Below are 72,089 nucleotides of genomic sequence, written 5' to 3' on the forward strand. Positions count from 1 at the left end.
TTTCTTTAGATTGTGCAGGTAAGCCCAACAGAAATCACTAAGATGTTGATTCATCGGACTCGACAAGTCTTCCGCCATATTGCCTTGATAATTAGATCAACATGTTGGTCACGCCCGTGCTTTAATAGTAATTGGAGAGTGGCTTCACCCCGGCCTTCCTCCCCGCTTTGCTTTTCCTGGTGGCTCATTTTCACGCCTCGTGCACACCATTTGTCTGCTATTTTATTGCTTGTAGGCTGCTCAGGGGAGGCCATTAGAGGGGAAGCAGGGGGGGTCTGGTGGGTGAGGGGGGTTACCGTCTTGCAATGGCAGGCGAGGTATCTGGCCTAGACTCTTTAAGGTTGTGCATGTTATCAGACAAGAAGAAGAAGAAGAAGAAGGACTTGAAGAGCCCCTCCAGCTGCTAAGCCGAGAGGTGCCGACAGCTGTCTGACAGATATTTTGGGAGCCTGGAGCATGCCTGGGATAATAATGGGCTTGATTGGGAGGAGTGTTTGTGTGTGTGCGTGCAGGCATTGGAATGGTAAATGTGCAACCAGATACCACAGCGCGAACACATGCTCGCCACTGTCTCGAAAGCTTCAGTAGCGAATGATAACACACCAGGAGGCAACAAGTTATTGTGTTGGACAATTAAAGCGCTTTGTGGTTAAGCTGCAATGTTTGTTAAGGCAGCAAAATATGTTCACACTTATGGTAGAGTGATGTTTGGGGAAGCATTTTGACGTTGGATACGCGCTGTAATAAAAACATGGATGCACCCAAACAAATCATGAGAGTGACTTGCGGTGGCGATTGGCACAAAACAACATGTTATTTTTAGGAAATGTTGTAGTATAATGAAAATAAAGTTGATGGTTCTTTTGTTTGTTTGTTTTAGGAAAAAACTTAATCTTACTAGTGGCATACAAAAAAGTGGGACGGGAGAGTTGGGGTGTTGGGGGGTTCGACGGAGCTGGCCATGGCCACTCCTGGTCACTCTCTGACCAACCAACATGGGAAGAATTAAGACATTTTTTGTGATATTGTACTTTTTGGATATGATTTAAGTGACTGGACCATCAATCCATAATGGGGCCGGCTGTAGGCGGCAATTGCTCTCGCTGACTGACTGTTAGCTAAAAAAAAAAAAATCAGTGCATGAGATAGAAGATAGTAGACAAAAGCACAGCAAGGGCAAATAAAAGAGCATCATTAAATTCAGCTTATTATGGATGTTATGGCAAGCACACATGCTATGGCCACCTCCCAGTACTGGATACCCCACTGAAAATTTTCAGGCTATGCCACTGATTTTAATATTGCTTTTATTTCTAAAAAAAAAAAATAATAATAATAATAATAATAATAATAATTTTCAAGAAAAAAACACAGAATTTATAACAGCACTTTTATTTTTGAAAATTAAAAAAACAAAAGTCTGATTATAAAAATAGCTATAAATGAAATCATAAAATGAGATTAAAGTTGTATTGTTTTACCTGTCTTCAAAAATGTACTTTTTACTTGAAAAAGCTGTACTTTTTTGTTAAAAAAAAAAAAATTGCAAATAGGCCTACTCTGGTTAGTGTGCAACATTGTTGGTTGGAAAAAATAATGGATACTTATTATCGTACCGTAACATTTTTTTTCTTGAAAAAAATAAAACTTTTGTGCATGCAATTGAAGTCCAATTTTGGTCAAATTTGCAATTTTTATTTGTTTCTCCAGCTTCCAGGAATCCTGATTCCCATTGGTCCACGCATGGCGCCCATGGGACACGTATGTACAGCAGGTAACCCACCCCCCATCAACCCCCCCCCCCCCCCCCCCCCCCCCCCCCCCCCATACAAATGCTCTAATCCGGTGTGCCACTATAATTTCTCTCCCATGAGCGTCTGCGGGGCCCGGGGGCTTTGATGATGACTTATTGAGTAGGCTCCTCTCTGGCGAGCGTGCCCCCCACGCTCCGCCCCCCACCCCCAAGCCGCTGTTTAAATGGAGGCCCTCTAAACAGCCCTGTCTGAGGAATTTACAGCCCTGGCCCCGTCCAGGAGAGAGAGGGAGAGGGCAGCGGGGAGGGAGGCACACTGCAGCCTTGTCCCAACACAGCCAAGAGGGGAATGAACAGCTTCGGGCAAGGTGTGTGCGTGCACATGCGTGTGCGGGTGCTCATGTGTGTGTGCTTCTCCTCGACCTCTGTGTGTGTTCGCTTGCTCCTTGCACTGCTTGCTGAGCTGGTGTTCATGGGTGTACGTCCAAGATGAATGAGCGGAGCGGTTATGGGAGGCTCTCCAGCTCTGTAGGATCTCTGTAATTCCATGTAATCACTTCCATGTGGGCCTGACAGCACGGCGGCCCAAAGGTGAACACGCTCAAAAAGAAAAAAACAAAAACAAAACCTTTTTCATGCGAGGCAATGCTGTTGTAGCATAGGTATGTCGTGAGCAAATAAAAAGGAGATGGCACCACATAAGGGGCAGAGGTCAAAGTGACCCACCAAACCCAGCAGGTGGCTCCATTTTGCTTACTTTTTAGTACAATGCACAGTATCATTTATTGGTGCTGTCAAAGTTAAAGCATTAACTCATTGATTAATCCCCCCCAAAAAAATCACATTTATTATTTATTAATGCAGATTAATCAGTAGGGAATATGTATTCATACACATATATTTTCTGCCACCTACTGCCCGAAGCCAGCTGGGATAGGCTCCAGCACCCCCACGCCCCTTGTGAGGAGCAAGCGCGGTTAAAAAAATGGATGTATAGATGGATATATTTTCTGAGTTTAGAAAAAACAAAAACTTGTTTTTAGTTAGTTTTCAAATAAACAAAAATTATAGCAACTTTTGCTCAATCCATATCTATTTTACACTTTATTTTACCATTTATTTTAAGTGTAAAATTGAAAAAAATAAAAAAATACTACCGATGTTAGCCCCACGTATTTACGATCAAAACAACGTCCACTTCCGGTATAGGCCACGCCCGCTCTGAAATGTTTTTTTAATTTTTTAATTATTTATTTTTTTCTTTGCAAAAAGTTGTGTCTGCATAATTATGCACTGCAAGATGAATTCTCGCGATATTTGTGTGTTGACAAACTCCCGAGAATCTTGTACCGATACGAGCCAGTGGTGGTTCGGACCAATCACAAAGCAATATTGTATTTGGGGGCGGGATATAGAGCTGTGAAGAAACCAGGAAGCACCAACACTGTGGGATATGAATTTAAAAGTTGATTGTTGCGATTCTTTTTCTCAAATTTAGAAAATAGTACTTATCAGTCAAGTTGTACATGTACAACTGTAAGATTTGTATGAAAATGTATTACTTTTTATCTGAAACTTTAGTCTTATCACTGTGAGCCACGGTATTTAACAATCAGGTTGCAATCTGTGTCATGTATGAACAGCATTGAAATAAATATTAAGGCTTAATGTTCCATTAATGTAACATTCTTCCATGCTTAAAGGGTGAACCCTAATCCTAATTAAGACGTTTTGTTGAATATTTTTCCATCAAAAATTAATGTTTAAAAATCGATTCGGCCACCTATTGAATCGATTCGCTAATTACTCTGTAATATCACGATATATTGCCGAATCGATTTTTTTTTAACACCCCTTGCCAAAACAAAAGTTAGGTATAGATGTGCGCAAGATGCCGCATTGGCCAATCAGCTTGAAGTATTGAACAGAATATCCCGCCTTTCTCAAGCAAATCCTCCTAGATTGCTATTGTGGAAAACACCACTATTTTTTGAGAATGGGAAACAAACAAGAAACAAAAACTATTTTTTTATGTTTTTCCTCAAACACAATATGGAGGGAACCATTTGTGACGGGACCCCCTTTTAGGGTTTGTTCTTCTGCACCGAACTTATCCATAGCAAGGATGGCTCCAGGATATTTTTTTTCTCTCTTATGGGAGGCTTGACCGACACAAAAGGGGGACTGAGAAAATAATTTACAACTATATTTTAAAATATCAAATAAAATGCTGAAAGGGCTTAATTGGGACTTAATATATTTTCTGATGGGGTTATAGCCCCTCCCATGGCCCCAATGTAGCCTATAGTGCCACCCCTACAGCCATGACAATGTTGGCCAATGTTGGGACTGTTGCACGGTCCCTGCATTGTTGCTAAAAGTGAAAGCATACACATGCCCAGAATCTTGAGGGATAAGATTCATGGCAACTAATTAAGGTACATTGGTGCATTAATTATGAAAAGTTCAAAAGTGTGACCCAAGACTTTTGAGAAGCTGGTCTCAAAACTGAGAGTGAGTTGTTGTTTCTCCAAAAGTAAGTATAGTAATTGAGGCCAATTAAAAAGACATTGGCAGCGTGAGGAGATGAGTGCTAAATAGGAATTTCTTTGAAAAGGCCTTCTTTCGATTGTTTTTGTTGCCTTATTGACGTCACGTGGCTCACAATTGTGATGGTGAATAGTGCCATCTGCTGTTATTATGTATTTACTACAAGAAACTCCCACAAGTTTATGGCCACAAAAATCCTAATATCAGGACAATAAAGTTGTATTATTGCTTTACAGACAAAATAGTTGTAAATTAAAAGATTACAAATAATACTTTTTGGAGTGGGGTGGGGATGAGTGGTATTTTATTTATTTATTTTTACAAGTTACAGTTACCTGCGATTGGCTGGCAACCAGTTCAGGGTGTACTGCCATTAGCCAGCTGGGATAGGCTCCAGCAACCCCCCTCCCGCGACCCTTGTGAGGAGCAAGCGGTTCAGAAAATTGACAGATGGAACTTACAGTTACAATAAATATACCCCCCAATAACGAAGGCTTGCTTTAACTGTTATTCTATATTATGAGGTAAATGTCACCCTTCTTTGGGTGAGAAAAAAAAAAACCTAAAGTGTATTAACAACCATTAAATTGTCTTTTTATCACACAGGTTTTATTCATTATTAGGTCAAATGTTAGATTTTAACTATTTTAACATAATTTCTCAATATAAAAAGCTTTTTTTTTTTTTTACCTGAGAAGAATATATTAGAAAACCAATGTCATAATGCTTCGTGATAGTCTTTTTTCCCAAAAAATAAGTTGCAGTTAGAAGAAAAAAAATAAAAATATTTTCATTAAATAGTCATCATCACATTCTGAGAATAAAGTCTGAGTGTCACAGGGGGAAAAAGATCATAACATTATGAGAAAAACAACTATTTCTGCAAGTTAAACATTTTTGGACAACTTGCAACATTATGGGAAGTGACAAGGTTAAAATCTGAATTTTTCCAGTCATATTTTGTGACAGAAAAAGTCATAAAATAATACGAGATTGAAGTTATGCCATTCCAGAAATAAAGTCTTTCAAAAATAAAAGACATAATTTCTTTATGAAAAGTTGCCATTTATTTTCATCACATGGTCTCATAATATTAAATTAAATTGTCAGTCCTATTAATGTAGTAAACAAGGAATTCACATACAGTGTATATTACTTTCTAATGGTGTTCTCTTTCAGGGTTTGCTTAAACAGACTAAGAAAGAAAACAATGTTGTCTACTCGCCACATCTCTGCCCGCAGCCGGAGGCCACACTGACAGTTTCCGCGCGTCTGGGACAAGCTGAAGTAAGGTCAGAGGTCAGCAGTTTCACAGCCTCTTGCAAGATTGCTCATGCCACTGTTGAAAGTTGAATGCAGGCAGGCCGAGGACACATTCAACTTGTGAGCTACTGACAAATCTTTATTTGCTGCTACAGGTTGCCACGTCCTGCAAAAAGCCTTGTAGTGCAGGTAAATAGACGATAGAGGGCAGTGCAGTTCAATTGTACAGCTTGCTCAGGAGACGTCCATTGCGCCGTTACCCTTTTTGGTGGGCTTCACATTTGATGTGAAAATGTATGTGATGAGAGATTATGTCCTGAGTGTCAGTTGATGTGTAATGTTGCGCTTGTGCCTCTGTGAGGCGCACAAACACTTTTCTTTTATCTTCCTTTGTTCTTTTATCTTCCTTTTACTTTGAGCCTGGAGGCTGTTGAGTGCAGACTTGCTTTGTTGTGCTCCACAATAAATACGCCATACTTGGCTAAAGAAACTTCATCTTTCCGTCATCCATTCATCCGAATGCATCGTTAAGCTGCCAAAACTTAATAGTATGTATTTTAGGGGTCCCGATTGCAAATTCAGGAGCAGCCCATGGAAAGTTTGAAATAAAATCAAATAAAAAATTGGTCCCTGGCACCATTTCCACTAATAGACACAAAGTTGGGTTGGGTGTTGATCAAGAAACACAAAAACGTTCCAAGGACTCTTGAAGTGAACAGGAAGTCAGCTATTTTGGTCTAAAACAGTCATTTCTCACTTAGAGTGCCCACCAGAAAGTTAGAAAAATAGCAGCCCCTGGTTCTACTAATCGACAGAAAGTTAGCATCAATTTCGCTGTTGGACACGAAATTACGTGGACATGATGTTTAAAGGAAACTTTTTACGTGAAAAGAAAAGAAAAAGTTGCCCCTGACGCTAATTTCACCAATCAACAAAAAATTTGGTGTTCGTCTCGTTCATAACAAAATGCTTGAAAAAGTCTCAAGGTCCCACGCCCAGAATTGAACATGAAATTGGCCATTTCGGTCGTTTCTCGTCCAGTATCGTCTCCCTGACAATATGGGGGAAAAAAAGCCCCAGACACTAGTTACAATAATCAACATGAAATTGGGTGGACTTGTCTATCATAACCCGAAAAATGAAAAAGTCGCAAGGTCCTATGCCCAGAACGGAACAGGAAGTTACCTGTTTTAGTTGGACACTAGCTGTCATTTCTCACTCAGCAACGACCACCAACACATTGAGAAAAAAATTCTGCCCCAACAACAGTCTCACATATGTATGAAAAAGTCTCAAGGACCCAAATATATTGAACAGATAGCCAGCCATAGTAGTTTGAAGCTGTACATTTGTGGGAATTCCAGAATAATGTAATTTGACAAACTCCTACAAGGGAATTCATTCCAAATAGCTGCAAATGAAATCAGGTGTCCTTGGCAGAAGGCACAGATTGCTGAGCTTTCTTTCCAATGCTATTCAGAGGCTTCAAACTTTGATCATTTAGGGGATTCCCCATGAAAAAGAGCGAGGGCCTGCTTATGTTCATTAACCTGGCAATAGCGAGCTTGATATTGTGAGCAAGGTTACATGTTCATGGCTGCACTCTTTGTTTTCATGACATCCCAATAAGTAACCATGAAAGCAGGAAATACATTGCTGCATTTTAAGCATGAGCACTTTACACGCCATGAAATGATGAACTGCTTGATAGCAAAACTGCCCACATTGTTTCTGGACTTTGCAGCAACCACTTCCTCAATGAAATGTACAGATAAGAAATGAGATCGTCATCTTGTTCCTTGCACGCAATGCCTATATGCAGTCTAGCATTTAACTGCAACCAAACCCAAGGTTTTCTCATATTTAAATGTTTTATTAGAAGACTGTTTTTTCCAAGGAAAATTCTTTGCAACCTCTTTAGTGTCAATTTGCAGGTCCCATCTGGACCCCTGTTCATGTTGACAGTGGGGCAGCCATGGTGGGATAATTGCAAATCACAGTGGTTGTTTTTCCAGGGATGAGAGAGAGAGAGAGAGAGAGAGAGAGAGAGAGAGAGAGAGAGAGAGAGAGAGAGAGAGAGAGAGAGAGAGAGAGAGAGAGAGACCGCCCGCATACATTCCATCAGGCCCGTCGAGGAGGGAGACCACTTGGCGGAGGCGGTGGGAGAGGCTCCAGACTCTATTGTGTCTGGCTCCCCCCGGCACTGTTAGACAGTGGAACCCCTTCATGTGATAGTCAGCTACAGATTTGAAACCATTTTTTCCCAAAGGAAATAAAGGAAAACTAATTATGATTGAGGATCAAATGTGATTTGTAATTATATTACTCTCTGTGGAGTGGACTATACAGTATAAATAAAAGTTGCTTACTTGATAAGCACTAATAATAATAAAATGATTAATAATAATAATAATAATAATAATAATAAAATGATTAATAATAATAATAATAATAATAATAATAATAATAATAATAATAATATTAATAATAATAATAATAATAATGTTCATCGATTCATTCATTTTCGTGACCGCTTATTCTTCACAAGGGTTGTGGGGTTGCTGGAGCCTATCCCAGCTGGCTTCGGGCAGTAGGTGGGGTACACCCTGAACTGGTTGTCAGCCAATTGCATACTACTACTACTACTACTACTACTACTACTACTACTACTACTACTAATAATAATAATAATAATAATAATAATAATAATAATAATAATAATAATAATGATAATAAGAATAATAATGCATCAGATTCATATAGCAGTTTTCTGGACACTCAAAGACGCTTTATATTGGATGGCTGTCAGTTAATTATAAATGAGAAAGGAATATTAGAAAGTCTGCAATTGGCTGGCAACCGGTTCAGGGTGTCCCAAGCCCACTGCCCAAAGCCAGCTGGGATAGGCTCCAACACCCCCGCGACCCTTGTGAGGAATAAGCGGCCACGAAAATGGATGGATGGATATTAGAAAGCTGTATTTTTATGATTTATTTATTTATTTTTTAAAACATTATTTTTACTTTCTAGTTATTTTTGTTTAGTTATTTTTCAAGAAAAAATAAGAAGAATATCGCAATTCTTTTTAGATCAATTTAAAAAAAAAATCTCAATTTTATATGAAGAATAATATTAATTTTAGATTTAAAAGTCATGTTATTCCAAACAATTTCAAAGAACCCCGCGACCCTTGTGAGGAATAAGCGGTCAAGAAAATGAATGAATGAATGAATTTCAAGAACATCTTGAGTTTATAAGAGAATAATTTTCCCCCCATAATTCTAAAAAAAAAAAATCAGGCTATGAAAACAATAGTTGATTTTTGTTTGTTTGTTTGTTTGTTTGTTTGTTTGTTTGTCTTTGACAATTTTTCTGCTTTAAAATCCCGACTATTACAAAAGCAATCTTTCTCTCTTTTTTTCAGAACAGACCTAATTATTTCTTGGAAAAAAACTTGTAAGATTGTTACCATCCCTTTTAAATTAAAATGTGATTTTTCATAAAATTCCACGCAACATTTGAAAATTTCTCATTCCTCTTGAAAATGTTAATTATTGAGAGCTCACTGAAGTATAAAGAATTTGCATTAAAGCACTTCATGATGCTGCAGGGACTCGTTACGCTACATTTATCTTTGATTTATCAAATGTGGGTATGTAATGTTGAATTTAGTGTAAAAGTCCTAATTCCTGGTTAGATTTGTCAAACGTGGCGAGCTCATTGACACAGAATGAGTCGGCATTAAAGCATTCCATGATGCTTGTTATTGTCGTGTTGTGCTGCGTGAGCGTGAGCAGTTTTTGTGTGTTTTATGGTCAGCTCTGAGTCACACCCAACAAAGCTTGTCAATCACAGTCACCTGCATTTGCTGTTCATGTACAAAGTATTTGTTATTTGTTGGCCAGACAGTGACAGTTTGTCTGATTATAGGCAAGTGTGTGGTTGACGAATACTTTCCTCAGCCCCTCGTTCAAGAGAAATGAACACACCAGAAAATGACGACAATAAAGGAAAAATAGTCCACTGACAGACACTTTACGGAGAGATGATATGTGTAGTCTCATCAGTCTGTCTCTCTATGATTTGCACACACTTGTGGCTGACAACGAGGCGCTCTGAAGCGGCCATGCCACCGGAATGGAAGATGCATTTTCAGGGTGCACATAGCTAGTTAACTGCATGTCACAATTGCGACAGATGAAGGTCTCCGTTCTTTTATAGTAAGGGGCATTCATGTTGAGCTCGAACGGGCATCACCATGTGCCGTTTTCGCCACTTGCCCCCAAAAAACGGTGAACTGAAAAGGTGAAAAACCGTTTAATGTGATATTGCTTACAATTGAGTACTGTCATGCTCACAGTTTTCAGCATTTAGCCTCAAACATGTTTAATGTATTGAGAAACAGATCTCAAAATGTACTATTGGATTGCTTATTTTGTGCAGAAACTCTTCTTAGTGTTTTAAGCACTAATTGGAGATACCATGCCTCCCAAAATGAATACCCCCAGAATGACAGAATTTGTGCTTTCCAGCTTTTCAGTCAATGTTTGACTTGGAGAATTTGAGCCCCTTGCAGTCTTCTGTGAGCTCACTGGTGTGGAATTTGAGCTGCGGGTGGGGGGCAGATTCCTGTGTGTGATGTCCATAAATGCCAGTTGAGGTGCCACCTGAACATCAGATGTTCTCCACAGGGGGGATGAGAGGAAACGCCTGCAAGGCATCTTGTGCAGCAGGTGGATGACGACGTTATAAAGCAAGAAGTCACATCTCCCACTCTTAAAGAGGCAGATGTCCACACACTTAGGGATTTATGAGCTTTTCGCAGCTTTTACAGTCCACACTCTACAGGTGGGTGATGACCCCCCACCTCCACAGGCCACCAACACACTCTGCTGTTTGATAAGTGAGCCGCAGCAAACAGTGAAACAAATAATGAGCACAATGAGACCTTTGGCTGGCCGGCTCTAGATAAGTCTCCACCTCTTGTTTATATGCTGAAAAGGCTTTTGAGTGCAGATAAGGTGCTTGCAGCGGGCAGGTTAGTGGCAGCGCTGCTGGCGGGAGGGTGGAGTCAGGCCGGATCCAGCCGGGAGGGTGCGAGGAGACACTTGCGCTTCGGCCTTGTTTTGTCACACGTCGGCTGCAAGAAGACAGGAAGTCAGCTGCCGGGGGGAAATGAGAATCTAAATTCAAGCAGACCACAAGAGGAAGCGGACAACATGGACGCAGGAGGACAGCAGCATTACGTATCCACCTTCAGGATGCACATCAAGTCTGGGAACACGCCGAGAAGTGCCGACAGAGTGACAACAGACGGTGAGTGCACTGCTTGATTGTTTTATTGGAGGTGAGGCCTTGAAACAAGTGTGAGAATGCTGAAACTTCACCTCAATGACATCATGAAGTCAGGAGGGAGCAGCAAAAATGAATTCAGAAGTGAACAGAAATCTTTTGTCTATCCTTAGAAAGGTGACACCAAACTGATTGACTGTTTGATTTATCGATCGATCGATCGATCAATCAATCATCATACCGCAATAAAATGTCTCAGAACAACCAAAGATTTCAGTAAGTGTAAGTTTTCTCAAGACTTCAACCCTATTGAGCAAACATTTTACCTGCTAAAGAAAATCCACAGACGCATTCTACATCATAGGCAGTGCACCAGATGGCACTATTTTATTTTTTTTCACTTTCTTGCTGTTTTAGAGAAACAATTAAATAAGTGTAATGTTTTAGATAGGCCATGTCAGTCCTCCGTCTTAAACTCTACAGAGAAAGCATTTTACCTGTTAACTCATTCACTCCCAGCCATTTTCACAGAAGCAATCCGGCTGTTTTACTGGATTATGATTTTGCAAGGCCCACAGAATATTGTGTTCAATTGCTATAAAAGCATGCAACCTACCAAAAGAAAGATTAAAGTCTCTTCTATCTGTAAAGTATGTTTCTATCTGTTTCCGTTTTGCAGCAATTAGCATTAGAAGAGAGGTAAGTTTCATCAGTTTTCACAAATCTATTTAAAATTCTAAGTAATTTAGCTTTTTTTCTAGATGGCCCTGGTTGATCTCCTTTGCTCTGCTGCCACCTGATGGCCGTTTGTGCAATTTTGTGTAATAAATACCATTTCTGCAACTGTTCTTTGCAGTTGAGAGGCTGCATCAAAGCCTTCTGTATGCTCTAGCATTTAAAAACAAAACAAAACGTATAAATACGTCTTTGGGACACTTAAAACATAACAAAAAAACGTATTTACACGTCATTGGGAGCAAATGAGTTAATAAGGAAAAGTCTGTGGACACTACAATCTACATTATGAGCCCCAGAAGAGGCTGGTTTTATTTCTTCCTAAATATTTTATGTTTAATACAGAGCAGTGATCCAGTAAGTGTAAGGTTTTGGCCATCAATGTTAATCTAATGCAGATTTAACCACTGTCGAGCAGGGGTCTCAAACTTAATTTATATAGGGTGTGTTTTGGCCTACATTTAAGTATTCCACACAAAAGTGGTTCAAGTATTGCAACAAAAGAAGAACTAATCCATTCATCTTCATTAATAACATTTTAGAACATTAATGGTTCTTTAGAACATGAGCAACATTGGTGACCTGGTCCTATCTATCTTATTTCTTGAGCATCGCAACTTTCTCTGTGCATACAGTTGTGTTCAAAATAATAGCAGTGTCTTTAAATAGCTCCAAATCGTGTCGTATTAGTCCTGTAGTTTTTATTTTCATGCATTGGGAACACAACATGTTCTTAATCAAAACATGAAGAAACAATCTAAACATTGTCTGGCACTAATTCCGTTTGGACATTTGTTGAAACAGTCAAGGCTACATGATAAAGCTGTATTGTGGCTACAATGAATCTGATCTGCTGTCAATACGCAAAATGGGGGTTGGTGGTCTGGTTCCTGGAATGCGGCTGGCGTGGGCCGCTCTGCTGGGTGAGCTAGGCTGGGTAGCGCTCAGGAGTCATCAAGAACTACAAGTGCTAGCAACAGTGGTGTGCTGAGCTGACAAGAATCGAGGCAGAAATTGCTTGAATAGCAATGGGCCGAATGCAAGCCGATCTACTCTTCTGGAAAGCACAACATGTGTGAAAGCTGATCCGAGGTCAGCGAAGACGCTACTGGTGAAAGAGAAGAATTGCGCTTGCCTTGGCTGCTCGCCTGGCGGGGTGGGCCTGCTGGTGCCGTCTGGGGACAGATTTACCAGTTCCAAGATGAACTGAGCAAGCAGTGTTTGGGATAGTATGGGATGGATGATAAAAATTCATGACTATTCTAAATAATGTATATGACTGATGCGTTATAGTAATGGGTCGATGGGGACGGGTCTCGAATAAGCTTCGGCTTCTACCCGTCAGCCCTTCTTTCGGATGTCAATGTTGCAAATGATGTGATGTGATTGATGTAAGCTGCAATGTGTCGGAAAAGAAAGAATGAATAAACCAAACATATATCAATTTTTTAATTGCTTTTCAGAAAATTAAGAAAAATAAGAAATGTGCTGTTAAATAAGGGCCACCTGATTCACACTTGTTTTTTCACAGAATGAATAACTTCAGTAGTTGATCTCCACACTCTTATTTTTGAACACACCTCTTTGAAGTAATTATTCAATTGCACAGATTCAGGAGAATGCATATGAAGAATGTTGTGTATGTTATCTATGACTCAGCTACACCTGCTTGTAAATTGTTTTTCATGTACGTAGTAATAGATTTTTTTTACCAAACGCAAAGACTGATCAAAAAACAACAGTGGTCACAGGTTTCAGATCCCTGCTATTGAGTGAGCAATTTACATGCTTAAGAGAATTCCATGGATATCCACTCTGCATTGTGGGCAAAAAATAAAAAATAAAAAATATATACATATATATATATATATATACATATATATATATATATATATATATATATATATATATATATATATATATATACATATATATATACATATACATATACATATATATATATATATATATATATATATATATATATATATATATATATATATAGAGCAAGCCATTTACCTGCTCAGATGCAATGACATTAAAGAGTGTAATTAAAAATGAAAAATGAAGTCAATGGACACTTACTCTGCATCACGGGCACCAGATTTATTTCTTTTGTCATATTTGATATCTAATACAGTGTAGCGATCCAATAGATGTATGGACAATTTAACATTTTTTTTCCATTGCAGTGCCCTTTTGATTTTAGCCGTTCCCATTCTGTGTGTGTTTCCTCGACACGTCTGCACATATCTTCTCAAAAAGTGTTCCTAGCGGTGTTATTTTTGTTCAAAGCAGCAACAAGTTGAGTCAAAGAGCTTTCTTCAGCCTTGAAAGTGACAGAGTACTGATGTCAACGAGGCGTGAAAAGCGCTGCTGACGATCCTCTTGCAAGTGTGCTGAAAAGGTCAACCATAACACAATGTGACATGACTTGTTGTTGATAGTTTTTCAGCATTTCCTGCAGGTAAATGCAGGTAAATGGTTTCTCAATTGTTAATAATTTGCTTCTTTTCAAAAGCTAGTATGACTCATTTGTTTAAAATGGTGAGGTACATCTCGTGAGCCCACATTGAGTGGTGCTGCATTGCTTGACGGCTTGCTCTAGAATGCAGTAACTGATGAATTTCACTTCATTTCAATGCCACAGGTTTCAAACACTGGTTCTCCAAGGCCCAGTCTTGCATGTTTTAGATGTTTCCATCCTCCAACACGCCTGATTCAATTGATCAGCTGAGCTCATAGCAAGCTCGGCAAAAGGCTGATAATGAACCTAATCATTTCAATTAGGTGTGTTGGGGAAAGGAAACATCTAAAACATGCAGAGTGGGTTGAAAGTCAACATGATTCAAGTTTAAATGAATAGGGTTGCAATGTTCCCTATGTGCTTTTAAGATGATACAGCACAAGTCCACTATTGAGTATAATCAGAGTGTGTATACAGTAAACTGCAGGTGTTTACATCCCCTGGTCTGCACCCTGTCCAGGCGCTCCTCCATCCCACCAGCGCGTCGAGCCGCCCGTCTTCGTGCGGCCTCTGCGGGACTGCTGCGTTGATGAAGGCAACGATATCGCTCTGAGCGGCGTCCTTTCAGGGAGTCGACCCATCAAAGTCACATGGTTGCACAATGGTGAGGATGGACACAAAACAATAGTTGTCAAAATGAAAATAAATAGGCATGCTCAAAAGTAATTCGTCAAAGTATTGGTTAAATTAAGCTTTCAGCCACGCAGCCAACTTGTCCCCCTTTACAATCTAACTGTTTTCAAAATGATCAGGTTTCGCGCTCTGCTATTGAAAATGATCCCTAAATATTTGAAGAGGACACATTTGAAACAGATGCAACGTCTGTTATCAGGTCTAAAGAAGGCAGACCTGAAAAGACAAAGGAAGTCTGACATTTTGGTTGGATGTAGTCATTTTTGTGTCATTTTTACAATTTCTTGGAGTCCTGCAAAAAGGATGCTAAAATTGATGTTAGACCTCTGCTAACATGACCATTATGGATTTGGACATCAAGAAGATTGTTTCTTTTCCAAAGAGAAATCTTTGAAAATGGTGGGATGACAACTCTGACTAGAAGATGCCGAACAAAATTCTGACCACAACAATGGCCATGATGTTGCCATTGGACATCTGACACGCATGTATGCTGGACCTTCAGTTTACCGGACAACGCAAATAGTTGGAATTAACTTTTAACCCAGAACTCGTGATAGTGGGCAGAAACCTGAAGGGATTTTCCAGGACAGAGCCTTGGCAGAACGGTCAGGGACATACCTTGTCGGCAACATAAAAACAATTTTATAGAAAACTGACTCAGATTCTTCACTCACCATAAACAAACACGGACTTCTACTTACTAACACTTGACCACCCCTTGCTCGTCACCTCCTGGCAGGTGAGACAGCCCGTTTTGGAATTCCCGCTCAGGACGGCGGCAACGTAAGCTTGGTCGTGCGTGAGTGCCTGCCGGAGGATGCCGGCGCATACACCTGCGTGGTGGAAAACACGGCGGGGAAAACTTCCTGTTGCGCCGCTGTGTTTGTTACAGGTGAGGGCCGATGAGAGAGCATCCCTAAATGAACAGATCATGTTATTGTCATCTACTCTACTGGTTTTGTCAAACTAGTAAACTCTTAACTTATCCTACCATTTTGTGACCCAACAGACTTTGAAACTATTTCTAGCATGCAGAGTCGAGCTTCTGCAAATAAGAGCATTATTGGAAGCGGGAAATCAGCTCAGTCTCCTCATGAAGGTCAGCGCAACTCCAGAGGGTCCACTGGCACCTCCTCTATCAGCTCTGATCCGCAGAGTCCAGTCTCTCCACGAGGTTGGGATTTTTGGGGGTTGTTGAAAATTCAGCCTGCAAATGCAGTTTAGCTGACCAACATTAAATTTGGTTTGCATGTTTATCCTGATTGGACCCGCAAAAAAAAAATTCAGGTTGCCATGCCAAAAAAAGACACAGGAAGTCCTTGAGGGTAGTTTCAGTTTCTTCTTCTTCTTCTTCTTCTTCTTCTTCTTCTTCTTCTTCTTATTATTATTATTATTATTATTATTATTATTATTATTATTATTATTATTATTATTATTATTATTATTATTATTAACAAAGCCACACAAAAAGTCTCTAGATCCAATCCTTCAGAATTTTTGAGGACATTCAGCCCCTTTACCTAGCAACATGAAAATCGGTATGTAGACCCACCAAAAAAGTCTCAAGAGCCCGCGCTATAAAACACAAAGGATGTCTGCAGTTTTATTTTGAGTGACCATTTTGGATGGTTTACATGAAATTTTCTTGGATTTTTCTTTTATGTCAACCCACAAAAAAGATACACAAAGTCTGTTATTTTGCTTTATTTAGGCCCCCGACACTAGTTTCAATAAGCAACATAGTATATATTGCAAGACTAGACTCAACAACAACAACAAAAAAGTTGCAACAACCCATTTACGAATGCACAAAAGAAGTCTGTCATTTTGTTTTGAAGCGGCCATTTTAGGGTCATTTTGACCAGTTCCAGTGGTCTTACAAAAAAGGACTCCTTGAGACTTGAACAAATGTCTTGTGGGAGAAAAACAAAACAAACAAAAAAACAGGAAAATGCATCATCTCCGGTGCTCACTGTATCGCCACACAAAATAGAGACTTCAGGAAATTTCTCCAAAGATTACAAGTGACTTGTAGGGCAAACATAAATACTACAATACCGCACCTCCACAATCCTTCCTTCTAAAAAACATCCTGTCTGTCCCTTGCAGAGGTTATTCCAAAGAAAAGAGCCAATTCAGGGACAGGTAAGAGACATTCTTTTCTACTCCTTGCTTCTTTGCATTATTTGCTCTGCTTCCTTGTACTGTATATTTGCTGAGGAATTTTATCAGTGGGTGTGTACAGTAATAAATGCATAAAGACTCGAGACACCGGCCGTGACACCTACAGGATTTGTTGATGACAGAAATTTATTATCTAAGTACTTCAAGATGATCACATTTGGAATAATAAATATAAAATAATTAATAAAGAGCAGCGAATAAATAGATAAGAGTGTGTGGGTCTATATCAGGGGTGTCCAAACTTTTTCATTTGAGGGCCACATACAGAAAATCAGAAGGACACAAGGGCCACATAATGTTATGAAGAGAAATTGTGTTTAGTCCTAAAAATTGTACAAATAATTTATTTGTGCTTTTACATATTTAGAAAAATGCTACAGTATATAAACCATCCATCCATCCATCCATTTTCTTGACCGCTTATTCCTCACAAGGGTCGCGGGGACTGCTGGCGCCTATCTCAGCTGGCTCTGGGCAGTAGGCGGGGGACACCCTGGACTGGTTGCCAACCAATGGCAGGGCACACAGAGACGAACAACCATCCACACTCACACGCACACCTAGGGACAATTTGGAGCACCCAATTAACCTGCCGTGCATGTCTTTGGAATGTGGGAGGAGACCGGAGTACCCGGAGAAGACCCACGCGGGCACGGGGAGAACATGCAAACTCCACCCAGGAAGGTCCGAGCCTGGACTCGAACCGGAGACCTCAGAACTAGGAAGCGGACGTGCTAACCACTCGACTACCGTGCCGCCCTATATAAACCAATTTATTTGTAATTTGGCAGTAGGGTTATTATAGTCTGCGATTGGTTGGCGGCCAGTCCAGGGTGTCCCCCGCCTACTGCCCGGAGCCAGCTGAGATAGGCGCCAGCAGCCCCCGCGACCCTTGTGAGGAATAAGCGGTCAAGAAAATGGATGGATGGGTTATTATAGTTTTGGAATTTTTCATTTTAGTTTTTATTTTGTTTTGTTTTATTTAGTTAGTTTTAATTGGTTTTCAGGCTGGTTCTGTTAGTTTTTTATTAGTTTTAGTTCTTTAATAAATGCTTAGTTTTAGTTTAGTTAGTTTCAGTATTAGTTTTAGTTTTTTTTTTAAATGTGTATTACTCGTTTTAAAAAACACCATGGGTGCGACGTCATTATTCCAGTTTGTATCAAAATAAATCTACTAAAAGTCACATTTAAAATCATCCCCAAAGGCCCATGCATTAAATTAATTTCCAAAGACTAAAATGAATGACATTTTTGCCATAATTATAGTTTTATTTTCGTTAGTTTTGTAAACATAAAATTTAGTTTCAGTTAGTTTTCTTTTTTTTTAAAAAAGCATCTTCGTTTTTATTTTATTTCGTTAACGAAATAGTTTTTTGAATTTTAGTTTTTTCGTTAGTTTTAGTTAACTAAAATAACCTTTAATGGCTCCTGTTTTTTGATACCCTCCCTTCTTACTTTGACCATGTCCAAACATTTTAGTTTTTATTTTATTTGAACTGAGTCAAATGCCATTTTCAGCATATGTCGCGGGCCACTAAAAAATGGACGGTGGGCCGCAAATGGCCCCCGGGCCGTAGTTTGGACACCCCTGGCCTATATAAATATCCACAAGAGCTGAATCTGATCTGTTTTTTTTTTTATCTACTTGATACATTTGGCAGTACAGCAGCTCTCTACTGGCATTATTTTGTGTTTATCCAACACTCCAGCAGTTTTCCGCGCACTTAGTGAAAACACACTTGATCTGTTTTATGTTTTGTTTTTTTGGTCACTCGTCCGGGCAGGCCCGGTGTTGCGCTTGGAGAACCCGCCGCAATTCGTGGCGGTGAAGGCGGGACATCCTGCACGCGTCACATGTCGATTCACCGGCAGCCCCCCTGTGGTGTCCTGCTGGATACGAAACAAGGAGCAGGTGCTGTTTTCTCATGGCTATTATGTATGAATGGCAAAAGGTGGAATCTGCATTTAATCGTTTCCCATAGACCCAACAAAATTTGTCATTTTTAAATGATCATTTTCTGACAATTTACTACTTGGCTCTTTTTCTGCTGCAGCCCTGATGACCTCACGGCATGTGTACAATGTATGCATGCATTGACTTTTGTGCATGTTTGTTTGTTTTGGGTGGCTATCTCGCAGCTAGCGGACAGTCCAGAGGTTTGGACAGAGAACTCGGACAAGAGCAGCACGTTGGTCTTGGCTGAGGCCGGCGCTCAGCACACGGGCCGCTACACTGTTTTGGTCAAGGACCGCAAGAGCTCGGTCCAGCACACACTCACCCTCTCCGTCATAGGTAAGGATACAAACACGCATCACAAAGTGCAGCATTCTGGGTAAACATCCTGTTCATCAGACAGGCCGCAGCCTCCCGTCTCCTGTCCTCTGGTCTCCCTGGTGTCCCCCGGGAGCCTCGTGCTGTCCTGGTCGGGGCCCTGCTTCGACGGGGGCAGCGCCGTGCTGGGCTACGTGGTGGAGGTCCGACCCGAGGGCCAAGAGTGGAGCGAGCTAACGGCCCAGTGTGCGAGCACGTCGTACAGGGTGTGCGGCGGCCTGCAACCCGGGGAGGAGTACTGCTTCCGGGTTAGGGCCTACAACGCGGTGGGGGTCAGTGAACCTGGACCAGCATCACCTGGGGTCACCATGGACCACAAGGGTGAGCGCTTTTATATAAAATGTATGTTTATGTTAGTTTGTATTAATATATCATGTAAAAACAATACATGTATATATTAGTGCTGCCAAGAGATTACATATTTTTAACCAATCAATCACACAATTAATTAGCACAAAACATTAATCTCATTTTTCTACTTCTATTTCTACTATTTTCTACATAGTTTGTAGCACATGTTTACTTGAGTGAAATCTTGGAATTAATGTTGAATTATCAAATAGAATGTATATGTAGATTTAATCAATTTGATTTTCGAATGCAAATTGTCTCCTTTGATATGCAACTATTTTTTTTTAATGCATTATAAAATTTAAATCTCCAAAGTTAACACTTTCGCATTGACTGCCCTAATATATGTGTTATTTTTATTTTATTTTTTATTTTTTTGCATTTGTACCCTTTCACAAATATAACATGAAGGATAAGCCAAAAACATCAGAGGTGAAGTCAATGATTTAACTTATGCTACCTTTGCTAAAAACAATCATTTGAATATAGATTATATTTATTTATTTATTTATTTATTCATTCAATCTTAGATTATTTGTGTTATTTAATTTTTATTACAAACTCAAGTCTATTAATAACCACCTATTGTTGTTGGGGCTGCTGTTCAAAACGACTGAAGATAAAATAAATGACTTTAAATTAAATGTTAGCGATCAATTAAGAAAGACAGTAGATTCCATTTTTATATATATATATATATATATATATATATATATATATATATATATATATATATTGCCATTATGACAACTTTACAATATGCAATGTATCTAGCAGTTACTTGAATAACCTCTTTTGCACTTACATGACAATTACAAATGAATTAATTGAAACTAAAATGAACTAATTCCGTAATTCCCTTTTGGGAAAAGCCTTCAAGAAAACTGTCCGACTGTTATAGACTAGAGGACTTTGTTGCATCTGGTGCTTTTTATCTGCCTAGATTCCGAGGCAACATATGAAGAAGAAGAGGATACCACCGCAACTTTTGTCTCCATCGACTCCGCGCACAAAGTCACAGACCACTACGATGTGCAGGAGAAGCTCGGGATGTGAGTGATTGTGTGTTTTTGCATGCATGTGCGGAAACATTCCAAGTCGAGGGGATTAAACTGAAAGCGTGTGCAGGCATGGATCTGCTCTTCAAGCTGCAGTGTCGACATGTGGACAAAAGTATTGAGACGCCACATCATCAATTAACACGGGACCTGTTTTACCCTATTGACAAAACTCCATGCACGTTTGTAATTACATAAAAATGCCACAAGATGGCAGCTGAGTGCTTAATTGGATTGAGTTGTTAACGCTGATCTGTCACAACGCAATACAATGCCTCTAGTCTAGCATGTACACGATCATGAACCCATCTTACATATATGACTTTCATTAAATTATTCAACACCAACAAACCACATTCAGATTATAGGAAGTTGCCATGACATCACAATATAAACAAATGTGATCTAGTAAATTTTGTGTTGAAGGCTGTTGTAATAAAATAATAATAATAATAATAATAATAACAATAATAATAAAATAACCTAAAAATATGACAAAGAAACATGGGCACGAGTGCTATACACAAACGTAACATTAAATTTCCCTTTTGGCATTTACTAGGGGTGTCACGATTCGCCAACTCCACGATTCGATTTAAATTTCGATTTTGGGGTCACGATTCGATTTTTTTTTCGATTTTTTTTTTCGATTTTTTTTTTTCCGCTCCCCCACTTTATAACACAGAGGCATATGCTTCTGTAGGCTAAGGCTAGTCTATGATCATTGGTTCTATTCATTGTACAGTAAATCTTATTTCAAAAGATCGGCTACATATAGGTGATGCAATTTCCATATTATTTTTGTGTAAATTTATGTAATATATGATAATTGACATTAGGCAGGAATGATCAAATTCAAAGAATTTATTTACAATATAAAGTTAACCGTCTTGTTCTTACTGAAGTGTAAAATAAAAAATAAAAAAACAAAAACAAAAAGTCACAGTGGGTGCCTGCCATCTATTGACTGTTTTTGGTTACAACAGTGTGCTGTGCGTTCCTCTTAAAATAATGTGCAATGTGCAACAACAACAACAAATATATTGTATCCAAAGTCATGGAACAAATACAGCCTGAACAAACTATATCCCAACATTTACAGTTGCTGGGCATACTGTAGCGTGGTTCAAGTACACTAATTAAATGTTTGAATCCAGCGTTTTCCAAGGCTGCAGGTCTGCTGCTATAAATAGACCTATGGATCTGGCGTTTCGCGCGAGCTGAAGTGTGTGGAAGTTTCACTGTAAATGAGGATGAAATAGTTGGTTGGACCGTTGTTTTCCCACTTCTAGTTGAATTTGATAAATCTAAATCTTTGTGATGCCTGCGTAAATGTCCCGTCATGTTTGTCGTGTTTCCCGTTGTTACGGCTGGCGGCTCGGGCCCGCCGCCGGCTCCGCTCCCCTAGTATGTATGTGTGTGTTTGTGTCGGCTGGTGCCCGTATAATGGTACTTCAGTTTGAATGCGCCAGCGCGACACTCTGATTGGAGGACTGTGCCAGCGCGACACTCCGATTGGACGACTGTGCCAGCGCGACACTCCGATTGGACGACTGTGCCAGCGCGACGCTATTGTGTATCCGTGTATTATACCCCTATTGGTTATTGTTGTTTCTCCTCCGTTCTGTCAGTTCTGTCAAATGCGGTTATTATTTGTTCACCTTCCACTTTCACTCCCTTGTCAAACCCCTGCCTGAAATTTCAAGTAAAACTACTCAGATGTTAAAGTCGACCCGTGTTTATCTACTCTATATTTTCTGTTATTGTGTTACTTCCCTTCCCCTTGACGAGCCGGGCGTAACACCGTGGCCGAGTACAGTACGCGCACATAGCATATCTTGCAACTGTGGTCTTTTTATCGACAACGTGAACGTTGTCGACATAACTCACCGGGAACGCAAAATGTTTCCAAACTGGTGACGAGAGAAGCGGGAGCGGCTTGAAGCACCATTGCTGTGTCTGTCCGCGCTTGCCATCATGACTGCAGGAGAAGTCAGCTAACAAGTGCCGTTAGCTAGTAGCTGAATGGCTGCGTCTCATTTGCTTTCCTGGGAGGTGGCGGTGGCGGCGGTGGCGGCGGGCGCGGGGGGGGGGGCATCGAATCGTGTGTCCTCTCTTCTATTTCGATGCTCGAAATCGTGACGTAATTTCGATCGATTTCGATAAAAAATCGAAATCGTGACACCCTTAGCATTTACACACAATAATAAATGTTATACAGGCAAATTGTAACGGCAAAGTAGACTACTCAGGCTAAAAAAAAAAAAGACATTTTAATTTCAAACACAGTCCAAGAACGCTACCAATGAATTAAACCTAACAACAACACTGAGATGCCACTAGAACTTTTGTGGATTTGGCACAAAAACAGCGGAAAGGGAACTTCGCAAATACTGAAATGCTTATACAGTACAGGGTTTTACTGTAGTACCACAGTCTAGTGTAGCGTAGCATGATAGCATCCAGTACAAAATAGATCAAAAAACAGCTACTCTATTTGGATTACTTTTCTTGATTATGTCATTCATTCACTGCTCTGTATAATACATATTAGGGAGAAAAAAAAGACTGCAACGTGTGTCTGGTGTGGGAGTGGGACTGTCAACCATGATGCAGAGTTGCATCATGGACATGTGTCCCAATATACCTTTGTCCGCTGTCCACTTCTGCAGGGGTAAGTTTGGGCTGGTGTTCAAGCTGAAGCACCGGATGAGCGGTCGCGTGTGCGCCGGAAAGTTCTACAAAGGCCGCCGCACCAAGGAGAGGGAGGCGGCCCGCAAGGAGATCGAGCTGATGAACAAGCTCCACCATCCCAAGCTGGTCCGCTGCCTGGCCGCCTACGACCACAAGCCCGACATGGTCATGGTCATGGAGTTGTGAGTACCGTTGCACTGCTTTTGTGCACATGTTTGGCCACTGCATCCATCCATCCATTTTCTGTACCGCTTATTCCTCACAAGGGTCGCGGGGGGTGCTGGTGCCTATCTCAGCTGGCTCTGGGCAGTAGGCGGGGGACACCCTGGACTGGTTGCCAGCCAATCGCAGGGCACACAGAGACAAACAACCATCCACACTCACAAGCACACCTAGGGACAATTCGGAGCACCCAATTAACCTGCCGTGCATGTCTTTGGAATGTGGGAGGAGACCGGAGTACCCGGAGAAGACCCACGCGGACACGGGGAGAACATGCAAACTCCACCCAGGAAGGCCGGAGCCTGGACTCGAACCGGAGTCCTCAGAACTGGGAGGCGGAAGTGCTAACCACTCGACCACCGTGCCGCCCTTGTTTGGCCACTGCAGTATTTATTTATTTATTTATTTATTTATTTTGGGGGGGAGACTATCACAAAAGTTGCTGCTCAGTGCTGCTCACTTGGTATAGTGCGTTGTTCAGTAACCAGGAGGTTGCAGGTTCGAATCCCACCTCCGACTGTACATTGCAAATACAGTGGAACCTCTACTTACGAATGTCTCTTCATACAAAATTTTCGAGTTACGAAACGCCTCAACGGGAAAATATTGCCTCTCGTTACGAAATAAATTTCTAGATACGAAAGGTAAAAATATATTACCAAACGCAACATACTTTCGGCTATGGCCATTGCCTACCATAGGTACCTATGAGCGTAAATACTAGATCGGTGTTTGTGCATCGTTCTGGCATCCCATTGGCTAAGAGGAACCTTCGACATAGGTATGAAGTGTATACTAGATCGGTGTCTATTGACACGACGAGAGGAGGTAGGACTCAGACGCAGGTATAAAGTTGGCCAACAAGGCTGCAGCTTTAATGACTGGAAACTCAAATCGCCTCTTAAAGAGGGAAAAAAGGCTGAACAAAAAGAGCTCCAAACTGGAGATACCAAAAGGGCACTCAAAAACAGGGACAACAGAAAGCGCTCCACTAGGGAGGAAAACAAGGGGCAAACTAAGGGCGTAAGGCAAGGCAAGGCAAGGCAAGGCAAGGCAAGGCAAGGCAAGGCAAAGCAAGGCAAAGCAAAGCAAAGCAAAGCAAAGCAAAGCATAAAACAAGGACTGTGGTACGAGGGCTGTGAGGACGCTTCCATGCACTGAGATGTGACACTTCGGCAACTGAGGGGAGAATGCAAGTGGCTTTTATTGTCTGGGTTGATTGGTAGCAGGTGGTGATGATCATGGGTGGGGACCGGTAATCAGTGAACTGCAGGAAGGGCAAGTGACCTGGGGTGAGAGGGGAATCAGAATTTCAGGGTAAAACAGGAAACATGGTTGTAAAAATAAAAGCATGGGCCGTCACGCCGGTGACGGCGTGACTTCTATACAGCGTCCTCATCATTCATCCCGCGGCCCATGAGGTGTTCCGATAGTTTTTCGGAAATGTATGAACTAACGGCCAACGAATTTGTGCAAAATTTCAAACAATTGGTGATTGATGAAGGCACAGTAAGTTTTTAATTGCGATGAGACAGGCCTTTTTTTGAAAAAGATGCCTCACCATACCGGAAGTTTCCATGAAGTTTCAGAATTTGTTTAAAAGAATCGGCCAGAAAAAGTGTTCACCAGTCGGGCGTTTGCTCACTAAGATGATACTTGCATTGGACATTAACGAAGGATTGTTTAAAAAAAAAAAAACACACCCATGGATCAGTTCTTTACAAAACACCAGGCAAAAAAAAAAAAAAAACATTCTGAGAGAGGAGAACATGAACCAAAGAGGGCAAAAAACGATGAGGACAGCAGTTAAAAAGGTAAATGAGCATCATTTTATTCTTAACTCTATTCTTTGTTTTTTTACATTACATACATGCACAACTCTCATTTATTGTGCAATAATCTAATTGTAACATGTATTTGTTACATGTTTTGATGCATTTTTACGCTTTATAAAACATTTATGTCTGAAATTTGGGAGGCTTGGAATGGATTAGAGCATTTACATGGAAAATGCGTCCCTACTTACAAAATTTTCTACTTAAGAATTTTTTTCCAGAACCAATTAATTTCGTAAGTAGAGGTACCACTGTATATTAAAACAGTCACAAAAGTTGACCATGCCCTCCATGCTCATTGTTAGAAAACAAATTTTATTTACCGTAAATTTAAAATATAAATTATTTTTACTCCATATTTTGCATGGGTTGGAATAAAAACATGTTGAAAAAAAATAATATTACCAACAGACACTGTTTGTGTGCAGCATAGCAGGCGGGGAACTTTTCGAGCGCATCGTGGACGACAACTTTGAGCATACGGAGCCTGCCAGCGTACTCTACATGCAGCAAATCCTGCAAGGCGTGTCCTTCATGCATCGGCAGCTCATCGTCCATTTGGACCTCAAACCCGAGAACATCGTGTGCGTTGACACAAGCGGCACCGCCGTCAAGATCATCGACTTTGGACTGGCCACCCAACTCGGTATGTGCACTCGCAGCCATTTTGCGTGGCTGTTGTTGTTTTTTCGTTTGTTTTTACAATTTTGCTAAACTTCCTGGGTGCCTTACGAATGGGATGTAATAGCTATGTAAGGTGCTCTGACGCCATCTTGTGGCATCTATAGGACATTACGAAATTGAAAATGGTGGAAATTACGAATTTTCACAATTTACAGCAGGGCTCAATCCCAATCCCACTGTAATTGTGAAAATTCACTGCACAAGAGATTGAACCAGGTTCAAAAATGGACTCTACTTCTCTGCATCGAATGCTTGAAGTTGACTAATTGCAAATCATGTGTGTGTTTGGCATTTTGTTTTCCAATTTACTGAGGACTCTCAATGAGCACCTCATTGCCGACTACAGCGATCATCAATTAATCGAATTTGATTGAACTTTCATCCCACTATAGGCCATTACAAATAAAAATAGTTTAGTCATTCAGACTCTACATCGAACTCAGTTTTAGGGTTCTGTCTTAGTCAAATTCCCCCATCCCTTTCTCTATGGGGCCAATAGGTTTTGGTTACCATGACGACTGGGGAAAGCACTCGTGCCTTGTGACTAGGCGAGTGGCTACTTGTCCTCAAACAGGCCTTAACAAAGGCAGCTCCAAAAAATGTACTTGGTCATTCAATCGTACTTGATGGATGAGCAGAGACAACTATTTGTATACAAGAAATTCAAAAGTTCATTCTCCATAACATGTTGGCTTTAAATGATTGGCAGATGGCAAGACTGATCTAAGGGTGATGCAGGGGACGCCGGAGTTTGTGGCCCCTGAGGTGATCAACTACGAGCCCGTGTGCTTAGCCACAGACATGTGGAGCATCGGCGTCATCTGCTACATACTGTAAGTGGGCGACATTTGGCCGTGAACCCGTTCGTTCTCACGCTAAAACACAAAGGTCAGCATGAGGAGTTGAGTGATAGTGGGCGACCTTTGGACACATACAGGGCGGTGCATTCCTGCACCGTGTTAAAGCGAGGCCAAAATCATTTCCAGTGCAAGCATATTTCTGAATTGTTTCTTTTACATCGATGATTTGAAAGATAAGAGATAGGAGCTTTATGGTAATTTTAATTATGGTATTTTATTTATTTATTTTTATTTTATTGGCCACAAGCACAGTAGAATCACTTATGCACTAAAATTTACAAAGCAATTGTTTTTTTCTTTCTTTATTATTTTCTAATTTTTATTTTTTCCTCTTTTTCTCTTTTCTTTGCTTTTTATTTTCCCTTTCCTTATTTTTTTTCTTACTTTTCAGTTTCTTCTTTTTTTCCTTCTGTTCTTTCCTTTTTTATTTTTCTTTCTTTTTTACATTTTTCTTTTCTTCTTCCTTTGCCATGTTTCTTTTTACTTTTCTTTCTGTTAATGTTTCCATTTTTATTGTTTTTTTGTTACTTCATCTAGTTTTATTTATTTTTCTTTTCTCTGTTTTATCATTGTTCACTTTTCTTTTCTTCCTTTCTTTTTATTGGTTTGTCCTTTTATCATTTTGTCCCCATTATTTTTTTTCTTTTCATTGGATTCTTTTCCTCATTTTTCCTGTTTTTATTTTATTTTTATTATGTTTTCTTTTCTTTTTATTCTTTCCCCCCTTTTCCTATCATTTCTCACATTCTTTCTTTCTTTTCATTTGTAATATTTCTTTTCCTTTTTTCTTATGTACTGTTCCCTTTTTTTTTCTTTTCTAAAATACACAGCCATGCCTGCATTTGAGCTGCACTGTTGAGTTCAGCAAACCAGTCTTAACTTGTTATTGCCACCCAGTGGACACATGATAAATATGCATTTACACATCTCTGCATGTGTGTGTGTGTGTGTGTGTTTGTAGACTCAGTGGCGAGTCGCCCTTCCAGGGAAGCAGCGACGCTGACACGTTGGCCTTGGTGACGGCGGCCCAGTGGGAGTTTGACGAGGAGAGTTTTGAGGACATCACCGACCAGGCTAAACATTTCATCCGCTCCTTGCTGGAGAAAGACCCCAGGTGATCTCGGGACACTTCACATTCAATGGCGTGTAGGTGTATGTACTTAATGTTGTGGCCTTCTCCTGTGTCCGTCTCCTAGGCGACGCATGTCCTGCGAAGATGCCCTAGCTCACGCATGGATGGTGGCGTTTGAGTCGGCAGTTCCCGCCTCCACCAAGAGTCTTCCCAAGGACAAGATGAAGCGTTTTCTCGCCAGGCAGAAATGGAAGGTAAACGACAAATGTTTTTATTATTTGGGGTCATGGATGGCTTTGGACAAGAAGTGGCTGGTTGAAGCCATTAAAAAGTTGTGCTTGAGTCAATAAAGTGATTGAAAGTGCACTGATGGCTGTCACTCCTTGGCTATCTGTGGAGGGATTACAATTTGTTGTAAGTAAACGTGGAAGGCTAGATAATATCTAACAATATTTACTTTACCTTAGACATAATGTTGGCGGCAGTGGATGACTGGTTAGCATGTCTGCCTCTCAGTACTGAGGACTCGGGTTCAAGTCCAGGCTTTGGCCTTCCTGGGTGGAGTTTGCATGTTCTCCCCGTGGCTGTGTGGGTCTTCTCCGGGTACTCCGGTCCCCTCCCACATTCCAAAGACATGCATGGCAGGTTAATTGGGCACTCCAAATTGTCCCTAGGTGTGCTTGTGAGTGGTTGTTCCTCTCTGTGTGCCCTGTGATTGGCTGGCAACCAGTTCAGGGTGTACCCTGCCTGCTGGCCATAGCCAGCTGGGATAGGCCCCAGCACCCCCTGCGACCCTTGTGAAGAGCAAGTGGTTCAGAAAATGGATGGATGGATAGACATGATGTTGTGTAACTTACCTTGCAAAAGGGACATAGCAGATTTAATTGGTCGCTTATTTGCATGGTAGGCAGACACTCCAGAGAACTGAATATTTGTGACAAACCATTAAAAACTACATTTTCCATAATATTGCCTTTAGAGTTAATTGTTGTCCTCACAGAAAGCAGGCAAGGCCATGCTGGCATTGAAGAGAATGGCCTTACTGAGCAAAGGGGACAGCACTTGTTCTCCCACCAGCCCCGCAGAAGGTGACACATCATCTTGACAACTCATTTTTTTTACTTTCATGTTCTTATCAGCGTTTTGTTTCACATCCATCCTTCCTTCTTTCCTTGCTGACTCAGAGTGTCCCATGACACCAGAGACGGAAGACGCCTTGCTCTCATTGGAGCGCAAGATGCAGGGACCGCCTCACTTCACGAAGACCCTGCAGGACCAGTCGGTCTCCACGGGGGCCAGTGCTCACCTCGACTGTCACCTCACAGGTATGTGCTCACTTCGTTGTGCCCTTCATGGAGCGTATCCGGACGGACTTATGGCAAAACACTCATAAAACTTTTCTGAATGTAAGTGAGTTAGCTTTATCAGAGACTGTAAATTGTCTTTGGTGTTTTCACAACTGTCTCAGATGATTGGAAATATATATGCCTGCTTGGAAATGAATCTTTGTGTCTCAAAACTGCCATGTCAAGTTCGTTGAAGACTTTTCAGACTTTTAATTTTACATAAAAGTGCATTTCACATGTGTTCTTGACTGTTAATTTGACCAATACCAATTGTCTGTGTGGATTTAAGCCTAAAGATTTCATCAACTTTTGAGTATGGGTGCCAACAGCATGGCAAAAATCGAGAAAGAAATGCCACTTGCAATTCTGTATGATGGTTGGAGCCGTGTTTTATTCTGCTGAAAGGTGAAAAATAACCACTGTTGTTCATTGCGGCTGACAATGGGTAACTTGAAGTGCAGAGACAGCAAGCTACTCTGCCAGTCAATTGTAAAAAAATAAATAAAAAATAAAATAATAATAATAATAATAATAATAATAATAATAATAATAATAAACAATGATGACGTGTTTTCTGATGTTCCTGTAAGTATGTGGAAGGATAGATGCCGCTGATAGTAAAATTTGTTGTTTATAAATAAATAAATAAATAAATAAATAAAATTAAATTAAATATCCTAGTTATCTCGCTTGTGTCCACTGGTTGGCTCCATCTCAAACTAGCTGGTTAAATGTCAAGCTATTTATCTTCTCAAGCAACGGTTAAACATACATGGCAACAGTAGAAATGTACTTTATACTCTATATACTTTGCTTTATAGCCTACTTTGCACTGACCGGTAATATTAAAATAACAGACTTTACATCTGATGAGGGTAAAGATGGCAAAAATTGTTGATGAAAGTAATGCGCAAGAATATCCTTAAGTTATCCTGGCCTATAGTCACTAGCTAGCTAGCGAGCTAGCTCAACAGCTAGCTAGTTGTTGAATCAACACAGGAGAGCAACACAATGTAGTTAACAATTGTTGTCAGCCATCTAATACAAAACTGTCATATCTGGATTATGCAGGAAGCAGTTCTATTATCTTTGCTGAATTTAGGATATCCTGACCCGGATGTGGTGTGGCTGCGCGGAGAGGAACCCGTGGAGGAGTCACCAACCGTCCGGATAGAGTACGAGGAAGATGGCCGCTGCACGCTGATCCTCGCCAAAACAAGCATACACGACTCCAACGTTTACACATGCAAAGCCACCAATGACCACGGAGAGACCTGCTGCTCAGCATCGCTCGTTGTCCGAGATTCAGATTAAATTTGTTTTTACACAGTCCACGTCCTACATGTGATGCAGATTAAATACACTGCGCAAACATCAATCTGTAGCCTACTGATTAATGAAGTTGGTGTTCTCACAAGAATTGAATAGGATGTTGCTTGAAAAAAATGATGTCATTAGTGAGGAAAATACTAGCGATGGACTGATATATTTTTTTCCAGGGTTGATACCGATTATTAGATGTCAATGAGGCCAATAACTGATATTTGAAGACGGTATTCACTTTCACTAAAAGGAAAAACAGTGGCTCAAATTTTTAAAAATTCAATCTGTTAACTTTATGTTTCTTAAGGTTATTTTTATTGAATAACCTTTCATTTGCAAAATATAGTTTTGTTTTTTTAATATTTGAAAAAATCTGTTTTAACAATTCTAAAAAGTTCAGGGAGCTCCCAGGGTCACTGGCATGTCTTAAAAAGTTAAATGAAAGATTAAACATGTAAATAGCTCCCCTGTTTTTAGTTCACCGTAAATAAAGTTTTCCAAAATATATGAAATATTAAATATGAATATGACCCTGTCTTAGTTTTAATTTGAAACAAAAATAGAAGGTGCAAAGAGGTCCAAGGGCAGGCAGCATCTTTAATAAAGTTAACTAAAAATGTTGCTTAAGTTAACACAGTTTTACATTAATCTATTATCTGAATATGTAATGTCACTCAGTTTTTTGTGTTTGTTTTGCATTTTGTACAAAAGTGTGATACAATTAGTTAAACAAAATTAAATATTTGTGGTGTGGTGTTACTGAAAAAATAATAATCTTTTTTTGTTTTCCTATGCAGAGGTTATTGTTGTCAGAACAGCTTGTAGTCCAAAAAGATTAAATAAAAAAAGATAAATAAAACAGATGAAATATAAGTTATTAAAAAAAATACTTTATTTGAAAACAAACTAGCAGTGAAGTAAAAAAAACATCTGAAAACATCTGTGCAAAAAAGCAGTAAAAAATAAATTAGATTGTTAAATAATTATTCTATGTGAAAATGTAGTTTCTTGTGTGCATGTGTCTGTGTTGGGGGGGTGGGCGTTGGGAAGTTGTTGTCATGTCGACCACCTCCTCGGGGTCGCCGCTTGCTTGTGTCTGAAGAGCGAGGCCGCCCGTAACTCAAAGGCGCCGACCATCTGCTTGACCACCTCGTTGAAGAAGAGGCCGGCCAGCCGAGAATGAAGCAACGACTTGAACTCAAAAGACACCTGCGGGGTGAAGGCAGGACCAGTGGTGTTAGCTAGCAGCCGGTCTTTTTTTACCCATAATGCCGCCCCACTGAAACATAACCACTTCCTGGATACTCATCTAAAGCTATTTTCAGCCTGTGAGGACGGCGGCTACACTCTGCTAAAATTAGCGCGACAATGGCATCGCTCACTTTTATGTATCTGTTGACAAAACACAAAGTTGAAAGAAGACCTCCACTAAGGCCTAACAATAAAAATGTTCATGTTAATGGACTTACATAGTCAGTACAGAGTCCGGTGTGTCTTTTGGTCCTGGCTCAAACCTCCAGATTGTCTCAAGATGGCTGAAGAGGGACCCGTCCGTACACAAGGCCTGTTGGACAACAAAATTCAAGGGATGTGTCTCAAAACTCAAAACAGTCTTCAGATGTCAGATTATATGCTCTGTAATTGACAAGTAACTAAAATGTCCATTTGCCATTCAATGTATGTCCCCGTTAAGGTGAAAAGCAATGTTTTTGGGACTCACTCTGACTTGGTGGTTGGGGACAAAAGTGACGTCGGAGGTGTAGCGCTCCACCACGGGCGGGAAGCCGATCTCCAGCTCGGCGCGGACGTCGCCACCCTCGCTCCTGATGACGCGAGAGCTCTTGCACCAGGGCACAAAGTGCTGGTACTGCTCCACGTTGGACACCACGCCGAACATCTGCTCCCGCGTGTACCTGGAAACAGAAATTCGCACGATTTGAGTTGTCCGATACAATCGTGTAATTTTCAGCTGATCATATTGTGTGGAAAATATTTTTTTTTGTTTTTGTTTTTGTTTTTGAAAGGTCAGAAAGCGACAAATTGTAATTATATTGAAAGGCAAACTTTGCAGTCTTGAATATGCTAGCAAAAAACACAACCACCACCAAGTGTGTACGGCGGCATAAGGCAGCTAAATTGATAGCATAACATGATTATTCATGATGGAATATTTGCCAAAAAATTAAATGTTACCAGTTTGCTTGTATCATTACTTTGCACTGTGAGAATGTTACAGCCAGAAGTTATCATATTTGAATGTCTTTACTCAAATGAAAAAAAATAAGACAATTTGAATGCACTCCTTTCCTTTTTAATATATTGCAGAGGTATCTGATCAAGACTCTGTATCGACAGATACTCAAAATCCAATGAAATGAGGAAAAAAAATAAAATAAAAAATCGGGCACCAAAAAAGTGATGCGACATTGTGTTGGAGCGAATTCTGGATCACTCACCCTAAGGTCCGGCTCTCTGCGTACTCGGTTCTGCGGCGAGTGATGGGTGCGGCCAAGTTGATGAAGGTGCGATGAGGGGTGTTGATGGGAAAGGAGGCACAGAGTGGCAGGGTAGCCCTCCTCATTGTCAGGAACCCACCAGGATAAACGTGCCTGACAGAAGAAAATAATCAAGAGGTGGGTGTGATATGCTATCAATTTGTATTGACAGTATGGTACATAAGAGAAAGTTTGACATCTGTTTCAGTCCAAGTATAGATGTGTGTCAGAAAACTTCCACCAGGACTGATGTCACAGAAAATATACAGAACTTTAAATCCAAACAAAAGTACAAATTTTCCCCTTCAAAGTACTCCGCCTGAAGTCAAACACTTTGCCAGCCATCTCTTCCACACCTTCATGCACACCTGGAGGGATTCTTCCGCAATCCTCTGCAAATCACGGCAATCTTATTGTTTTCCACATCTTCAAAAAACATCCCTTTGATGACCTTCGTGAACTTGGGAAAGATTAAAAGGTGAGCATGGAGGTTGTTCCAGCATGGTGATATTCTTCGGCCATGAACTTTCAGACGCTCAGGTGATTGTGAAATAGACACGACTTGACCTGCCAACAAGTAGCGCCTCTTCTTGCACACTGAATGAAGAGGCGACTTGACATCCTGGTTGATCGCCTGGCTCACATTGAAGGGGAAAAACTTGTTCGAGTAACACCTGGCACCTTTCTGACAAACCTTAATATAGTAAGCAGTTCGGGAAATGGATGGATGGTTTCAAATAATTTCATTGTCCAGAAAACAGTCTCCCTCCAAATGGTTCAACCAACTTGTCATATGTCACCTAGCATCATTGTCAACCATTTCAAAATGTTAGTCAAAATTATAAGTTAATGATTTCTTTAAATAAATAAATAAATAAATAAATTACATTTTCACTATGATCCCAAATGAGCACAGTGTTTATCTTTATTTCCAAGAGACACCACTATATATATATATATATATATATATATATATATATATATATATATATATATATATATATATATATATATATATATATATATATATATATATATATATATATATATATACACATATATGTATTAGGGGTGTTGAAAAAAATCGATTCGGCAATATATCGCGATACTACCGCTCGCAATTCTCGAATCGATTCAATAGGCAGCCGAATCGATTTTTAAACATAAATTTTTGATGGAAAAATATTCAACAAAACGTCTTACTTAGGGTTAGGATTCACACCTTAAGCATGGAAGAATGTTATATTAATGGAACATTAAGCCTTAATATTTTATTTCAAAACACACTTGTTTACAACTGCAGTGCCTACCCAAGTTGTTGCCACTTAACTGCCACCAGCCCAACCCCCATCTTTTTTTTCTTTTAAACAGTTTTTAATGAAATCGTTTTTAAAATTGTACAGTGTCCTTGAGTGTCCAGAAAGGCGCCTATAAATATAATGCATTATTATAATTAATAGTTCCCTGTATGGCAATAATTCTAGTTGTTTTTTTTCCCCCTAAACATATTTTCAATCAAGTTATCTTGGATTCTGCAACACCAATTGATAAACGTGTTTTAAAAAATAACATTTATTTATCAGATTATCCGAATCGAACGTCTGTGCATCAGCCATCACTTTGACTTTTTTGTGTGCTTACCTGGCATTTCCTCGTTTAGAGTTTCCCCGAATAAACTTGGTCCATTGGATTTGAAGTACATCCAAAAGAGACCCGAAGAGCCGTTGAGATGACTTTCGGGACGTAACCATTGTTATCGATTAAAAAAAATACTACTAAATAAATTCAACTGTATCGAGTTTCTCTCGAAGGAATTTGGGCAACGCTCCCGGCGCCAACCGGTGGATTTTACAACTCCAGAATGGTACCGCCCATCATGACTGTGACGTAGTCCTGTCCTGGCCAATCACTGCGCGAGGCTGGTTTATTTTTTTTTTTAATACATATATTTTGGTTTGAATGCAAATGAATCACGAGATGACAAATAATGACGCAACAGTTTCATGATCAATAGACGTCATAATCATCTGATTCATTAAACTCCTGTACACTTTTACTATTGTTGTTTTAATCAATCAATAATCGTTAAACATTAAGTTTGACTATATAGCTAATAACTCATATTAAAAAGTAAATGGACTGCACTTTTATAACACTTTATCTACACCTAAGCATCAGACCCACAGCCAATTCATGTATTTATATTTTATTTTGTTTAAAAAAAAAAAGAAGCTAAAACTTCTGGGGTTACTTCAAGTCAAGTATTATAAACCACTCTCTATGTTAAAGGTGATGTTCTCACAAGAATGTAGGACTGTGTACAAAATATTCTGAAAATACATATTTTGGGGTTCACGTTAAAAAAATAAATTAAGAAAAGCAAGTCTTAATAATAGGAAGTTGATGTTGCTGGGGAAAAAAAGTGTAGGATTAAAAACGACACATTTTGGGGTTTTAAAAAAAGAAAAGTTTTAATAATAATGTAACCCAATTGTGAAATGGGTGTTCTCACAAGAATTGAGTTAGATTTAGTATGAAAAGGTTGATGGAATTTAAGGGGTGATGGTGGGGGTCAAGGGGAGGCGGCCTTACATATTTGGAGGACTCATACGAAAAAGCTTTATTTTCATTATTTTGGGCTTAATTGAGAAAAAATTCTGAAGTTGATATTTTGTCAAGAATTTTGTCAAGAAGTTTTTGTTTAATATGTTATGTACTTAGTGGGAAAAAAAATTGATTTAAAAAGATTTTTTTTAAATGTGTGTATGAACAGCTGACCAAGAGTGAGGAAATGCATGACGGAAGTTGAGCGTGTGCCGCGTGATAAAAGTGGACTTTGCTTCCATTGGGCTCATCTCCACTCAAATATTTATGCTGAGGCATAATAAAGAAAAAAATACCACATGACCAAATAGCTTTATTCAAAAAACAAAACCGCATTCAAATGTTAAGCTCCCCAAAAGTGATTTCTATTACTTTTCTAAATGTAATCTTTGATTACTATTTCCAATAAAGAATTTAATGTTTAATACCTGTCACTGCCTTCGGGGAACTTGCTTTCAAATTGTGTAACAACGATGAGTCAGCTTCATTTCCGCGAAATTGACAATTGACAAAATGGACAAGCGTGCCGAGTTCACTGCTCGTCAGGCGAAAAGATGAGTTTGCTCATGGCGCTGATGTACCGGAGGCCGTCCGGCTGCGTGACCTTCAGCTCGGTCAGAGGGGGCACCGCTCCGCTGGTGAAGTACCTGAAGGCCGGCCTGGACGACTGCATGGCATCCAAAAATACCTGAGGGAGAAAAGCGTCTTAGTCACTGTTACGTCAGGAGACGTTTGCGGCTCACGAGTCATCTTTTCACATGTCAAGACTCGTACGCCATCGAAACGAGAGCCAACAAATAGAAAGTCTACCTTGACAATGACTATTTAAATAGTCATTGTTGATCAATTAAAACTGTCAGGTTCAGTGAAACTCTAAAATTTAGAGTCTATGACATATCATGTCTGTAACGTCTCATGTATGTGACTTTAGAGTCTAAACTTAAGCATAGGTGTCAAACTCAAGCCATCGAGAGCCTCAGCCTTGCATGTTTTCGGGCTTTTCCTCCTCTAACACACCTGAATGAAATCGTCAGCTCATCAGCAAGCTCAGTAGAAGTCTAATAATGATGCTGATTATTAAATCAGAAGTGTTGGAGGAGGGAAACCTGGAGAACAGTGGTTGTCAAATGAACCACTGTTGAAGGCACTGCAGGGGGTACATGATATATTAAAATATATTTCAAAAGTATATATAAATATTTCAGAAAAATATAAGTTCATAAAAGTACTTTTATATTCAGTTGGGTGTTCAATTTCAATTTCATCAGAATGGTTTGACCCAACTTTTCATATGCCATTCAGTTAATTATGTCTTTTTGAGAACAGAGCATGTTACGAATTAGGACAAGTGGGAACTATTTTAAAATGCCGATTAAAACATAAAACATGTCTTGTGTCAACTTTGTCTTTACAAATCTCATAAATTTTGAGACAATTTGAGCATGGATTGGTTATGTCACCAAACTACTGAATGAATACACCCAACTTTTCTCATTAATCCAAGTATGTCATCTGCATAACAAGCCTTCACCTTTACAATGTCTTCAGTGTCCTGTGCTGTGTTCTGGAAGACATAACTGCAATGCTGCAGATATCGTTCATACAGCCCCAGCGTGTGTTCGTCCACATGTTGAAGGGACGGGTCGCCAAGCTCCGCCTTCTTCAGGTTGACCAGGAAGTTGGTGTTGACCGGGCCACACTCGATCAGGCTCACACTAAAGTGTAGATATAAATTAATTAGCTTCCAGGTCATGACAACAATCCAATTCATGTGGACACTGACTAGATGTTGAAATGTTGCAAGAGAACAGCCAAGCTCTCGCACGCTCCTTCGATTGCGAACTTGCTGGCGCAGTAGACCTCATTAAAGGGAAGACCTGTGAAACATAATGAAGACTGATGGTATCCAATTTCACTTTTCCATGAATGATGTGAATGATGACAATCTGCAATTTAAGCCCTGCTAAATTTATAGCTTCCTACATATGCCAGAAGATGGCAGCAGAGCACAATGACAATCAAAAGGGATACTGAAAATAAAATGATAATCGTAGCCTCTTCAGACCCGCATTTTTTTAGCTGGGCTTTTTTTTTTTTTTTTTTTTATTTTTTTATATATAGCTGATTTGGATTCTTTTCCCACATAAAAACAACATGGGAAATGTTTTTGTTTGTTTGTTTGGGGGGGGGGGGGGGGGGGGTTATCTCGTGTTTTTAGTTGTTAAGGGTGTACGCCAGGTTAGCTTGTGATTTGTGATTGATTGTGATTGGTTAGTGATTGGTTGGTCCTAAACACATCAAAAGACTGACATCGTAGAATATCATGTCAAGAATATGAAAAGACTCGCTTGCACAGATCTCCCAACAAGATGTCAAGCGCACTTGCTTCGACTTCTTCATTTGTCATTTCTACTTGAATTTGACTGTAAAATTGACATGTAAAGCAAAAAAAGAAGTAACCATGGTCCATTTAAAGCTACTGTGAATGCAGAAATTTGAATTTCGAATTGCGATTGCCACCTGTGGCTGAAAAAGTAAATTGCATTTTCTCTTCTTCACATAAACAATGCACACATTTTGATACATCCGCAGACAGAGGGTGGGAAATACAAACCCAAATCCTGTCTGAAAACTTTTGGACAGAGGCTTGCAGGAGTTCCCATTATTAACAGCTAAGGTGTTAAGATCCAACCATGAACCAGAAGTGTTTACATCATCCAAATTATGCATTTTATTGGTTAGACGCGAATATGTCATGTCCACTGCAACCATCTATGGGTCTGAAGGGGATAATGAAGCTCTTCAACTCACTTCAACATAGTTCCTTGGCCCAAGAAACTACAGTTACAGAACTAATCTAAAATGTGGAGTTCCCGATCATCATGTTCTCACCATGAAGGCCTCCGACGCTGCCCGTGACCAGGATACGACCGTCACGCTGAGCCTTCATCCCAGGCAGGAAAGCCTTGATGGTCTGGATGGTGCCCAGAAGGTTGACTTCCAGAATCTGCTTCATGGAGTCCAGAGAGTGAGCCTCCAGTGGACCCATCAAACCCACACCGGCGTTACAGACTGTAAACAAACAATTAGGCGAGTTGCTTGTTGAAAAATACACACTCAGGAAACCCGGAGTGAACCTAATTAAGAATTATGACTGTGTACAAATTGTCACTGCCACAGTGGTGTAAAAATAAGTTGATAGTGGTGAAAGCAGTAGTAGAGTTTAACGTCAATGACGAAAAAAAAAAATACTTCCACTGTAGCCAAAGCACCAAAAACGCACCTAGAATGTCCACTCGCTTCTCCGCAACCTTGTCCCTGGCATCCAGGATGGACTGGCGGTCCGTCACGTCCATCTGAAGAACGTCCAGCGTGTCCTTGTGCAGACCTTTGACGGTCTCCAGAAGACGCTCCTTCTTGGCCAGGTTCCTCATGGTGGCGTACACTTGAAAACACAGGCAAAGAAGCTTTGTTTGGATGACCGGACCCTCGCAAGGTTCTATCCATCAAATGCCAGTACTGCAAGAGGTGGGACACACCTTGAACTGTAGTTGTCAGTCAATCGCAGGGCACATAAACAAACAATTATTCACATTCATACCGAGACAATTTAGAGACATCAATGAACTTAACAGACAAATTTTTGGGGAGCATGTCGGTAACAGGAAAAACAAAAAAACAAAACACAAGCACAAAACTCCACACAGGAAGACCTAAACTAAACTTCAGAACTCAAAGGAAGACATGCCACCATTAGCAGCCACTACTTTAGGTTCCTTAAAGAAAAATTGCCATCACCTTTGAATGTTTGTTCCGGGTCCGAAGCCAAACGGACGGCCAGGCTGAGGCCGATACCGGATGAGCAGCCGGTGATCAACACCACCTTCTTGTCCATGCTGCCAAAGTTATGAGACGACTGAAGGTTGTCTTTCCCCATCTCTCATCTCACAAGGCCACTTTCCTCAAACAACTTCCCACTATCAGCCACCTGCTGTCCTCCCGTTACTTTCCCATGTCCTTGTTTCCAGTGTGTTTTTCATGTGAAGTATGGGAAGTGCGGCACTTTATTTTGTTATTGTAAAGCACGCGAAAAAGGATGAACTGGTGATAGCCGTGCTGGTGTCTTTACGACCAGAAGGGGGCAGCAGGACATTATGAAACATTCCGTTTCCCAGAGAGCTCGGGTGAATTGTTACTTACGCACTTGTTTTTTTTAAACATTATTGATCATTGTTTCAATCATATCCAAAGCCATGTTAAATAATTTGGGCTTTTTGTTGCTCTCATTAATTGTCTTCAGATTTTCATGGATGGGCTAGCTGCAGCCTATTCCTACTGATTCAGGGGGAGAGAATGGTGGACTACGTCCTAGACTGGTCGCCAGACAGAAAACTATTTACTCTCACATTCAAACCACAACTGAGTGGGAACTGTTTTCGAATTCTTGAAAGTAAACAAAGACTACTTGTGTTAGATATCAAAGCAGCTGCATAGGGATGAGAGGTTAGCACGTGATCTGTCCTCCAGTTCTGAGGTTCTGGATTCATGTCTCACTTTAATATTCTCCTTGTGCTTGTGTGGGGTTTCATTCCGAAAACATGCATGTGAGGTTCATTTAAGCCTTGAAATTGTCTATAGAGTTGTAGATTAGAGCATGGAAATGTTTTTGTTCCCTGCAATTATAGCAACCAGCCAAGGGTATTGACCAAATTACATAAACCAACAATAAAAAGTATATCTAATTTTATGTGTGAGTTATACAAAGTGTATTTGTTTAAGACACAGGAGAATAACATTGATAACATTTTCACAAAAAATTGTAAATAAAATTCTTGGGGCAATACAGTTTAAAAAAAAAAAAACTCAAATGTGCCTTTATGAAGATTATTTTGTAAATACAAGGGAATTGCACAGCACTTTTGTCATAGACTATAATGTACTGTCTTTGTCTACGACAAAAGTGCCTTACAGGTACAAACACATACAAGATGCAGTAATTGTTTTATGTTGTAATATGTAACTCATGTCTCACATGCCTGTCTGACAGGAGGCGTTAACCAGTTGAAGAAAGAAAAACAATTGGCATACCATTCATAGCTGTTCAGTTTCACTAAATGGCTTAATTAATTTGTCAAGTAATTACGAAGACGTGATGATACTAACTGTAATTGACTTGTTTACCTGATTTTTTTTTAGCACTCAATACCAAAAATGGCACATCATGTGTTTAGTCTTGAGACGTCCTTCTTCATGTGGCTTTGGAAGGTCACATGAGTGTTTTTGACGCTTTCGGCCTTTTTGCGAGCTTATTTGTCAAAAGACAACAAAAACAGAAAGAAAAAAAAACATTTGGTGAAAAACGTTCACTTTTAAACTCCATATACCGGCAGTAGAGCCTGAATCAAATAATAATGAAACACTTGCCTGGAGTTAAGTTTCTTACTCCACTTAGTCAATTAAATCCCGACGGCCTAGTAAGGGCCAAATGGAGGTCTGGAAATACTCTATTATAAACACCTTCTGGAGAAGTGTTAAACCTCAGCTCCAGGGAATGTCATTCAGGAACTAAATGTTGTTTGTTTTGTTTTGTTTTTTATATGAAAAGGTGTCGAGTTTGTTAGGAATGTAAGGCATCAGGTTGGGGTTAAAACAGAAGCATGCAGACTATCGAGAGAGTGAATAATGAGCACTGACATCTCCCCAGTGTCGGGCCATGTCCAACGCTTCTGGATGACTGCAGGTCACATTGGAGAAAAGTGCTATTTAAAGGCGGACACAATGTGAGGTTTGTAGTACTGCGGAGGCGCTTCCTGAGGAAAGACTAGACAGGATGTTCCATGTCAGAATGATATGAGCACGTCAAACTGATGAAGATGTGTTGAGTCTGCTGTAGATTAGGGATGTCACGATCAGGGCAATATCGTGATATCGTGATATTAAAACTACCACAATATCGTCGTCGTCATGTTCACAATATTTAAAAGGAACACATCTGTTAAAAAAGTCAGGTTGATTTCCATTTGTGCAGTTCTAGCACCCTCTAGTGGCTATTTTATTAGTGCAATTTAATTTTCATTAGGGATGTTTTGGCCTTCTATGTTTAAAATTAGGCTAATTGTGAGATGAAGGGGAGCCTAATTTGCTTGTGAAGCGATCAATGTGTGCTTGCATTACCAAGTAAGTGCCTCAATATTGTTATGAGAGATTGTAGGTGGTTTATATGCATTGCTGTTATGCACAAAGCACAATATTGTGCTTTTTTTTTTAAGTATGAGCTCTCTTTTTTTTTTTTTTTTTACAATATTGTGATCTTTTTTAAATATCGCCAAGGCCCCCACAATATCGTTATAATTATCGTATTGTGACCTTCATATAGTGATAATATCGTATCGTGATGTTTGGATATCGTTACATCCCTACTGTAGATGGCGTTATCTGGATGGGGGGAAGGTGGGGCAGTAAATATGAGACATGTTCTTTAATCAAACTTTCAAGTATCTTGACACAAGTAATGATGCATCACAAAAAAAAAAAAAAACATTCACATATACCTATCTGCTCACCATGCATACCACCACCCGCTTAAATTTGGATTTGTTGGTTTGGCCACATGTGCCCTGCCATTGGTTGGTGAGGACAAGTGCTATCGTAAATGGAAGGATGGATGAACATGTTCAAAGAAATGAATGATAACAAGCGGGAAGACAAATGGAGCTGACTGGTTGATGATACTAGAGGCCTTTGTATATGACTCAATTTATGGGCCGTGTAATTTATGTTGTATGTAGGTTTGACCCTGGAACGAAAAATCAGCTTTTCTCATTAAGATTTATTGTGAGGGGGCAGAGTATATGACCTCTAGATTACAATCTGCTCAGTTGGTGTATTTTCTCCCTACATGTGGACAGAAATTCTGCAAAAGCATGTAGTCTATCCACATTTTTAACAATCTCACTCAATCTTTTTATGGGTACCTCTCCAGAGATTCTTCTTTTTCACCATTTTGAGCTGAGATGTTGGTAAAAATAGAAAATGTCCACAGTACTGCAAAAGGCATTAACAGATTTGCTCCTGTGAGGATCGTTTCGTATCCCTGCCTCACACACAACAATAAAGAAAATCGACTGAGGAGTCAAAGGTTCAACGGCAGGAGCACTTTGGGCTTTGCTGCTTCCTGCTAAAATCATCACTTGGTGAAACAGGAGAAGCCTTGAGGAAAGCATGAATGGACCTGAACAACTGTGAATGTTCATGGTCAGCATCTTTTTTGGCTTCAAATCTAGAAAATCGGATTTCCTGAAACTGTTTCAGTCCCTAAATCTTGCTCCCCCCCCCCAACCACACGGAGAAACCTCGCTCATGAATTGAGTTGGGATCACAAATGTCCTGTTTTGTACATTTTCGAATGATATATCTGTGTCGACTTGCGATTGGCTGGCAACCAGTCCAGCGTGTCTCCCGCCTACTGCCCAGAGCCAGCTGAGATAGGCTCCAGCAACCCCGTGACCCTTGTGAGGAATAAGTGGTCAAGAAAATGGATGGATGGATGGATGGATGGATGGATGGATGGATGGATGGATGGATGGATGGATGGATGGATGGATGTGTCTGTGTCGACACTGGAGGTAAAACTTTAATCTCGACGTCCACTGGAACTCTCGGGCCGTTTCTTTGACCTGCTGCATTCAGCATTCCACAGAACCAATTTGTGTATAAATCCTACAACTGCAGGAAATAGCGAAGTAGATGGACAACATGGGAAACACTCTTTTGTCCATTTCATAAATACTCAAAGACCTTTTGGGGTGGACTTCCTGTTCCTGTTCCGGTAACCGGCCTTTGTGGTCCTAACGCTCATTTAGATTAGAAGACAGCAGGTATTTTCCCAAAACAAACCAATAAAGGAAGGAACCAACATTGTTAGCATCTAATCCAACAGGCATCTGTTCTGTGCTGACCCTGTGATTGGCCAGCCTGACACTTCAAATTCAAACTCCCAATGGAACAACAAACTGGTTTGTGGTTGCTTTACTTCTTGGACTTCAGCTCATGGTTCCTTCTGTTGAGGAAGTTGAAGAGTTTGTTTAAACGGGACTAACTTATAAGACTTTGTGGTTGCAGACTCATCACATACGGCTGACCGGGTCTGTGGTCTGGTTTGTTTGGGGGAGAGAACCCCAGTTTTAGACCAAATAGGATTGCGTGTCAACACGTGAAGCCACTGGCACAAGGCAGACAATCATGTGCCTCATGAGGTGAAGTGAGGTGTGCAGTGGTGGCTCAGCCTGTGACTCAGCCGCAATGGCATTTAACCACATAACAAGAAGAGAAGCCAGCTTGTTTTTTAGCTGGAAAGATATTATTGCACTAATCTGCCTTAGTTGTCCTTTTCTACCTCCAAGTCCCCCAACACCCCCCAAGATCGTGCTTCACCCTGTACATTCTTGTCATCTTGCAGACGTTGAATCAGCACCACTCCACCCATCTCCCGGCCGTTGCCAGGATACCGTCTGTTTACAGCCAGCGGAACTCATGCCGAAGTATGCAGACACAATATGTGCCTGTAAACAATTGGCGGCATTTATCGTTCACGTGCACACATTTGCATATCTATTCCTAGATAAGCAAAGTCTCATCCTAAATGTGTACCCAAAAACTCACAAAGTAGGTCAACGCAGTTTAGAACTGCGCTTATCTAAATGCAAAAACCATAACGGACATAAAATGATTGCATATTACGAACAAGGTGACCAATTAGATTGACTCTATTGGGGCTTATATTTTAATTCTGAGTCACTATGGGACCTGTCTATACATCTGTTTTGATTGTTGCTATGAGGCAACACAGTGGTTAGTCTGAATCAAGTTCATTTATAAACAATAGGGATGTAACGATATCCAAACATCACGATACGATATTATCACGATATGAAGGTCACGATATGATAATTTTCCCGATATTGTGGGGGCGTTGGAGATATTTAAAAAAGATCACAATATTGTAAAAAAAAAAAAAAAAAAAAAAAAAAAAAAAGAGTACAAACTTAAAAAAAGCACAATATTGTGCTTTTGTGCATAACAGCAATGCAAATAAACCACCTACAATCTCTAATAAAAATATTAAGGCACTTACTTTGTAATGCAAGCACACATTGATCGCTTCACAAGCAAATTAGGTTCCCCTTCATCTGACAATTAGCATATATTTTAAACGTAGAAGGCCAAAACATCCCAAATGAAAATTTAATTGCATTAATAAACTAGCCACTAGACTAGAGGGTGCTAGAACTGCACAACTGGAAATCAACCTGACTTTTTTAACAGATGTGCTCCTTTTAAATATTGTGAACATGACGACAATATTGTGGGAGTTTTAATATCACGATATCACGATATTGCCCTTATTGTGACATCCCTAATAAACAGTACGTAGTCCATAATCGCATGAGTCTCAAATAGCTTCTCAAGTCCACAGTTTACAAAAGCATTGACATTTCTTGGTTATTATTTACCCCATCCTGGCAAGGAGAGAGGAGTGGGAGTGAAGCGGCAATAAAACAGGCCAAAATACAGATGTCAAGACGTTGCATTTTAGCCAGTCTTGCTTTTTTAGTTGATTCAGAACATTCTGCTGTTGAGATCAAATTTGCTACAAACAAAAACAATTATAAAGTTTTGCATCATTAAAACGCAACAAACAGTATTATATTATGAGGAGAAATATTTGTATAATATCTAGGGACAGCTATTAAAAATGTTTGATTTTCAACAACAGGATCTATTTTTTCACTTGAACGTAATCATTTGTTATGCAAGCTGTTCACAAAATTCCATATAAAAGCACCTTATTTAATTAGCGACTGGGAGGGGAGGACTCTCGACAATACTGTGAACGGAATCTACTTCCTCCATGCCGCCGCTCCACATTCATTCCTGAGCTTTCAGTTCACACGAGCTGAGAACGCGATGACCTAGCGGCTCTTGTTCTTCTCCAACACCACGGATGCATTTAGATCATATTCCGATAAAGTCTTTTGTCAGCCGCTCTGGGCCGCTAGCCCGGAGAGTCCCACGCTCTCACGGTCGACGGCTAATCCTTGCCATTACCACAACTACATAGTTGTCTTGCACTCCGCCCAAACAGAAATGTTACCTGTCTTCATTGCTGGCATAGTCCCAGTGGTTGTCATTGTTTGTGTTTGCTCTGCATCAGCAGCGCTGTTGTTGGGACATCAACTGGAAAGCTCTGAAATAGGCCAGCCAACTTTCACGTTCTATTTATTACCTTCACTATTACTTTGTTTCAATCATAACAAAATTAATCTTAAAAATGTTAAATAAACTTATAGACAGGTGAGACACTGACGAAGGAAGAACCCATTCAATTTGTCAGATGAATGAGAGTGAGTGTGAACAAGACCACTCGGACATAGGCAGCAGTGTATCACTAAAGGTGTACAGTTTGATTCTGATTAATTTGAGTCTGAATAATATTGTGTGTGTGGGTGTGTGGGTGTGTGTGTGTGTGTGTGTGTGTAATATATATAACTCACTTAACAACTACAAAATTAACTTCAAATCTACATTTTCCCATTGTTCGGCTTTTCTCACATTTTAGGGTCAATTAAGAGCCAAACGAACAATTAATCACTCACATATAGAACCAACAAATCTGTTATTCATTCAATTAAATTCTCTCAAATTCTATGACCTTGTTGAATTTAAAACAGCTCAAATTATGTACAAAGTATATAAAAAAACAACTTTTCCACAGTATTCAGAAGTTATTCAAAATCAAAGAGGGCTGTTGCTATGGGTTACGGGGTACAAGTGACTTTAAAAAAACAATGATTAGAACAAACATAAAGCAAATGTGTGTTTCTGTTAAATTGGTTAATTTGTGGAATAGTTGTGAAATTGATTTTTAAAAATGTGAATCAATTACTGTATTTAAAAAGAGGTTTAAAAAGATAATGATAGAAAAATATGTAAATCAGATGTAAATGTAAATACATTTGTGTGCGTATGTATGTTTATATGTGTATGTACTTATTATGTGTGTGTGTGTATGGGCATGTGCATGTGCGTGTGTCCACATATGTTCAATACGTAATGTTTGGGAATTTATTGTTTATGTAGGGCTTTACTTTCACTCTCTCTTCTTTGTGTATATGTAATGGATAAGGACTTATAACTCATACTGAAGATGGAGAGACAAAAGATTCTTGAATGCACCTTTAAGATAAACATGTTTTGTTTATTTCCTATTGTTTAACTTTTATGGTAGTAAGTACTACAAAATAAAAATCCTAAATTTATGAAGACAAAAAAAATTCTAAGTAACACACGGTGGGAAGCAAAAAACACAATCACAACTACAAGCATGACATAAGGAGAATGTGGTTTGTGTCCACAACAATGAACCAACACAGTGAAAGAAAGCGGCAAACTAAATACAAAAAAATGACAAGCCACACCTGGATAAGACGAGCAGCTGGAGGGAGCTAATTGGTATACACGAGGAACAAGGCTGACGAGAGCAGGTGGAAATAAACACCAATGAGCAAGACACATAAGAAAGAAGTCATCACATGAAAGAAATGACTTAATTGAAAACAATGCAAAAGTCCACAAACAGAAGCTAACAGCTCAAAACTGCTGTTGGATTCCAGTAGACGAATATAAACGTCCACAGCAGTGAATGAGTTAATTTAACGGTCTTTTAAACCCATATGGATGTGTTTTAAGTCAGTCTGCTACCCAACACAACATTAATGAGAAAAACCCCACTACCATTGAGAAGAAGCTAATAAACACGTCTATTTTTATCTGCTCACAAATAAATCCCATGCTAACATCTTGTTTCCATTTGCGTTAAGAGTAGCCAAATAAACAAATGTACGTAAATTGTAATTTACGTCCATTGCTGTCACTTTACAGATAAACAATGTCAACAAGTAGTTGCAAGCCTCCGTATCGCACAGTAGTTTGATTATGTAAGTTGCCTCATTTATACAAGCATCACCCACCCCGCCAAGTACAAGATGCATTCAAAACATTCCCAAGAACCATCTGGCTCTTATCACATCTTCACATCACTTCCTCATAAAAGGCTCACCAGTGCTCGCCAGACCTCACATACGTGCTTATCACGCACGACTCCCTATTCTGTCACGTCCATGCGTGGCTTTTTATTTGTATTTTATTGCCTGAGAGACGGATGACACGTTATGCCACCTTTGTCCTCTTTCGGGCCAAACATGCCATGCCGCCGTCTTCAAGAGTTATTGGAAGCTGAGCTGACAGATTTGCGTGGGTCCGAGGAGGTCGCAGTGACCTTTCTCAGACATCCCCTGTGGGAGAAGGCAAAAAAAAAAAAAAAAAAAATCCCTTTTGGGATTATAAATCCAGGGAGCAAACGCTCTAAGAAATCTCACTGAAATGTTATCTGGAGCATCCTGTCAATTAATCACGCCTGCTGAGAATTACATAAGAGCTTCTCAGCATATAATTTAAGTTTATGTGATCGATGGCATTATTAATAAGAGTGGTGTATCGGGCCATGATTTATGCTGGTAGGTGATTTATGACGGGTTCACCGAATGTGAAAGCTATTCTGAAGGGTGGCGTGCATGTGGCAAATTCTTCGTAGCGGAGGATGTCATCAGTAATATGGTAGTCTGTTATATAACAAGCATCACGCCATAGATATTTCCATTCTAAACTGATACAGTATGTGTTTTATGCAAGGACTTTTGGAAAATGTCAATTCAGGCCAGACGGAAGATGGAACGATAGTAAACTCCATTTCACAAAATCAATCCACAAGTGAAATCCCTCTCTTCTTAATTACACCATTGGTGGTATTGCCCTTATTATTTTCTAATACCTTTACCAGGCAAATAATCGCCACAAATATCACTGGATTCTATATAATGTAAATGTTCGTTCAGCTGAATGAAAGAACGTAGCGGACAAAAACATTTTTTACTTCAGGATGAGGGAGAATGTGATCTGACCTGAACATCTCCATAGTTCTCACACTTGTAGAATAAAATGGCAGCATTTTCCAAATATTTTTGTAGTGCAAGTCTTCCCAGACAAGACCTCCGACCTCTCTTACTCTCGCCTCAAGTTTAGCAGGAAAGCAGCAATGGATTCCATCGGGCCGGGCCTTTTTGCGTCAGCAGCGAATATTCTTGAAGATCCATCGCATGGGTGCCAAATTCTTGGCCTGAGCTTCGCCGTCGTGACGCTCACGAGACTTAACAGTCAAACAGCTGTGGCCGCAGACGCTCTCGTTTCCGGTGAGAGCAACGCTCGCTGAGCAGAGCCTTGGCCAACTGAGAGGCGAAGATCCACACAAAAGACACTCTTGTCTGCAAAAAGATGCTCGGACATGAATGAAGAAGCAATGAAGTCTGTACATTCTTTTCTTAACATGACGAGCGTAGCTTCAGGTCTTTGGACTTAGACGTTGAAATGGAATGGAGAGCAGGTCTTGATCACTCTCAATCTGAATCCCTGCCAGATTGTTTCATGTTCTCATTCAAGCAGCAACATGGAGGTCCAGAGTCCCCATTTATCATTTAGAGCATCTTTAATTTGATTTTACATGTCCTCGCCAAATTCCGCAGGGTGAATTTAGCTAAAACCCGCTGAAAAGAATGGAACACGTTGGCAAGGTTTAATTGGCGCTTTTCGGACAATTGCTTGTTACGTAACTTGACTGATTGCAGTGCTAAGTGACTTAAGACTGCGGCGGAAGACTCTTGCTATAAGGAAGGCGTGAATCTCTGGCTTTTCTGACATGAGTTATAAGTTGTAGCTGTACTAAGATACCCATTCTTTTTGCTAGGCTGTCTGACTTTTCTTGGTGGAAAAGAGGGAGGGCTGATGCCGTTGATCTGCTTTGTGGATTGACTGTGAAGGTCAAATGGTTGACTCCAGAAGAACAATTATAACATATCCCTATGTCTCATAAATAAGAACTTCTGTCTGGACTCCTGACACACCAGCCACGCGTAACCTGAGAATTTGTGCGCAACCACAAAAGAACCATGACTTATGGAAATCTGACGCTGCCTGTAAATGATGCAACATGGAGCTTTCCTGACAATTGACCTTACCGTGGCACGCCCCTGCCCGCCCACATTATGCGACAAGCAGCTCCCTCTGACATTGTTCGGGCAAGATGAGCGAAACAGCTTGCGCTCTAATGGCAAAGTTGTCAGATCTTCCTTTGGATTTCTGGGTCAGGTATTTCAGGACACGATGTTTCTCTTCGCAGCATGCAAAGGGGCTTTAAAGTTTTTAGTGAAGGGTATTTTCACTCCCTCACCATGCAATTTTGCCCCCAAACAAAAGGAAATATGCTTCGCTGTCTGCTGCTACAGAAGTCAAAATTGTCGGCAAAACTGAAGTTTTTAGACATTGTTCCCATCAAGCAGAGTAAGAATGAATTTATATTGCCTCATATTTTCAATGTTCTATTGGCATTTATAGTAAATAGTAAATCAACAAACTCGTGGACGGTTAGCTACCCGGAGTATCGTTAGCCTTTGGCTAAAAAACAACAATGGAGAACATTACCTTAGTGCAGACGTAGCGGTTTATGGTCATTTTAGAGGGATTCAACTGGTCGTGTGTACAAAGTTTGTTCTGTGGCATTTATAGTAAATAGTAAGTCAAAAAATGCGTTGATGGTTAGCTTCCCGGAACTATCATTAGCCTTTGGCTAAAAACAGCAATGAAGAACATTACCGTAGTGCAGACGTAGTACTTTCTGGTAATTTTGGAAGGACTCGGCTGGCTGTGTGTCGTCTTCCACAAAGTTTGATCCAGCACAGACATTTTTCGTAGTTGTTTGAGGGTTTAGGGAAGGGAATAATCCGGACAGTATTTCTCTTGTTTCTCTCTTACACAAGCCGTAACTACAGCGTTTAACCATTTTATTAATTTTATTTCTGGGCTTTGGATAACCCCGCAATGCACTAGGTCAATTGTGAATGTGGTTCAAATCCATTTGAAAAATATTGTACAATTCAAATACGAAAATACCTTACGTTGCGGATCTGTAGATGTATCTTCATTAGGGTCATGGGTGTGGTCAGCTGACTAGGTGAGAGGTGGGCTACACCCTGAAGTAGTCATTTGCTACTCATAGGGTACATAATGACACAGTCGGAATATTTGGAGTATTCAATTAATTTTGATTATTGACTTATAAATCAATCAGCTTAAATATTGGGGAAAACAGCTAAATTAATGCAACAAATATTATAAGACTCTTAATAATGTAACTACACCGCTTTTTATCAAAGTGCTTCTAATCATTTCGATATTTTTATATTAGCAGGGGCTATCGTTTTTTTTTTTTTACACTTGTATGACAGTTAAGAACGCTAAATCTATCTTGGTTGGTGATATCATATCCATCCATCCATCCATCCATTTTCTTGACCGCTTATTCCTCACAAGGGTCGCGGGGGGTGCTGGCGCCTATCTCAGCTGGCTCTGGGCAGTAGGCAGGGGACACCCTGGACTGGTTGCCAACCAATCGCAGGGCACACAGAGACAAACAACCATCCACACGCACACGCACACATAGGGACAATTTGGAGCGCCCAATTAACCTGCCATGCATGTCTTTGGAATGTGGGAGGAGACCGGAGTACCTGGAGAAGACCCACGTGGGCACGGGGAGAACATGCAAACTCCACCCAGGAAGGTCCGAGCCTGGACTCGAACCAGAGACCTCAAAACTGGGAAGCCGACGTGCTAACCACTCGACTACCGTGCCGCCCTATAAGCTTACAGCACCTGGTATTCCCAGGCGGTCTCCCATCCAAGTACTAACCAGGCCCGACCCTGCTTAGTTTCCGAGATCGGACGAGTTCGGGCGTTCTCAAGGTAGTATGGCCATAAGCCGTGATATCATATATACACTCAATAAAAATATAAACACAGCACTTTTGTTTTTTGCTTCCAGTGTTTTATAATATGAACTCAAATATCTAATACTTCTTCCACATACACAATATCATCATTTCTCTCAAATATTTTTCACAAACTAGTGTAAATCTGTGATAGTGAGCGCTTCTCCTTTGCCGGGATATTCCATCCCACCTCACAGGTGTGCCTTAGAATGCCCACAATAAAAGGCTACTCTGAAAGGTCCATTTTTGTTTTATTGGGGGGCGGATCTGGGGAAAACCAGTCAGTATTGACGCCATTTTTCTGAATCTAAAGCCCCCTCCCTCCCGCCAAAAATGCACCTGTCAGAGTGGTCTTTTATTGTGGGCAGTCTAAGGCACACCTGTGCAGTAATCATGGTGTCTAATCAGCATCTTGAAATGTCACACCTATGATGCTCACTATTACAGATTTAGACACTTTGTGAACAATATTTGCGCGAAATGGTGATATCGTGTACATGTCAGAAGTTTTAGATGGTTGGGTTCATCTCGTGAAAAATGGGAGCAAAAACAAAAGTTGTTTTGTCGAGTATAAATACACAAACATCTGTTTAAGATAACAACTATTGACAACTTTCTATTGACTGGAGTGTAACAGTTGCAGCAAGAAAAGAAGGATTTGCACCACTGCTTGAACTATGACCTGCCTCCACCCCCTCCCCCCTGGCTTGAGTCCACACGTGGGGGCACAAAAGGCCAAAGAGCGGCGGCACAAGCTGTCCCCTCCATTTACTGATTGTCATCCTGCGCTTATGCACAACAGAACCGCTAATCTGTCTTGTTGACGCGTTCACATTTGAGATGGATCTTGCTCCGTAACTACTGCTGATTCCAGTCATTATTACCAGTTGATGTTGACTCTTTAATTGTCTTAACCTAAAAGTTATTTATCCTCAGCAATCCTTTTCAATCCGAATCAGCCAGCCCAAGCTGACCTATGACCCCTGCCATGTGACATATGGACCCTTGCACCTGCTGTTCCCCCGAAGCCAGTGAGGTGCGCGGCCCAATAGCTCGAAGCATGACGGATGCGGTCACCTGCAGCCGAATTGTTTCATCTCTTCAAGTATGCTCATCCACATGTCTACATAGTGTACATTTACACTGTAGTGACACTTTTAGCCAGAGGTGTTGATTTTTCCTCACCTCGTGGATGGATGCGTGGGAATATCTAGTACACCGTCAAAGCTCGCGTGGAATGCCTCTATCCTGATGTGTCTGTTAGGATGTGTACATATCCAAGTGACTTGCCTTCTCCATGGAGAACTAACACGTGAGGATGGGTTAGCATAGCAGCGCTTGAATTTTCCAAGGGATCCAATAGCCAGTTTTCCATATTTATGTTGACATCTCACGTCATCACGAGGCTCATTTTGCAGCCGCTTTTCATAGGGATTTAGTAGGATTTTGTACAAAACATTAGCCACTATTATTTTTGCACATTTTTTTCAAGGGGCCTTTCACCCAAGTCAGTGCCATTTTGCTTGTTGTAACTTCGTTAAACTGTGTCTTTTTTCAACCATAAATCGAATAATACAAATATTGAATAACTCAAAATGTCATCTCTGGCAACTTTACTTATTTATTTCGACTAAAATTCCTCATTTGAGTAACAGGACTGAAAATGACAGGAGTGAGTTTTTGACAAAGAATTAGCATGACATTTCGCCACATGATGGCATTTATGTTAATAGTATGTTGACGCTAAGAACTTTAAAGGGGTCGGATAAACAAAAAGTATCAACAATATAAGGTAGATAACAAGATTTTAATCCTATACTTGGAGTAAAAATATTAAAACATGCAACTTCCTCTGGACTATGTGACTTGTGGATTATTCTATTTTATTTCGTTTTTATTTTTCATTTTTCCCCTCAGTGGGGTTCATGTGTTTGGGTAACGGAACTAAATAAAACATAGGGGCACAAATAAATTGTGAATTTAAACGTAATAGTTTCTAATACATTTTAAAATTTATATTTATTAAATATGCAAGACACAATGCTTAATAAAAAATATTCTAGTTTACGTTGTGTTTTTTCATGGTATTACCTTAATTGTTGTTTTATTTTCTGGGGTAAGGGGGGGTTGATCCAACTCAGTGGTATGGCCCCTGTACCTCAACTTTAAATGAACCGGACCACACAAGGCTCGTGTGAAAATGTCGTTTTAAGGTCCTTCCAACAAGTGCCTCCTCTATTGCAACCATATTGGAAAAAGAGCGTGTCATTTTGTAAAACAAACCAGGCGCTGGTTTTGGCTTTGCTCAAGTGCTTCCACTGAACCTTTAATGATCACTTGGATTTAAAAAAATATTCAAGTGTGAGGTTTCATGGCATTAACCTCTCAGCATATTTTGCCGGTATTATATGCGGTGGCTTATTTCTTCCATTTCATTGGTATTTCTTCAACTACTGGGAGGGGGAAATTGTGCGTCATACAATCACTGTCGTCCATGTTCTGTAGAATCCCATTAGATGCTGAAATGACACGTTTACGAATCCTAATTTAGGGCTTGACAAGCGAATGAAACTGTGTTTGATAGCCTCTTCATCCTCGTCTTAAGTTTGTTTATGTTTCCTTCTCTGTGTCCTTCAGGCCCAAACACTCCCACCTCCCCTCCGCCGCCAGCTCAATAAATGTTTTCCATTTCTCTCCTGAGTCAGACATTCCAAATGGATCTGTTTCCCCATTTCCTGTTGCTTTCTTTCTGTCTTTCTTCTCCTCCGCCACTGTGACTTCTTCTGTCCTCGCGGGCGCTTGCTCGCGCATGTTCAATTTGCAGAATATTTGGAAAATGGATGGATGAGTAAACTCCCCCCTCTGTGGTTTTACCTGCTCATACGTGCTTATCCCGTCAAAGTCTATCTCGCACGATCGAATCAGACACAATTGAGACACCACTGTTGTTGTTTTGCCAGGCTATTCCGCTCGGACGAGCTCTTGACGGACAGCCGCGGGTGTAGCGGCGCTCCCTCACCCGATCAGTTCTCCATCTGCTCTGGGACGACGTCTCGTCTCTTGTTGAATTCCAAAGGTTATTGTTCACGCCACCCGATACTGTACCATGCAAACATGTGGAGCGAGGGATTAGGAGTGACAGTTGTTCGGCTTGCGACTCAATTTCTCGTCTGTGAAATGTGTTTTCCCGATTAAAAGGAATTGAAATGCCATTTTGCCTTGCCTTGTTTTCAGGACAAGGCTCTCTGTGGGGGAGTAAGGGTCACTTTCAGCGGAAAATGTGTTCATGTTTCTATATGGCTAACCCTGAGCGGTAGTTAGCGTATTTAAATAAATGAAAAATCCTTAAACTGCAGTATTGCTGGCTTTAGCATCTATTGCTTTGTCCTGACATGCAAAAGTGAGTGTGCAAGGTGCCTGCCATGCATTCCTGTGGTCTTGATGCGGCAAAACGTCTGCACCTGCAAGTCGCCCACTTGTGCGTACTCGAATCATGCACTTCCTTTAACGGCAAAATATGACATGCACACACAACTTCTAATGAGGTCAAAGCTGAAAAAGACTGCAATGCCAACATTTTCTATCATGCTTGTCCTCATTGGGGGTCACTGGTGAGCTTGGAGGCTTTCTCTCTCTTGGACTGGTTGCCATGAAGCGGAGGGACACAACTATTCACAGTCACATTCACAGCTATCATATGTGACCTGCTTTGTCAAAAGGGTCCACATGTCACATCTAAAGATATGGACGATATTAGACAGTCGGACATTTTTTGTCCATTTTGAGATTTCTCCACAAATAGCCTCCTTTAGGTTTCTTTTCCAAGCAGCACAAAAGTCCAAATTGTAATAGAAGTGTATGAAAATAAGCACTTATTAGACAGCATGCATCATAACTAGTGGCCTAGCAGCTAGCTCACGCCGCATCTTGCGATGAGTTGTAAGCCGAATGTGATTTTCAAAGTTGAGGCTGATTTCATCTCTTGAGAGGTCAAACTTACAAAACATTTAAAGTATTCAAATCTCGGACGATGGCCTTGATTTTAACAAATCCTGAAAATTTCAGGTTCATATTGTTTTCCTAAGGTACTGGTCGCTATGGACATTTGAAAGATATGAGTACCAAAAATACAAGGGATTTCAAACTTCCAACATTAAAACTGCTGTAACTTTGTCCATTTTTGAGCTACATCCATGTATTATATATCATTTTAAAGGTGCAGAATTAAAATATATCAATATCTCAATTTTGATGTTTTTATGAGGACCCTTTTGCACATATCATGACCTCATCATATTCAAAAATGCAGTGCGCATTTGCACCTACATTTCGATTGTAAACAGATGCCATGGAGATAGTGACAACCAAATGTTTGAAGATACAACTGTTGTCTAATTCATGTTACGAACTGATGATTAAAAAAAAAAAAAAAAAAAACACAGCAGCAACAACGCTTGTAAAACTGTAAGGAATAATTACAATTTCGATCCAGATTTTCTCCCAAAATAATAACGACAAAACCATTTAGCTAGAAAAATGAAATAGACACATTCTATTTTTATTAAAATGATGTTGCAGGCCAGATCTGGCCCCCAGACCAAAACACACGTACAATGCCCGAGTACATCAGTACCCCTATAGCCAAACACTCAGAGCTAGTACACTAAAACTCTGAATATACATTCTAGAGGCAAACATCACTTTTTACTAAGCCAACTTGAAATCTGTTTTTTAAGGCCACATGTTGCGCTCCTGTTAGGGGGTCTCCAGATCACAAAAAAATCTTGTGATCTGCAGCTGACCAGATGTCTTATTTTTACCCCCCAGGTGGTTTGATTCCACACTCTGCCAAAAGGCTTTAAGAACTTAACTTTTAATACCATTCAGGCGTCATCAGTGCACGTCAAACGACTTCTAAATACTGGTAACACCGCTGATCACCACCCTGATCCTGATCCGGCCACCGAGTTGTTGTTGTTGTTGTTGTTGTCCACAGTTGAGTCAATATGGCATCATAGGGGCGGGGGAAGGAGAACATCAGGAGTGTTCAAGACACACACAAAAAAAGAAGAGAGGGCAATGATGATAAGATGTTGAATCGGTAAGACTGACAAATGAACAATTCAGAGATCTCTCTAGAAAAAAAAAAGAAAAAAAAGGGAGTCTTCAAGTTGTGGGTGGCGTGTTTCAGCCACCTAAATCAACCCGGACTGGACTGTTGCGTTTTATGAGGTGCGAGAACTTCGCAGCCCCTTTCAGATGACTTTGCATTGAGATGACACCAGTGTGTGACCTCACTCGCGCATTAAATCAGCTCGTTAAATAGCGACACGCACACTTGCTTTCAAATAGAGTCGCGAAACTATCAGCACAATCGCTAATTGTTGGGAATCAGACAAGGATAACTTTTAAGGACAGCAATATAAGTCCAGAATTTGTTCCACAATTTCAACAAATTCAAAGTAGCTCTTCTTTAATGCAAATACATACGACCAAAGCACAACTTCCTATAAACATTAGTGCTGCATTTAGATTCCTGACCAAAGTCTCCACATATCACATACTGTTTTTGGCAACAAGTGATATTTACAATGAAGTTTTATTTGAGCTCCATCCAAGTGCCGTCGCCAATTACGGGCCTGACAAGCACATCGCATCATTTCTCTTTTCAGAACTGGTATCGCTTTGACAAAGTTGTTGTCTGATGATGAAACATCTACAGTACATCCCCTTTTTTATCTAGTCTGTCTTGTACTTCGCCTAACCCTTTGTAATGTTTTCTGTGTTTACATTGACGCCATTAACTTGTAAAGTGGCCCTTATTTGTATGTAAATGGAACAACTGCCTACATACTAGCAAGGAATGTCTGGATTTAGATCAGATTACAACTACATTTAATGCTGCATTTGAGGATGATCGGAAGTCGGACTTTTCCGAGTTCAAACCAGGAAGCGTGTACAGAACTTGAACTCGGAAATTCCACTTGCGAAGTCGGGGGAGAAAAGTAGACGTCACTCCGAATTGTAAAACACAATTTAATCGAGTATAAAACTACATAGCGTTCTTCATTCATAAATATTCATGTAACACAACGTACATGACAATATGCCACTATCTCCCTGCATGAAATTATGCAACGCTTATGAAATAAGATTAAAACAATAAATGGAATTGCGAGAAGGCGAGTTTGCTAGAGGTCAAAATGAGTTTTCGGACCAAAATAAAAAACAAGTTATCAATATCTGCCATGTTGGTTGTTTACTTTCACCTCAAACACTTTCAGGTTGGAACTGGAATAAAACAACTCGGATAAATCCGACTTCCGACCATCCTCAAGTGCAGCATAAGCTTATCATTTGCAGTCACTTCCTGGTATTAATTCACTATACAGTGTTCAGTATTCCGCAGTTTTCTCATGGTGACATCTTCTTAAATGAGAAAATTTTCCTGAACAAAAAGGACAGGAGAAAGTAAATACACTCAGTGAGAAGCCTGTTTGACTCTCCTTTACATCACCTCTTCCAAAGTGCCTCACAAGGATGCGTCACTCATTTGCCACCTTTGGGCCTTCCTCCTTTGTGCCCTATCCTCTGTGTGTTATGTGTTTCTTGGAATTGAGTCACAGAAACTAAAAAGGACAAAACAAAACAAAAATGCCACTTACAAAGACAACAGACCTAAAGGCAAAGTCTTGAATGGGACAAATATTGAACAGTCCCGTCCCGTGTCACTTAATGTATTTTGACACATGTTGGTTACCTCTACCAGTGCACTTCACGTGAAGTTCAATGTTTCAATGGCCTAGCTGCTTTCAAAGGAAATGACAAAAGGTGTGAAGGGTAGTAAAATGGGAATGCATTTTCTTGCACAATTATCAAGTGAACGAAAAGACAATTTGCACATAATAGCTCTAAATTGATCAATCAAAATTGATCTTAACTTTCGCTGGGTTCTCTTATGAAACGCACAGGGACATAAATCCCAAGCCTTGGGTAAGAAAAAAAAAAAAAGTGAGAGAGAGAGAGAGAGAGAAAGAAATGTGTCTGAAACAGTTACTCAATGCACCCCTTGTGTTTCCACATCAAATAATGTACCTGCTGTTAAAATCCCTATTGTGTATGATTCAATCATGTCCACATGTTGTATTCCTTCTCGAGATGAGGGCCAAACGAGACCCAGGACTGTTTTTGCTCTAGCACGTCAGAAAGGTCACAACTCAACTTCTCACATTTATGTAAGCTGAACGTCGAGCTGGCGGGCTAATTCACTGGCATGTGTTTTGGTTTGCTCTCCTGGGCCGGGTCGTACTTGCTCGCTCTCCCGCCTCTACTGCACTTTGACCCCTGGTTTAATGAGAGAGATGGCGGCGACAGAAGCACCAAGGTCATCCTCTGCAGAGGACTTCAGGTAACGTTTAAGGAGGCGCGAGAGGTTACACAACCTAGAACATTAATGACTCAGGGGGGGACTCGTGGAATGTCTGCCGTCAATGGTGCTCTTTGACATCACTGCCTGTTGGCAAAAACACAATTTGTTTTGCTATGGTAAAAATGGACAATTGTGCGCTGTGTGCCGTGGAGCATGTGACGTACCACTAGAAAATGTGCAACGCCGTGAGCCATGACACCAGCACACACAATTTAGAATTGTAATAGGTAGACAGTGAGCCATCTTGACAACTGACATAGAATTCTTTGTTTTCTTTCTTCTCTTTTTTAGATAGGTTTGTTGGTTTAGTTTTATACAGGATAGATAGATAGATAGATAGATAGATAGATAGATAGATAGATAGATAGATAGATAGATAGATAGATAGATAGATAGATAGATAGATAGATAGATAGATAGATAGATAGATAGATAGATAGATAGATAGATAGATAGATAGATAGATAGATAGAAAGATGTATTCATCCCGTTTAAAAGAGCGCTAACTTGACGAAAAGTTCACATTCCACAAAAAACATTCAAAAGCAGCAGTAATACAACAACAACACAGAAAACATAAATATTTATCTTTAAATTATATGTAACCGAATAGCAAATATGTTTCTTCAAAATTTTGAGATTCACATGATGCTAACATGAGAATGACTGCTGAAATGCTAGCATACTTACATAGTATTAACAGAGAGAGAAAATAGAGCATTTTCGAAATAGTACAATATACTGTATATGCTAAATTCAGGAAAGGAACTCTATTAGCATGATGAGTTTAATAAAAACACAAGATAATGCAATTTGTATTGTTGGTTTCTTACATTTTAGTATGATAATGAAGTAAATCACTAAACATGACACATTAGCTTAATTCAAGAATGTAACATATTTAATATAATTTAGTAAGTTTAGCAAAAAGGATAGATACTGACTATAATTTTCTGTGTGTGTTTCTTTGTATCACTCATGTATCCATTTGTGGTAGCATGTAATGAAATACAAATAACTTGCTATTGTGCATACGTTAACGTTGATTTTTCGGCTATCCACACATAACTCATGAATGTATCTTTTGTCATTTTACTTTTATTCTGTACATTTGAAAACAGATATCTGTACTTTATACTTCTAACTTTATCAAAATCTAGTTTGGCTTGAGATGACCTATGACCCCACCCTCTCTGGCCATCTTGTGCCAAACATCATTTAGTGTCATTAGACGTCTTAGAAAACCTAATTTAACCTTGAGTAACCTCGACCTTCCTACGTCGAATATTGTTCAAAACAAATCGGGCCCTTGCCTTTACACGCCCCGGACCGCTTAGACAGCAGCTATTTACCAGCGAACTGTTAGTTGACAGTTACAGCCAGTCTGTCGGGATCGTCATCACTTTCCACGCTGACTCGTCCTGGGCAACGCCTCGGGATGCTCAGAATTCCTCGGGCAGGTACTCTCCCACACATGTTCGCTCGTTAAGTCTCACCTGCACCCCCGCAGTGCAGCCAAGCCAAGCCCAGTTGGCTGAAAACACAGCGATGACGATGAAAGCATCCAGCGTGCCTCACACGCTTGGCAAGAGCACATGAATTGTGAACACGCTGTCTTTGTGGCAAGGGCTAACCTATGGAAGTTCTTATGAAGGTCACATTGCTTTAACCTCAGTTCAAATGTTCATGCAAAGTTCAAAGTTGATGTCTGCTTGCTGTCGCTTGACTCTAAATTATCCATGATAGGCATTACTGTGAGAGTGACTGGTTGTGGATACGTGCCCTGTGGTTGTCTGGTGACTAGTCCAGGGTGTACCATGTCTCTTTCCCAGCTGGGATAGGTTCCAACTGATCCTAATGAGATCAGGGGCGACAGAAAATGTATAAATGGAAATGATCATATATACCAGATTTTGTATTTCCATGTGTTGTAATCTATATTTATCAATATTATATATTAATTTTTAAATAATAGCGGTATAACTGAAAATAAAAGTTAAATTTGGGGATAATGCACTGAGCCTAAAAAAACAAGTCATTTTCAAATGAGTCTTTACTCTGGCATGTGAACAGCTTTACTTAATAATACACTAATGATAAATATTTTGCTTATTAACATTACAGCCAAGATTATCGCTGGTGTTCAAGTGTACAAAGTGTATAGTATAGTACAGCGTACTACTATGGTGTAGTGCACTGTAATGTACTGTACTTTAAAGTCATCTGAAAAATGCGGAATGTGCTTTTACCTGCAATTTTGTGTAACCTGACTGTCCCCCCAGCTGGCCAACCGGCACAAAACCTGGCCCCGCCCTTTTCCGTTTTTACATGAGAGCTGATTGGCTTGCGCCCGGTGACGTTTCCCAGGCGGGCGGGCCAGAGCGGTAGCAGTTTATTAACCGGAACGAGGAGAGGAAGTCAGAGCAAATTAAACAGCAGTCAGTTACTCATCTTCCTCCTGTTGTGTCATCGGGATTATTTTTGCCTCCTGTCCGATGCTGTGACATATTTTATTACCATGCTCAGTTCTACCTGACACCCCATCACTTTTGTTGTGTCCCTAGACAGTTGATTTAAACTTTGTTTAACGATGCTAAACGCTGCGAAGATTGACAACAAGAGCGCAATGGTGGCAAATATCCACACCAGGATAAGATCGGATCCCTTCGCGGCCAATTACGAGCTGGCAGGCAAAGAACTGGGCCGGTAAGTGCTGTTTTTGGCTTCCTTGTTTGTTTGTATCTAGTGAGCCGTAAGCCTCCAATGGAACGCGTCCCACGGCGCTTTGGAAACTAAAGTGATTGTGTTAATCGTATTAGTTCGTTTGCGTCAGGCACGTGTGAGTGAGAAGCGTGTGGATTGCCAGTTTGGCAAAAAGACTGTTTTGGAATTATTGTGCAGAAAGGATCCTTCATGAACTCTTGTGCAAAAAGATCAATTTGGAATTCCTGAAAGAGGAAAAAAAAATAATTCTAAGATATGTGGGAATTTCCACATTTGGCACTAGTAAAAATTGTGTTATCTCAAAGCAAACAAATATGGGACATTGTACGTTGATATTATTTTGGAAGCCATTTGTGCAGCATTGATATGTTGAAGTCAATCCATCTTTCCTCTCTTGGCGAGAGGCGGACTGGCCACCACAAAATTGAGGGGCACATAAAGACAAACAAGCATTCACACTTAGATATCTAAGGACAATTTGGGTTTGGGGTCATGTTTATGTTTTTGAAACGTGGGAGAAAGCATACCATGCAACCATAGGGAGAAAATTCCAGTTACACACACTCCAAAAGATCTGAGCTGAAAATTGAACACAGAACTGAGAAGCAGACAGGCTGGCTGTGTTGAAGTCATTCTTTTGGTATAAAGTTTTTACAAGGGGACACTTCTATACACTAACATTATACTCCCTTCTTCCATTTGTGGGTACTTGGCACTCAGTTTGAATAGACTTGGTCACCCTGCTAATTTGACACTACAATCATGATTCTGGTTCTAGATTGCACTCGCTGACTCATACCATGATGAGGTGTTTAATATTTTTGCCCCACTTACGCATGGAGCCAAATAAAAGCATAAGCAAATAAGCAAAGGCTAAATCAAGCAATAAGGGGACATCCATGCAGCTAGACATGCTGGGATAACCCGGGACAGCAGCCAGGCAGGACCTGTGTGTCTGTGTTGTGTTGGGGGGCTTGTAAAGTTTTTGACAGAGCAGCAGGAGCGTCCCCCCATCTCTTTTGTCACTGCGACATCAGCTTAAAATCGGCCCTTGTAAATCGCATTAAGTGCATAGAGTGTGTACTGTATATATAACTTTGCATTCCTGCAGATTTGATCTCTAGTTTGTACACATAGAAGTGGGATGTTGAGCATATTAGAGCATGTTTGCGGCCGGATATGAAACACTACTCCATCAGCTCCTTTATCATTGTCATGAAGAGAACATTGTGGGAGCCTCTGTGCAGGAACAGGAACACGGGCATGCGTACATGCACGTTTTTGTCATTTGTCATGGCGCAAAAGTCGCAGGAAGTCCATTTCACAAGAATAATGACGAATGGTGATGTGGTCACTTTGCCATTGTGTTGGTCAATTGTTGCTAGGTCTCTTAAGTGTGAGGAGGTGTGAGGGCTTGATTGGATTAATGTGTAAATCCTCGTTTCATCGTAGGGCTGAATGATATTGGGAAAAGATCTAATTATGATTTTTATGGCAGATATTGCAATTTCCTTCTAATCAAGCTTCACTGCAATTTTCACTCAGTACATTAACATTACAAACATGACAAAAACAATTACATCATCCCATAATTACTTTTATGTTGAGCTGCTAGTCGTTAGCTGCTGATGAGCCGTCGACTTCCACCATTGCCAATAGCAATTTGGATATTTCTCTCTATGACGTTTCACTCCGCTTTCTCCGATGTCAACCTCGCCATGAGCCTCCCCTGCCTGTAGGACGTTTTTACAGCTTTACTGCCATCTTGCTGCTCTTTGTTATCAAGCCAGCTGGCCATTGACTATAGCTAGCTACTCCTGTGCTAGCATCTTGGAGCAAAAAAAAAAAAAAAATATATATATATATATATATATATATATATATATATATATATATATTAGGGGTGTTAAAAAAATCGATTCAGCGATATATCGCGATACTACATCGCGCGATTCTCGAATCGATTCAATAAGAATCGATTTTTTTTATTTTTTATTTTTTATTTTTTTTTTTATTTTTTTTTTAGGATTCACACCTTGAGCATGGAAGAATGTTATATGAACGGCACATTAAGCCTTAATATTTTTATTTTAATGCTGTTCAAATGTGAAACAGATTGCAAACTGTTTGTGTACAGTGGCTCACGGTTATAAGCCTCAAGTTTTAGATAAATATATTCATACAAATCTTACAGTGTACATGTACAAATTTACTGATAGTATTTTTCTAAATTTGAATGGAAAAAAATCGCAACAATCGACTTATAAATTCGTATCGGGATTAATCGGTATCGAATCGTGGCCATTCGTATCGGGATTAATCGGTATCGAATCGAATCGTGACCTGTGAATCGTGATACGAATCGAATCGTCAGGTACTAGGCAATTCACACCCCTAATATATATATATATATATATATATATATATATATATATATATATATATATATATATATATATATATATATATATATATATATATATATAGACTATAGCTAGCTACTGCTGTGCTAGCATCTTTGAGCAAAAAAAAAAAAAAAATATATATATATATATATATATATATATATATATATATATATATATATATATATATTTTTTTTTTTTTTTTTTTTGCTCAAAGATGCTAGCACAGGAGTAGCTAGCTATAGTATATATATATATATATATATATATATATATATATATATATATATATATATATATAGACTATAGCTAGCTACTGCTGTGCTAGCATCTTTGAGCAAAAAAAAAAATATATATATATATATATATATATATATATATACTATAGCTAGCTACTCCTGTGCTAGCATCTTTGAGCAAAAAAAAAAAAATAAATATATATATATATATATATATATATATACGCAGCTAGGTGTTTTTCAGCGAATAATTTATGTTCGACAGAAGAACTGGCATGAGCTTGCAGGTGATTCATGACTCATCAGGGGTTTACTGTAGCATTTTTGGTGAAGTGCTGTCACACGCATAACCCCCCCAACCCGGCCCCACCGCCCCCCCAACATGAATGTGTTTTGGTCTAACAGCCCCTTTGGACGCTAGCCATGTTTGGTAACCTTTGACTCCTCTTTGAAAAGACCCCCACTCTGCGCCCTCTGCGGCCATTGATCACTTCTTTTCATCATGCATGTAGTTCCCCAGCCCACATGGTGCTCCTTCTCCATGGGGCTAATTAACTTGAGAAAAGTCTCTGACGGAGGTTTTGCCTTTTTACATTCTTTACACAATGACCCAGAGGCTCTGGACAATGAACAAGGAGGCTGGATTTGGTTCGACAGTGTGGGAATGTTCAGGGGAAAATGAGCAGCACTACGCTGACTGGAGCCTTTCAGGTACATTGTGGTCGCTTTCAAAACATGATGGCTGCAGCTAAACGTCGAGCCAATGACCCCCTCCCCAACTCAGCCCTTGCCTCCGGCCTTATCAGGTGGGTGGTCCCGCGGTCTGTGCTACCAACTGGTTAGCTTTTTGTACGACTGTCACGGCCTCTCGTGGAGGCGTCAACATGCGTCCATTTGTCCATGTTGCTGTCAGCTGTGTTTAAAAAGAAGAAGGAAGGGAGGAGGGGGGTTCATTATCTGCTGAGGAGAGCATCGTAACCTTTGACTAATGAACATGTGAACCCCCAGGACTTTTAGGCAGTCTCATTTATTATCCGTAAGTGGGTCCTCTGTTTCTGACGGGACTGATAAACAAGTATTGTCGTGTAATATTTCTGTTTATTATAACTAGCAGTTTATTTCCAATTTAAATTCAAATTCAGATTACTTTGCTGCCATTGATGCAGGACCGTGTAAACTAAGGAGCCCCTGTTCTCATTTCATTGCTGTTTGTTAGTTTTGCAGCGTTGCCATTTAAAAAGCATGTCAGCATTTTATGTACATGTGAGGCGCTGGTCTACAATGAAAACGTTAACAACAACAACAACAAGAGTAAATTATCCCCAGTACTAGAATAAAGTGTAATTGCACATCCACTACAGTAGATGGCAGTGGTGCTTTTATTAGTAGAGAGTGTAGAGTATTAGCTTCTCTGTATAAGTGTACCATATTTTCCGCACTATGAGGCGCACCGCATTATAAGGCCCACCTTCAATGAATTACATATTTTACAAATTTTTCCATATATAAGGCGCTACAGTAGAGGCTGGGGTTACGTTATGCATCCATTAGATGGTGCTGCGCTAAAGGGAATGTCAACAAAACAGTCAGATAGGTCAGTCAAACTTTATTAATAGATTACAAACCAGCTTTCTGACAACTCCAAAATGAATAAACAGCTGTTTTATTATTTTCTCTGAGGTAAAGTATTAGCGTTAGCTAGGGATCCAAGATGGCGAGATCTTCTGCACATGGATTGTGCAGGGTCACCGATAGCGTCTTGACAGCGAGACCTCCATCCATCCATCCATTTTCTTGACCGCTTATTCCTCACAAGGGTCGCGGGGGCTGCTGGCGCCTATCTCAGCTGGCTCTGGGCAGTAGGCGGGGGACACCCTGGACTGGTTGCCAACCAATCGCAGGACAGCGAGACCTGTTGCGGCTCAATACTGGTCCATATATAAGGCGCACTGGATTATAAGGCGCATGGTCAGCTTTTGAAAAAATTGAAGGCTTTTAGGTGCGCCTTATAGTACGGAAAATACTGTACTTAAAACAATTCTTGACAAACTATACTATATATATAGTTGGGGGGGGGGGGGGGCTTTAATGTTATATTGGCTTGACTTGTCGCAGTGTTGTGAATCCTCAGCTGCCTGTGCTTCCACTGGTCAGATCTTCCAAGCAAGGGGGAAAAAAAAAAAAGAGGCCTGCTGAGTGTCTAATGGCATTTCCTGTGCACATATTTGAGCTCAATAGCGGCATCTGTGCTGTCCAATGAAATCACTTGGGCTTTTTTTTTTTTCTGTGTGTGTGGCACGTTCGCCCTATTCAATGCATCCTGTCTGTATTTATTTATTTATTTTTAAATGGTTGTCATTTAAAATGCACAGTAAATGGCTGTGTGTGTGTGTCCAGGGGAAAGTTTGCGGTGGTGAAGAAGTGCACGGAGAAGGCCACAGGCAAGCCGTACGCCGCCAAGTTCCTGCGCAAGCGGCGGAAGGGCCAGGACTGCCGCGTGGACATCCTCAACGAGATCGCCGTGCTGGAGCTGGCCAAGTGCAACCCGTACGTGGTGGCCCTGCACGAGGTCTACGAGACGGCCACCGAGATTGTCCTGGTGCTGGAATGGTAAGACCGGCGTCCAAAAAATGAAAAGCTCGTAGTGTGAATGGGCCCTCACGTGGGCTGTGAGCTTGAGCCGAGCTGAAATTGGGTTAGAAAGGATTTGCTTGTCATTTACAAAGCCTGAAGAATCCAAGGAATGATTACTGCATCGACGGCTTAAAGCCACATTTGACTTACATGCAAAAATTGGAGATACAGCAGCTAAATGATGGCAGGGAACTCGCCTCAATTCACAACAAGCAGCAGTTTGACAGACTGCACGATTTGGCAAAGAAGTGAAATCCGTTCATCTGCTTCAAAATGTAGCGCTTAGACCATCATCAACATGTGGTTCCAGTAAGTTTAAGTGTGAGAGGAATTACTCTGTAAAATACCTTTCAACGCTCACAGGAAATTGAAACATACTCGTAAACAACCTCGTGGTTTGAAATGTTATAGTCTCGTTGCGGCTTTGCTGCTATGCTACGCCGACTGTTCTAACTAAGTGCAAAAGCGGGAAGTAGCACCGCAGGTCACCCTACAGCACCATATTAAGTCAAGTTTGCATTTGGTGACACAGAGTCGCACAATGTAGTCTCACTTTTTGTTTTTTTTCCATTTCCTGTACGAGGCAGTAAGCAAAGCTGCTAAAAGTAGCGCGCCGGCCGCCAAACACGCACGCACACACGCTCTCACACATATTTCTCATAGCCGCAGCCACATCCGCAGCCTTGCCTGTGATATAGACGCTAGTTTCTCAGCGCTTCACGTGCAGCTGCAGCCAGTAGCCTACCACAGAACCCGCCTTTGCTTACTGCAAAATGACTAGTCTGGGCAAAGTCGGCATGAAAAGTCAGATCTGAACTTTAAAAAGATTAGTTATAGACGACTGGCCTGATTCACGTCCAACCGCAAAGACAAAACTGGAAAGAGTGCCGTTGCTGATGTCACTTTGTGAGGGGGAAAGCAAGCTCCCATTTTTGAAGGGTAAGGGTCAGTCTCAACTGTTCTAGTTGCACCTTTCCTGTCTAAACTTTAGTCCAGTAATCTGTTTTCAACTTGTTCCATCCACCGTCACTCTCATCGGGAGCAAAAATCTCTCTTGACGCACCCTATCATCACCATAGGATAATCAATCTGGCTGAACTTTAAGATGTCAGATAATTTGGCCTTTAGCGGTTTTTGAAATGCTTCAATTGAATGATCAATAGTGTCATAGGGGCTTGTGAAGTTATGTAAGTGACCAACTTACCCAAGTATTTTGCCCATTTTCTTTTGAAAAACATTTCACAACATTTCCCGTTTTAAACCTTGGTGTGTTAACTGCCGCATGACATAATCCCCAAAAGAAAAAAGCAGCCACAACTAAATTAATTCAAGCTTAAGCCGTTTTAGGTTTTCCCTGGCTCAGACACAACTCAAACGTTATCTTTTAATTTCCTGTTTTCATTTATTTACATTACGTTTTTTTTATTTTATTTTTTTAAATATGCTTTTCCAACCTCACATTGTCTAAACTGGCCTGCAGCTCTGATGACTTCACCGGTCTTTTTTTTTTTTTTTTTTTTTTTTTTAAATTGGACAGCAACCTGGAGGTCCAAAAACTTATTGGACCGGACAAGACAACTCCTGAAGACTCACTCAACAGAAGGTTAACTCGCTATAACCCCGAGACATTTCCCCCCCCCCATCATGTTTAATAGCCACTTACTTGGAGATTTAAGACTGATCTGACCTCATCCATTCATCCATGTGGTCGACTGCGGGCTTTATTCTGGCTGCTTGCTGTAGAGGAGGAACATCTGAAGTCGTGAGAGCGTTTGTTCTCGAGGAAGGCTCATGGACCAAAAAAAAATGTTCTCTATAAATATAAAGACTTTTAACATCTTAAAAGATTTTATTTTTTTTTTATTTGAAAGACCACACACGAGGCAGTGAAAATTCACATTTAACAAATTCCACACCACAGGATAATCTATCGGGATGCTCATATTTGATCCGATTAAGTGTGAACGCAGACCTAAGATCCATGAAGCGAAACATTCCAAGACAAAAGGTCAAGCTCTCTTTTGTTTTGTGGACAGATGAAAGTACGCCTGATATGTACAATTCCGCTGATGCTATCGGTGGGTTTGGTGGGGGCGGGTGTGGGGGATTTCAAAGATGCGGATCACAACAAGAAGGATCAGATCCTCAAAATCCAGCAAAACATCGGCGCTGTTTTCACAGCTGAGGCCGGTGGAGGGCGCAGCGTCCGGGAGGCCGACACGGTTACGTAACCCCTCGCGACGTTTCCTCCGGACAATAAAAAGCATGTGTAACTGTCGAAATCCTCCACACATGCTTCCAGTTTTTTTGGGTTTGAACGTTGTCAACCTTGATCTACCACAACTTCGCTTTGCACATGTGTAGCGGGCAGGATGAGTTACCCGCAAAAATGTGTCGTTATTTGAAGTGTAATCGCTGGGAAGAGCATGGCGGAGGTTTTTACAGTTCCTTGTTACCAACCTCAACCTTTTAACATCTTTTCTACAAATGTCATCACGAAGGCTAGTTTAATGTTTATCAAGTGATATATATGTATCCAATATGCTTTTCTCAATACGTATCAAATATTTATACATATTTGGAACAGGCCTGACTCCAATATGAAGATGCAGTTCAGAACAGTCTTTTGCCACAGTACAAACTCCACCCATATAACTGCCAACGCACCCCAGTGTATATTTTCTTATCTGAATGTGCTGCCAACTCACCCGTCACAATTAGCCAGTGGGAAATGAAATGGCCACCATTAGCTCAGATATAGACTTGTCAAGCCAAAGTACACAGCGACATGGGCTTATGCAACGCTGAAATAACGTGGGATCGAGTTTCGGTTTGTTGTCCTCAATTACATCGAAAGGACAGGACGGGATGACTTTTGACCCCTTGCAGGAAAGCAAACCAAAAGGAAGTACTAAGTGTTTGTTCAATTTAACAGACAATTTGCAACAAAGCCCTGATTTTGCATGCAAGTCGCAAGCTGTTGTTGTCCATCACAAAGCAATATTAATATAGTATATTGACAAAATAAATTGTACATCTCCAAACTGATTTGTTTTTTAAGTGGCAAAACTAACAAACGGAAATGAAAATGTAATGAAAACAGTCCTCTGTTAACAATGAAGTTCATACGTTATAGGAAAACATCATAGTCAGTCTATCGCGAAACTGCGCTAATGAAAACTAGTTTATTGTGTATCGGTCACAACCCGGAAACCATGTATGTCAGAACCGGCGTAAGACCGAAGACCTCCTGTAGTGCAAAGTCTTCTCCCTGCTCAGTTTTTCCCTCCCTGTTCTTGTGTTCAGTGCCGGCGGCGGCGAGATCTTTGACCAGTGCGTCGCCGACAACGACGACGCCTTCACGGAGAAAGACGTGATCCGGTTGGCCCGGCAGATTCTAATGGGGGTGGCCTTCCTGCATAGGAACAATGTGGTGCATCTGGATCTGAAGGTAAGAGGCCCTAATATGGAACATTACGTGACTATATGGGGCAGACTATTCCCTGGAGATGATGGAAGTATGTAGCGTTATGTAACCCCTGCACGCAGCCTAGTTCCCATGGGGGGGACCGTCTAATAACAGTAGATGAGGTAACAAGGCTATTAGTTGTTTTTAGTTTTTTTTTTTTTGGAAGGGTCATTGTCCTTGAAGTATCGGGTTTCTCTGCCAGAAAACATGTCATCTTGATAAAACTAATCCCTCGTGGGTCATGATCGCGGTGTCAGGCAATTTTGTTCCCAAGCAAATCTGGCGTTAGTCCAAGCCATTGTACACTGCAACTATTTAGCCGGCAAGTCATCGGATGCGACGTCTGACCCATTCTCCCTGATTGGCTTAGCTTAGATCTGAGGCTCAGTCAGATGTCGACTGACGGCGTGGGCTTCCAAATCCTCCAGGGTGCTTTTTCATCTCAAACCAAGCGCCAAATCTCATAACGCTACCGACTTTGGCACTTATGTAACTTCGGTCCTTCCAATCCTGCAGCCGCAGAACATCTTGCTGACCAGCGCCAGGCCCCTGGGCGACATCCGGATTGTGGACTTTGGCCTGTCCAGACGCGTAGACAGTATCAGCGAGGTCCGCGAGATTCTGGGTACTCCGGAGTATGTTGGTGAGTCCAGAAATTACCCTATACAGGAATACGACACATATTTTAGGTTAAACCACCCAAGGAAATATTTTTATTTGAAAATTCATACACAGTGGGGATTATTGTATGTCATTTGTAGCCTATTCACTAGGGGTGTTAAAAAAATTCGATTCGGCAATATATCGTGATACTACATCGCACGATTCTCGAATCGATTCAATAAAAAAAAATAGAATTTTTTTTTTTTTTTTTTTTTTTTTTTTTTTTTTTTTTTTTTTTTTAGCTCAAAATTGTTCATTCGGTAGTCTTACCGATTCAACGTCAGGTGTGTGATTGGCAGTCAGGACTTCTGTCTTGACTCATCCTACTTTGCCTTGTCCTGTCATGTCTTAGGGGCGTTATTCTAGGATCTGAAGTTTATGGGTGCTGACAGTTTTTATGCTAGAGCATAGGGGTGTTAAAAAAAAATCGATTCGGCGATATATCGCGATACTACATCGCGCGATTCTCGAATCGATTCAATAAAAAAAAATCGATTTTTTTTTTTTAAATTTTTTATTTTATTTATTTTTTTTTTTTTAAAGCTCAGAATTGTTCATTCGGTAGTCTTACCGATTCAACGTCTTATCATCATTGCTTTTTTTTTTTTTTTTTTTTTTGTGTGTGAATCGATTTTTAAACTTCCATTTTTAATGGAAAAATATTCAACAAAACGTCTGACTTCGGGTTAGGATTCACACCTTGAGCATGGAAGAATGTTATATGAACGGAACATTAAGCCTTAATATTTTATTTTAATGCTGTTCAAACATG

At 40.4% G+C, this 72,089-nt stretch overlaps 4 protein-coding genes and 1 non-coding gene across 5 annotated transcripts in view; 2 read left to right on the forward strand and 3 right to left on the reverse strand.

Moving 5' to 3' along the window:
* Positions 1 to 10,603: 10,603 nt before the first annotated feature.
* On the forward strand, positions 10,604 to 30,772 carry mylk5 (myosin, light chain kinase 5). The gene is made up of 17 exons (XM_077526977.1): positions 10,604 to 10,882; positions 14,581 to 14,724; positions 15,496 to 15,648; positions 15,766 to 15,930; positions 16,866 to 16,901; positions 18,725 to 18,852; positions 19,080 to 19,233; positions 19,294 to 19,593; positions 20,567 to 20,675; positions 23,354 to 23,557; positions 25,861 to 26,078; positions 26,826 to 26,949; positions 27,938 to 28,090; positions 28,173 to 28,302; positions 29,049 to 29,136; positions 29,233 to 29,373; positions 30,497 to 30,772. Exons 1-17 carry the CDS (start codon positions 10,786 to 10,788, stop codon positions 30,706 to 30,708), a joined length of 2,556 nt encoding a protein of 851 aa, XP_077383103.1. The 5' UTR covers positions 10,604 to 10,785; the 3' UTR covers positions 30,709 to 30,772.
* An 815-nt stretch (positions 30,773 to 31,587) lies between these two features.
* On the reverse strand, positions 31,588 to 35,087 carry LOC144022290 (coenzyme Q-binding protein COQ10 homolog, mitochondrial-like). Its single transcript, XM_077526991.1, has 5 exons — positions 34,854 to 35,087; positions 33,174 to 33,326; positions 32,438 to 32,630; positions 32,187 to 32,281; positions 31,588 to 31,926 (listed from the first exon to the last, which is right to left on the reverse strand). Exons 1-5 carry the CDS (start codon positions 34,961 to 34,963, stop codon positions 31,701 to 31,703), a joined length of 777 nt encoding a protein of 258 aa, XP_077383117.1. The 5' UTR covers positions 34,964 to 35,087; the 3' UTR covers positions 31,588 to 31,700.
* Positions 35,088 to 36,109: 1,022 nt separating this feature from the next.
* Positions 36,110 to 39,935, reverse strand: hsd17b1 (hydroxysteroid (17-beta) dehydrogenase 1). The gene is made up of 6 exons (XM_077524550.1): positions 39,615 to 39,935; positions 39,100 to 39,261; positions 38,709 to 38,888; positions 37,600 to 37,693; positions 37,348 to 37,531; positions 36,110 to 36,504 (listed from the first exon to the last, which is right to left on the reverse strand). The coding sequence occupies exons 1-6, from the start codon at positions 39,751 to 39,753 to the stop codon at positions 36,349 to 36,351; spliced, it is 915 nt and encodes a 304-aa protein (XP_077380676.1). The 5' UTR covers positions 39,754 to 39,935; the 3' UTR covers positions 36,110 to 36,348.
* An 11,691-nt stretch (positions 39,936 to 51,626) lies between these two features.
* On the reverse strand, positions 51,627 to 51,745 carry LOC144007874 (5S ribosomal RNA). Its single transcript, XR_013280437.1, has one exon. It is a non-coding gene; the product is annotated as a 5S ribosomal RNA (ribosomal RNA).
* A 9,836-nt stretch (positions 51,746 to 61,581) lies between these two features.
* stk17al (serine/threonine kinase 17a like) overlaps positions 61,582 to 72,089 on the forward strand; it is a 13,928-nt gene continuing 3,420 nt past the window's right edge. The window contains exons 1-4 of the mRNA XM_077527001.1: positions 61,582 to 61,889; positions 66,949 to 67,161; positions 70,492 to 70,636; positions 71,171 to 71,297. Of these exons, the coding sequence (XP_077383127.1) occupies positions 61,774 to 61,889; positions 66,949 to 67,161; positions 70,492 to 70,636; positions 71,171 to 71,297 (601 nt within the window). The 5' untranslated portion in view covers positions 61,582 to 61,773. The remainder of the gene's footprint in view (positions 61,890 to 66,948; positions 67,162 to 70,491; positions 70,637 to 71,170; positions 71,298 to 72,089) is intronic.

This window comes from Festucalex cinctus, chromosome 1 (assembly GCF_051991245.1).
Source record: "Festucalex cinctus isolate MCC-2025b chromosome 1, RoL_Fcin_1.0, whole genome shotgun sequence".
Lineage (NCBI taxonomy): Eukaryota > Metazoa > Chordata > Actinopteri > Syngnathiformes > Syngnathidae > Festucalex > Festucalex cinctus.

Bases quoted from the DNA above. Each gene is read 5' to 3' on its own strand.
- LOC144022290 (XM_077526991.1), bottom strand. From the start codon at position 34,963: ATGGTTACGTCCCGAAAGTCATCTCAACGGCTCTTCGGGTCTCTTTTG. The intron at 33,327-34,853 runs GTAAGCACACAA...TTCTTCTGTCAG, and splicing joins TCTAAACGAGGAAATGCCAG to GCACGTTTATCCTGGTGGGT. The intron at 31,927-32,186 runs GTAAGTCCATTA...TTCACCCCGCAG, and splicing joins CCGGACTCTGTACTGACTAT to GTGTCTTTTGAGTTCAAGTC.
- mylk5 (XM_077526977.1), top strand. From the start codon at position 10,786: ATGGACGCAGGAGGACAGCAGCATTACGTATCCACCTTCAGGATGCAC. The intron at 14,725-15,495 runs GTGAGGATGGAC...ACCTCCTGGCAG, and splicing joins AGTCACATGGTTGCACAATG to GTGAGACAGCCCGTTTTGGA. The intron at 19,234-19,293 runs GTAAGGATACAA...CCTGTTCATCAG, and splicing joins ACTCACCCTCTCCGTCATAG to ACAGGCCGCAGCCTCCCGTC.
- hsd17b1 (XM_077524550.1), bottom strand. From the start codon at position 39,753: ATGGGGAAAGACAACCTTCAGTCGTCTCATAACTTTGGCAGCATGGAC. The intron at 39,262-39,614 runs GTGATGGCAATT...TGTGTTTTCAAG, and splicing joins CCCGGAACAAACATTCAAAG to TGTACGCCACCATGAGGAAC. The intron at 37,532-37,599 runs GTCAGTGTCCAC...TCTACACTTTAG, and splicing joins TTGCAACATTTCAACATCTA to TGTGAGCCTGATCGAGTGTG.